Source organism: Arachis hypogaea, chromosome 1, assembly GCF_003086295.3.
Source record: "Arachis hypogaea cultivar Tifrunner chromosome 1, arahy.Tifrunner.gnm2.J5K5, whole genome shotgun sequence".
NCBI lineage: Eukaryota > Viridiplantae > Streptophyta > Magnoliopsida > Fabales > Fabaceae > Arachis > Arachis hypogaea.
Genome location: NC_092036.1, coordinates 110,553,390 through 110,625,478, shown reverse-complemented (window position 1 = coordinate 110,625,478; position 72,089 = coordinate 110,553,390). Strand labels below are relative to the sequence as shown.

At 35.0% G+C, this 72,089-nt stretch overlaps 2 protein-coding genes and 1 non-coding gene across 4 annotated transcripts; 2 read left to right on the top strand and 1 right to left on the bottom strand.

Moving 5' to 3' along the window:
- Positions 1–18,107: 18,107 nt before the first annotated feature.
- On the bottom strand, positions 18,108–21,459 carry LOC112709935 (thioredoxin-like 1-1, chloroplastic). The gene is made up of 4 exons (XM_025761940.3): positions 20,332–21,459; positions 19,992–20,168; positions 19,465–19,629; positions 18,108–18,867 (listed from the first exon to the last, which is right to left on the bottom strand). The coding sequence occupies exons 1-4, from the start codon at positions 20,599–20,601 to the stop codon at positions 18,616–18,618; spliced, it is 864 nt and encodes a 287-aa protein (XP_025617725.1). The 5' UTR covers positions 20,602–21,459; the 3' UTR covers positions 18,108–18,615.
- Positions 21,460–40,224: 18,765 nt separating this feature from the next.
- LOC112716445 (small nucleolar RNA R71) lies at positions 40,225–40,332 on the top strand. The gene has a single exon (XR_003160359.1). It is a non-coding gene; the product is annotated as a small nucleolar RNA R71 (small nucleolar RNA).
- A 12,321-nt stretch (positions 40,333–52,653) lies between these two features.
- Positions 52,654–63,214, top strand: LOC112709914 (uncharacterized). 2 transcript variants are annotated; one of them, XM_025761913.3, is made up of 17 exons: positions 52,654–53,106; positions 53,215–53,346; positions 53,816–53,953; positions 54,064–54,114; positions 54,437–54,526; positions 54,661–54,807; positions 55,404–55,511; positions 55,911–55,991; positions 56,363–57,058; positions 57,449–57,610; positions 58,482–58,647; positions 59,140–59,282; positions 59,955–60,239; positions 60,340–60,474; positions 60,551–60,732; positions 60,948–61,032; positions 62,805–63,214. In XM_025761913.3, exons 1-16 carry the CDS (start codon positions 53,014–53,016, stop codon positions 61,012–61,014), a joined length of 2,676 nt encoding a protein of 891 aa, XP_025617698.1. In that variant the 5' UTR covers positions 52,654–53,013; the 3' UTR covers positions 61,015–61,032; positions 62,805–63,214. The 2 variants fall into 2 exon arrangements, with proteins under 2 accessions (XP_025617698.1, XP_025617706.1); XM_025761921.3 differs by having other exon boundaries at positions 52,769–53,106; positions 58,482–58,629.
- The last annotated feature ends 8,875 nt before the right edge of the window (positions 63,215–72,089 follow it).

The window sequence follows — 72,089 nt, the reverse complement described above, 5'->3', positions numbered from 1 at the left end:
GCTCACCCTCCAAGGTTAGCCAAAAAGGATGCACTCCCTCGGCAGGTCGGACTTTGAAATACTTGTCCTTAAAACCATAAAATGAGTCCTCGAAGGTCCCGAAAATCCGTCTACCCTAGGCAGGCCAGAAGGACATGAAACCCTTCTTATATCTTCCCTCTTTAGAGGGATTTATTAAAACAAATAACCAAAGAAACATGGAGGCCGGCAAGTCCAGGTATTCACGCACCATCTCAAAGCACCGAATCGCGGCCCAACTGTTCGGATGCAACTGTGACGGGACCACGTCGCACTGGTTCAAAAGGGCCATCGGGAAGGGGGAGAAGGGGATGCGAACCCCCAGGACGGTGAACATCGCTTTATAAATCCACATCCAGTTGGCAATTTGTGGGGTGTTGAGGTTAATCTAGCAGATACGTTCATGGTCATCAGGGACGAACACTTCATACTGTCCCTCCTCATCACCACCCCCGCAAAGCTGGTTGCAAAGACGGAACTCTATGAGCTCCTCTAGCGTTATTTGCGAAGGCATATCCTTCACATCCAAGGTGGCCCAGACATATCTGTCGATAGGGGGTCTCGGGAGGGGAAGTTGTGCTATACCTACAGTGGGGCACCACAACATCAGGCTACAAGGTCGGAAAGTTGGGAAAACTAGAACTAATGCTACAAACGTAGGAAACTAACGCTAAGTGTCACAACAAAGCCTACTTGCAGTCAAATGAAGCCTAAACTACCGGAAACCTAAATGGTAACCTCCTCTAAAACCTAACTAATGGCAGTATGAAGCAACACATACGAATCACCTAAGCGCTACTTAACACGCAAGAAGCAGAAATCATAGCAGGTATATCAGTCATCTAATCTGAAGAAGCAGAAAATGTTCAGTAAAGGAAACATGCTTACCAGAGACGTTACTTGTGAGGGAATAATGGAAAAATCTGGAAGAAGGTAATCGTAGCAGGACAGGATGCAATGCAAGATCAGCGAAACCCAGAAAGCTCAATGGAAGAAGGAAAATGCAATGCGAAAATGGTTTGAAAGCAAGAGAAAGAAATGATAGGAAAACCAAAAATGAAGAGTAACTGCCATGGAGAAGTGCGAAAGTCAAGGGTAAAATTGACTTTTTCCCATGCCTTCAAATCATTCATAAATGCACTTAATTACGGGCACAAAGAATGAGGCAACAAATGGCACTCCCTTGAAGCGATGAAGCCCACACGCGCATAGAAGACACGCCCCAATCACGAGCGACTGACAAAACGATGACACACGCAAGGGAGAACAGAACGCGCCAACAACGGCACTCACGGCCATACCTGGTGCGTTGGGGGCACTGTTGTGGCACGGCACAGCTTGCGCACCATCCGACCCGGCCCTGTGTACGGGACAACCCGACCCGAGCGGCCAACCTAGCGGGCGCTCCACGTCCGGACCACGACCCAAACACCGATTCCCCTGTAGCCAGCCACATGACAGCTGGGAGAGGAAACTTCCAGGAAAGGGACCTATCCTGTGGGACCTGCCCTACTGACAGAGTATATATGGGGAGGGCCCTACCCTTCTTCCACGGTACGTCACTACCTCCATATTCTTACAACCATCTATACAAACTCTGACTTGAGCGTCGAAGTGTCATTGCAGGTGGCTCCCCCCTTTTTCGCACCATAACAGCTCGGGACGTCACGAAGTCTCAACCCTCACTCATCAGAGACCCAGTTCCAAGCCGATTTCCACCATCACACCCTCAAAATATCACCGACCCGTCCGGAACCCAAAATACCGAACACTATCTATATCTCTTTTAATTCTAATTAATTTCAATGGATTCAAATCCATTTAATATAACGATTGTTAAATATGAGTTTCTCTTGAAACTTTGTTAAATTCGTTAAGTTTTAGTATTATATATGTAATATGTAATTACGAAAGATATTGAATATTATGAGATATCATTCTTTTTGTTTAATTTATTTTTATTTTACCATTAGTGTAATATTAAACAAAATAAATAAAGTTTAATTATTAGGTTGGTCTTTATAATTTTTTTAAATTTATAATTAAAATCTTATTTTTTTAATTGAGATTTTGCATTATTTTTAATTTTTAATAATTTAATTATTTTATTGGTCTTATAGTTCACCAAATTTTTAATTAGTTCCTTATATTTTTTTCTTTTTAATTGGATTCCGACATTGCTTTTAATTTTGCGTAAGTCTTTTTCATGCTAAAAATATTAAAATTAACAGAATATTTTTCCTAAAAAATATGTAGTCAAAAATTAAATTAAGTTTTTAATTGTGGATACATTCAGTTTGCGGATAAATATTCAGTTAACTCTAACATTTACTAAGAAGGACCTAATTATAAAATTAAAAGTAGTATAGGGATATAATTAAAAAGAAAAAAAGTATATGGATCTAATTATAAATTTGATGAAATTATAGGAACTAAGAGAGTAATTAAATTGCCAACAAGCTATAGCTTAAATGGCATAATCTTCCCATACTCATGTAAAAGGTTGCAGGTTCGAGTTTCTCTATTTTCAGTAAAAAAAAAAGAATAATGAAACCTTTTATAATTAGCTTATTTTTCTGTCAAAAATATTAATATTAACAGAATATTCTTCCTAAAAAATATGTGATTAAAGATCTAATTAGATTTTTAATGGTGAATATTTTTAATTTACATAAAATTTCATTAACTCTAACACTTTTTATATTAACAAAGACTTAATTATAAAATTTAAAATATTATAAGGACTCAATTAAAAAAATAAAAATTAATTAAAATTTTGATAAAATTAAAAAATTTAATAGAATAATTAAACTAATAAATAATAAAAATATTTTTATTATAATTAAAGCATTAAATAATGATTAATAACTTTTTATAAGTAATTAGTTTTTACTTCTTTAATTAGTGTGCATGTAGTTAAGAACAAAAGGGAGAAGTTTTTAAGTATTAACCATACTAAAATTATTAAAAATTTATGCTCACAATTAAGCCATCAAAGTAAACGAAATATATTTTTTGAATTTGTTATGTGAAATACATAATACACATTTGTATTAATTTTAACTTTTTGTTTTAGATGTTAGAGTAGTAATATTTTCTTTTTGAAATATAGACGGGTGGAATGTTATTCTTAAATATGAAATTATTTAAGTAGAGAAATATAAATTGAACCGTTCAATTTGTTAGAGATATCGAAATGGAATAATCCGATTTATAAAGGTACAAAAATTGAATTGTTTAATTTATGAAAGATATCGAATCGTTTAATTTGTATTAAAAAAATAAAAAAATTTAAAGTACAGAAATTAGATCTTTTAATTTATATATCTTCTATAATTTTAAAAAATATAAAAAATTACAATATTAGAATTATCATTATTTCTACTTCCATATCTAAAAAAAACCTTTAATTTTGTATAATCATCTATAATTAAAAAACTTGTTCTTGAACTTTCCATGGTCATGAATCCTACCAGATAAGTGTTTTCACAATGTACTACAGCGGCTTTCGTTTTCCATTAAAAAACAAACAACAAAGAACAAAAACAGAGAGAGAGAAAGTAAATTGAAAGGTTTCAAGTGTGAATATTCCTTTCCTCTAGTAGATATTATTGATTTTTTCACTGAAATAAAAAAATTATTATTTTTTTAAATACAATTTTTAAATTTTAATTTTTTAAATATGATTTTTTTTTGTATTTGGACAAGTTCACTGCACTCCAACAAACTCTATAAAAATTAGCAAGTTCGTCTTAATCTCCGGGGCAAACTCTATACATTTTATAGAGTTCGTTTTATCCTGGCGAACTTCACTTTAAATATATTAGACTGAGTTTGGAAAATTAATAATAATAACCATTATTATATACAGGAATAAGTTGTATTTTATTTTTGGAAAATAGTTATTTTTTTAATTTATAATTAAAAAATTCTTGTTAAATATAGCTTATTTCGGTATACCTGTATTTTTGGATACGATGATAATGCTTGCCATTGTTAAATATGGCTTGTTTTTTTTTTAATTTATAATTAAAAAAATCTTTGAAAAAGTCATGCTTGTACTCCTATATTGTAACACCCTACCACACAAAGCTTTACACCTAAGATGTAAAATAGAGGTGGTGAGACGCTACGACCTCTAAAAATAAAATACATATATATAATAATAGAATGAATATAATAAACTAGGAGTCTTGAAAAATGGGTAAAACGAAATTCGTAAAATAAAAAGCGCATCGCTTGGAAAAGAATTACTTGCGTGCTAAGAAATCTAAAAGTTCAAGATATAAATAAGCAAGAGAGAGAAAAGAGGGCCAAGAATATAGCATAACTAGCTCCTGACTCAACCTGCGAAGCCAAGGCTGGCCGAAGAATGTATATACATACATATACAAACCTCCCAAAAACTAAAATACAGAAAAAGGACCCTATCTCTCCTGTAACTTCTATGAGGAACAAATAACAAGTTTCTTAGAGAGCAAGCTAAGTACATAAGTATATACATACAAACAGTAAACCTAAAATGACCCAGAACTACTCCGTTTCAAGATTCTAGACGCCTAGCGAGGAGTCTCTTGACCTGCATCTGAAAACAACAACACAATATGGGGTGAGAACCGGAAGTTCTGAACATGGTAAAGGTGCCACGTGTATAATAAATAAGGTCCTGGAAATGTCATAGACAATCCTAGAACTCCGTTATCACAATTACAGAACTTAATCTCTAAGTAAAAATCATAAATAGGGGTAGGTGTTCTAAGTACACTAAAATCTTTTGTCTTAAACCTAACACCGAACACTCAACCCATTTACCATTCCTCCGTACCTCCATCTCCGATGATTTGCATAGACAAAATAAACAGATAAGGCAAGCACACGTAGAAAACAAGTAGTTCAAGTAACAACTACAACAATTAGCAGAATATAATCAATTAGGCATTTCCAATTAAGGCATAGCAAACAAAGCACACATATGCATATGATGAATGTCTATCCTACTGGCCGTGAGCTCATGTGTCGGTTACTTTGCCAGAACCCGACACATCTGGTAGCTAACCCAGATATTAGTCTCTAGGTTGCGCATCTCCAAGAGGATCATAAACAAAGGAGAGTGCCTTTCCACATCGAAGGAGCGTGCCTTTCCACCTTCTCTTGGAGGATATACGAAGGAGAGTGTCTTTCCACATCGAAGGAGTATGCCTTTCCACCTTGCAACCAGAGAAGAACGTGAGGGATACGATACGAAAGAGAGTGCCTTTCCACCTTCCCCACATCCACATCACGACAAGAGAGGAAACTGCCACCCTCAACTTGCCATCCGAACACATGTTCAAATTAATTACGCAAGCAGGATTATATCCAGACCTTGCCATTCCAACCATCTCGGCCACACACAGTCATCTTAAATCTCATCATTTATCACATCATGTTCTTACATTCATTCTTTATAACCATAGCGACATATATTCATTCAACTTCACACCACTTCCGTCACAATTCATCTTGTTCACCCCTTTTCTTCATTCCCAAGTTATCTCATTTTCCTAACTTCAACTAGCTACTGGGTTTAGTACCATACTTTAAGTCTTAAAAGGAAGAAAGTGGAGGTTTAGAAGTTGAAATTTGGTTTAAAATAGACAAAACCGGTTTTTGCAGCAAGCAGCAGCCACGCATACGCGTGAGTCATGCATACGCGTGAAAATGCACACACGCGTACGCATGCTTCTCGCGCATGCATCTCAAAATGCCACACCATGCGTACGCGTGGGCCACGCATATGCGTGGATGAGCATTTTTCCAAAAATTCCAGAAAGCTACTTCAGGCCTGTTCTATATACCCTGTAACATAGATTTATTTACCAAACTTCCAACGTCCATAACTTTCTCTACAAAACTTCATTTTTCACAAAATTGATATCAATTAAAAGCTCATAAAATCATCTTTCATTTGCAATAAATTACAACTTAATCCAAAATTTGAGGAGCAAGTTATGAACTTTTAAAGTTTACCAAAAATCACTTTTTACCAAAACACTTCCAAACTTCATTTTCACCACATTCATAACTCCTTACCTATCAAATCTGCATATTGCTAACATATCCAATCCCAATTCATCAACAACCACTTCAAGCTACCTTTAACCAATCCAATGAGCCATAACCACAAATTTACATTAACATATATATATATATATATATATATATATATATATATATATATATATATATATATATATATATATATATATATATATATATGAACAACCCTTCACATATATTATTCCATTACCACATTTATCATCTCTACTTATATTAATCCATCAACTCATATAGCAACACTTTATTAACAAACACCAACCATAATCCATTAATATATACCAACATTAACACAACACATCATAAATAAATCCAAGAGCACATATACCACAACATCAACAACTCAAACTCATAAATTCTAATTTAAACTTAATCATGTATTTATCCAACATCATCACAAGCCAACCATTTAATACAATTAACTTTTTCAACTTAACCTATGACTTTCTAACCTATGTTTTCACAATACCTTAAATGCTAAACGCACGAAACCTAAAGCATACCTTGGCCGATCACCGCGCTTGGACCAAGGCAGCCACAAGAACACAATCACAGCCCCTCACAAGTTTGAGAAACCAACCCAAGTCTTGACTTCAATCACCAACAAGCTTCCAAATGCTCCCAGTTTAATTCCAGTGCATATATATGAACTTAATTCACACCTAATACACATATATACTCCAAATTCAGATTTTACCTAATGAAATTAAAATTGAGTTAAGCTTTAGGGCATTCTTACCTCACCCATATGCGTAGCAACTCAAACCCAACAACTTCCACAAGCTAGATCGAACCTAGAACACCGAATTGGAAAGAATCTCACCATAGGGTTTCAAATCCAAGAATAGAAAGGAATAGAGATTCTGGAATGAGGGAGCTTACCGGTGAAATTGATCTGATAGAAATGTAGAGCTCGACGCGCTGGACGCGTGGCCGCTAACGGTGCGGCGATCGGAGATTGGACGAAAGAGTTATAATGGATCAAAGGTTGAAGAGGGTTTGAGAGCTCTTCTTCCCTCCCCCAATCTGTTTGGCATTGCTGCATGAAATGGGGAAGAAGGAGCTGCTTGCTTCTTTTAATTATGTGTCCGGTTGGACCCACGGGCCCTGTTTGGGCTCTGGTTCAACCGGTTCGGCCCATCTGGTCCAACTTTGGGTCAAATTTTTTGAAATTTATATCAAAATTCTCGTTTTGACGAGCTCTATCCTATTTTGATATTAGTTTTGCATTCTTAATTTTTCCTATTTAAAATTCACTTTATTAACTAATTATTTACCGATTTTAGCGGGGTTTACATCCTACGCACCTAATTAGGAATTTTGTCCTCAAAATTCAGATTCAGTTATCTGAAAGGAGGTGTGGGTAGTCCTTCGGCATATTTAGAGTTTCTTGAAACTGATTTCGTCACTCAAAACATCCATCTCCTTTCATTTAAGCTGGTTTAGGTTGTAAGACATGAATTTATTTTGGAAGCGTGTTTTAGAAGTTATAAAATATGGAGTACGTCAAATAGGTTCGAAAGCTATGTCAGAAAACTATTTGGTACGCCACTGGCTATCAACACTTTTGAAAAATTGAAATGGGCTAAGTTCGTGGGTTTTAACTTTCTTGTTTTTGATTGCTCATCCGATTCTAGTCGTTGAAGTAATTTTCAGAGATAGGTGTCCTTTTCCTTCCAACTTGAGGAGTCTTCTTCTTAGATCTGCCTAACTCTTTTGTCGGCTTTCATCATGAGAATCCTAACTCAAATTTACGTAACTTTTTCTCTGTTGTCTTGGCTATCAAATTCAGGAACTAAGATGTTCAACGTTCTAGTTTTCGATTAATTCAAAGATGTTTAGTGTACTTGTGAAGTCTCACTTTCTCCCTGATGTATTGTCTCGTTGATATCCCCATTAAGTAGTTTGCTCGGATAGCAAAATGGACTTGGTCCACGATTCCCTAACATTATCACCTTTTGTCCTAGACCTGGGCAACCTACTATGAAATCGATGGCTACTCTTTTTCTTTCTCATGCATCGAACATGTAATCACATAGATTGTCACTTCGTTCTTCACTTCTGATCGCTCAATATATCTTCTTGGATTCGCGATACGTTTTAGAAATCTCAAGGTAAATTCAAAAATCCTCTCTTGTAAGTTTCGGGCAATAGTTTCTTATTTCACCTTCCGATTTTGACACATAACCCTCTCTTGGTACCTTCTTGATTCATCCAACTTCAGTACTCGTAGTAGCTCCTTATTACCATTATTGCACTCCCAAGTCCTTGTCTCTACGATCTCTATTTCGACATTAGGCATATAAATCTCTTCTTAGTTCCCTTTCGTTTACCAGACTTTGATATTTTTGGTGGCTCCTTATTATCTCGTTACGCATTCTGTACTTCATCGATACCACGTTCTAACCTAGCAATTGATTTAGACCGGCACTTCCAACCGCACTCTCACTCTTCTAACTTAGAACTTTAACTCATCTAACATTTCCTCCTTGGGAATTATCGTCCAAGAATCTCTTAGGAACTTCTTGCTCAGGGCGTCTACCATAACCTCACGATGTTGCATCAGCACACATCTCAAGTCCTCCAATAATACATAGTAGTCATTCCTTAAATAGTTCATTAGGCTTAAGCGATAAGAATATTGGCAGAAAGATCAATCTCCTTTCCATGGCTCGAAGGCTTCCATCGTATCCAGGTATTTCATACACACGGTGCACCTCCTAGCAAAGAAACACTTAGATTCTTTTTTTTAGTACTCTCTTCAATTCAGTCCTGAGTCTTGCTAATTATAATAATGTCTTAACTTGTAGTGCAATCAACATTGATCTGGCTTTCACCAGTAAGTCTATGGTAAACTCTCATTCTCTCTAAGGTGGAAGTTCTGGTACATCTTCAAAAATGGTCTCAAAACTCTCCTGTATAGAAATTTGGTCTCACCTCTACTTGTCTCTTAATATATTAAAAACTAAAGGTTGAATCCGCTCTATTCCTCTTTCTCTGACATTGTTGGTACTCCACACTGAGAACGCTTATCTCTAAGAGTTTTGATTACTCGTCCAACGCCAACTAGAGTCTTCACTAAGCTCTGCAAGCTTTGACGACAATACCCTATTCGAAACAATTTAGTTTGGTTCTCAATTCTAACCTGGGTCTTTCTTCCCTATCTTAGGCTCTGAGTAATCATGGTATCCTAGAATATTACATTTCTCCTTAAATTCAATCATTGCAATTACCTTAACTTGGTGATTGTGATTGATCTGCATCATGAGTTTCCACCACGTGGTTAGGACAGTCCTTAACTAGATGCTTGGGTGATCCGCATCGGTAACACAGACCTTGCTTGTTTTTATGCTGCCTATTGGATCAGTAGTTCTCAGTCCTCTTGAATTCTTGACTCCTTGGTGCCAAGTTCTGATGGTGATCTCTTCGGTGGGACTCCCGATTATCATTCTTTGACACGGCTGCGTTCCTCAAACATTCTTCAGCTATTTTGCTCTTGTTCATGAGTTCAGAAAATACCCGGATTTCCATAGGTGCAACGAAGCTCAGGATATTTCTCCGAAGGCCTCCCTCATACTTGATACATTTCCACTCAGCAAAATCCTCAGGAGCTCCTTGACAAATCCGTGAAAAGCGACACAGTTCCTCAAACTTGCTTGTGTACTCAGTAATGGTCATTTGGCCTTGTTTCAGTTGAAGCAATTCGAGTTCCTTGGCATTTCTAACTGAGTTGGAAAAGTATTTCTTATAAAATTTATCTCGGAACAACTCCCATGAAATCACAACTCCATCAGGCTACAAAATATGTCTCATTCCCCGCCACCAATGCTGAGCTTCACCGTGTAGCTGGTAGGTTCCAAACTCAACCCACTGTTCATCAGGGACCTGTTAAACCTGTAACGCTCGCTCAATAGCCTGTATCCAGTTATCCGCATCGGTAGGGTTTGAGGTTCATCTGAAGGTCAGAGGATGAACCTTCAGGAAGGAGGAAAGCATCATAGGACCATCTTCGCCGTCGTTGCCATTATTTTCATTGTTTATTTGGTTTCCTAAAGTTTCGGCTGTCGCTTGCATCGTCGCGGCCATATTCCCTAGGGCGGCCATGAAGTCTACATGGTTAGGAGGATTGTTCCTTGTTGCTTCAGGTATAGCATTGCCTATTCTATCTCTACCTCGCCCGCGTCTACGTTTGCGAGTCGACATCTGGTCCTTATACACACCAAACAAGTGATGAGCATAATATTACACAAGATGAGCATATGTTACTCGTAATATTGTACAAGTTAATGAGCATAATATTACACAAGATGTCGAGCATATGTTAAATATGGTAGGTTTTAACATAAAGTTGACCTACCAACCATATTCTATATCTCTTATCTCTGATTATGTGTTGCAAGTAGAACTCTCTAGAAGAGTCGAAGCCCCAAAATCACTCACTAAATTTTTAGGAGGAAGTAGTGAGTCGATTGTCGAGCATGTGGCTCGCTTCACAGTCGAAATCGGAGTTCTAGTTAGCAATGAGCAACTTAAAATGAGATACTTTCCTTTTTCTTTGACTGCAAATGCTTTTAGTATGTTTTTTAAATTTACAGCCCAAGCCGATTCATTCATGGGAACAGTTGGAGAAGAGTTTTCATGATCAATTTTCAAAAGAGAACTAAAAGTAAAACTTTTTTATTTGTTCTAAAAAAATCCAGGGCAAAGACGATGGAAGATTATCTTATCCGATTAAAAAATATGAGAATTAAGTGCTATAATTTAATTCCAGATCCTGAAATTGTCAAAATATTGATTAATGGGCTTGACTTCAAAATTAGAAAGAAGCTAGTTAACCAACAATTTATTGACCATATTTAATTGGCAGACAATGTCCGACAGATCAAAAGGTTACAAAAAGAAAAAGAGCAAAAAGATGAAAACATTTTTAAAGAAGAAATAGTACCTTTTGTTGGTTGTGTGATGTAATCTGAGTTGAAGGTTGAAAATGATGTGCTTGCAGACAAAACAAAAGACAAGCCACATTTTATGTGTCAATCTCTTAACCTTGTCAAAAAAACGGTATTCCCAAAGAAGAGAGTTATTAAAAGTAAGTTAAAATTTTCTAACAAGACACTAGATACGAAGGTTGGCAAAAACTCTTGCGAGTTGACCTCGAACTTTGCTAAATTTGAGGGGTTTGTTGTCTATATGATGGTGAAATAAGAAATTCAGTTTGACACCAGCATGCTCAAAGTAAGACCTATATACCCTAAGACTGGTGAAGATTTGTTAGACTTTCTGACCCGATAAAGAAAGTCAAAAATGAATATAATTATGTGCTTTATATGCATTGCAAAAGAAAAAATAAGAAGTAGTTGACAAACACTCAAGATAAAAGACGCACTTGTGAAATTTGATGTAAAAGATGAAGATTAATTCTACTACTTTAGATTGAGTTCAAAGGTGGTTTCAAAGTTTTTTAAGCTTCTTCATCAAAATTGAAGCCAACCAAAATTTCAAGGGGAGTTTTGTTGTACGAAAAATTTGGTACAAATGGTCGACGTCAGAAAGAATTCAACAATTAAAGTCGAAGATCATATATACATGAAACACACCATGGTTGAAAAAAATAAGAATGAGTTAGACCCTGTGGTCAAGTTACCTTATGCTTGGTGCCTAAGTTTGCTTGGGTGCAAGACTATTTGAGATCCAAATTTGCTTGAGATCCAAAACTACTTGAAATTCAAGACTATTTAAAATACAAGTTTATTTGAAGTTCAAGGTTATACCAATTAGTTTAGAATTTTTTTTTCCTCTATAAATAAGATTAGTTTCAATAAGTTAATGAAATTTTCATTTATTCACACACTTACTCATTCTAAAATTTTCTAGTCATACTAAGGTACGAAAAATTCATGTAAGTATTGCAAAACTCCATTTTTTTAGTCATTTCAATTCTATTTTTTTTATTTAAATTCTATTATTTTCATTCAAGAACTTGTTAATTTTTGTACATTTTAATATAAATCTTGTAATTTTCAATTCTTTATGATTTGCACTTATTTTTTCTTGCTTTCTATATTTTGTAATTATTATTTTTTATATTTTTATTGGATACGATCTCTAAATTCTAAGAGCAATCCACAAAAGAAGTCGTATTTATTCCTCAAATTAATATAATTGATACAAATTTGATTGACACCCCTATCAAGATATAAAGCAAATTTCAGGTAAAACAATATCAATCACATGTTTTTATATGATAGTTTATTGATGATTGATTTTTAATATTCATGTTATATGATTGATTTTCCTAATCTATGTATTGTATTAAAAATAGTTATGTAGATTAAGCTTCTTTAAAAAAAAAAGAGTAAACTATCATTTCTATTTACCAAAGTTGAAAATAGTGACATATCTACCCATAAAAAAAAAGAAATTACCATTTGTACTCATAAAACATGAGTTCCATATAACAAAATTATCCAAACACTAAAAAATCACATAAAAATTCCAATTTACTCTTATCATCATCCGTATCATCCACCCCTCCTTCTCTCCTTCCCTCGCTTGAGCCAAACTTTGAGTTCACAGGCACCACCACCTCATTTCCTTCATCGCTACCATCACCACCACCACTACTATACCTCCATTATCATCTTCTTCACATAAAGCAACAACAACAACAACAATAGAAAAAGCAAATTATCTCAAACCACCGCACCACCACCGGCGTCACCAAGCTATCGCCCCCTCACCCGATTTCCTCTCTCCTTTCTCTCTCTCGCCCTTTCTCACCCATGTTCCCTTCTCTGCTCCTCTACGTAACCACTGCCGCAGCACTCAACATTCGCTGGTGCCATCAAGTCCCACCCAACCTCCACTTTCTTTCCTCCTCCACCCTTTTCTTCTCTCTTTTTTCTTCTTCCCCTCACCTCACCTCCGCGAGCCCAGGACCATCGTTGCCTTCTGTTTTCGCCGTCTTTCGCAACCCTAGAGCCGCTGCCGCTACCTGATTTCTATCCCTGTCCCAATCCGTTTCCGCTAGCCCTCCATCTCTCGCTGACAGAGAGCTCCAGCCTCTGTCCAGTCTGCGGTTCCACTGCTCTTCCCCAGTCTGCAAATCCAAAGACCACTGAACCTACATCACACAACCATTCGAAGAAGTAGAAGAGAGAGAGAGAGAAGCAAAACACAGAAGGGAAGAGAGAGAGAGAGAGAGAGAGAGAGAGAGAGAGAGAGAGAGAGAGAGAGAGGAGTTGGCAAAGTTGACAGATTCTGGCGGTGGCAACGAGCTCAGAAAATAGGAGAGGGAGAGGATGGGGTTAGCGGTGGTGGTGGTGGAGGAAAAAAGATGATGCAGATGATGTTAAGGATAATTTGGAATTTTATGTGATTTTTTAGTGTTTGGATAATTTTGTTATATAAAACTCATGTTTTATGGGTGCAAATTGTAATTTTCTTTTTTTATGGGTAGATGTGTCAATATTTTTAACTTTCGTAGATACAAATGGTAATTTACTAAAAAAACAAAGGAAGATGTTTCCAAGACGAGAAAAAATATTTGTTGTGTTGGGAGATTTATAAAAAAAAAAATTGAAAAGAAATGATTCACATGTTTCGTTTGAAAGTTTTAATAAAATATAAGATGATTCCAGCTTTACTAGAAATATCACAATCAAATATCACGTTTGGTAGATAGAACTTTATGCAACGGTAATGCGAATTATAAGAACAGTTTTTAGTGACTGAATTATAAGAACAGTTGAAATTAAATGAGAAGTGCATTCCTATTTCATTTTAGATAAGTATCAAAATAAGCATGAAATTTTAAATAATTATGTTGATCCACTAAAAAATAACTATTAAATTAGCTACTAATAAAAATTATATATTAAAAAAATAAAATACATATTAAAAATAAATTAAATATTAAATATATTTATATATAAATATATGATAATTTATTTAAAAATTAATTTTTTTATATATATAATATTTTTGTAAAAATCATTTTAATATGACTATATTACAATAACTACAGTGGTTGTAATGTTTCGAAAAATATTGCTAAAATAAAAAATACTTTTTATTATTAAATAACTCTTTTTTAAAAGTATTTCTTAAAAAAATACTACTAAAATGTAAAATGTATGACTTTAATTTTTAACACTTACATAATTAAAGAAGTTGTCATAATCATACTAAAATTCACTTTTTGTAATTTTGCATTTCTTATCATAGTTGTTAGAACCGAATCGTTTATTGAATCAATTAAGTTATTGATTCATTGGTTTATTGATTCAATTGGTGCGTCATTGGTTGAACCGATTAATTCGATCCTATGTAAATAAAAAATATAATATAGTAAAAAACTTAAAATTAAAATTTGAAATACATATCTTCACTATCATTTTAAAAATAATAAAGTCATTCTAAAATAATTGAAATACGAACAATAAGTATTTTATTATTTTTTTCTCGATCATAAGTATTTTTATTTTGTTTTTATATTAAAATAATTATTATTTCTAAATTTGAATAATTTATTAATTAGTTTATACCTGTTATACTATTATATACTACAAATATTTATTAAAAAAATAATATTAATAGATACCATATAATTATAAAAAAATAAGTGATTTATAATTATTGTTAACTAAAAATATAATTAATTTAAAAATAAATATTAAAATTAAAATAAATTAAATAAAAATAAATTATTTGATAAAATATATCTATATGTATAATTTACATATAGATAACATAGAAGTATGACAACTTGGTGGCTAAAGCACTGGAGCTCAAGAATCTTACAGTACAGACGCATTGATGCGTTAGAGTACGGTGGACTTATAGAACGCTGGAGCGCCGTAGGTTTGCTCTCATCTGCTACCGGTCAATTCACTCTAAATTTGACCGGTTCGTACCGGTTCTTTGTCTTAATGGTCTTAACCTTAGACCGGACTAATAGAAGATTTAGTTCACCAGTCCAATTTTAACAACTATGTTTCTTGCGTTAACTTTTTTATCATTATCGTGTAGCCTGGCATATTTTTAAGAATTTAATTTTTATTACTTAAAAATTTATTTAAATACATGAATATAAGAACATCTTCAATCGAGTGGTTTTAGAATATCACTTTTGATACTTTTAAAAAGTAAATTAATTTAGAATTGACATTTGCGTTGGAGTTGATTTATGAAATGAAACTGGTATCATCTTCCGTATCACATTGATGGAGAACCAATAAAATTTTATCACTTGTATAATTATATTGATGAAATAATTAAAAATAATATAAAATTTAAAATGAATTAAGACTAAATATTAGAAAAACAAATTTTACTTTTAATTTTAAATCACTATTTATGATATATGATCTCACAAATATTCTTATAAAACTCAAAATAAAATTAAAATTAGAACTAACATTAAAAATGTTCTATTACATATCTATACAAAGTGAAATACTATGGACAAACAAAAAATAAATCCTCTCAATTTCTTTCTATTAATTGTTTGGTAAAGTGTGATTTATCATTTAATATCTTTTCTCACATATTTTCTTTTCATTCCACTTAAAGAATATAAAATAAAAAAAGCACACTTTACCAAATAATTGAAAAAAAAATCAAGACAATCCATTCATGCACAAAGATATTGTGCAAAAATGACTAGTTTCATAATGTAACCTGCAACCTTAAGGTATAAAAAAAAATCTAAAATTTTATAGGCTCCTAATAATCTATTAACTTTGTGATCTTAAAAAGTAAACGAGCGTGGAAATAATATAAAAAGTTAAAAAGTAAAAAAAAAAAAAAAACACTCCTCTCCTATTTGAATATAGTTAAAAAAAACTTAAATTCAAAATGTCTTAATTAATATCATATTTATCATATTTAAATATAATAAAAATAAATTAATATAACTTATGAAATATGGACATTTTGCTGAATTGTTGTGTCCGCATATTAAACACATTTTGGATATAATATTTATCAATATTCGTGTCTGCTATGTCTAACCGTATCTTAATAAAAAATTATTCTTCTCCGGACACGCCTGAACACATCTAAATTCTAAACACTATTATGTGTCAGCGTACCCAATCTTATTCTTAACATGTATGCTTGAAATAAATTTATAAATAATATATATTATTATTTATTAAAAAACTTAAATATTTTATATAATTAAAATAAGATTCTATGTCACCCTATCTTTTTGTGTTGTGTACGGAGAGATTGACATGCTATATTAGTCATCATATTGATCTAGACTTGTGGGAGCTGGTTGCTGTTTCTAGAAGGTGACCAAGAATATCCCACTTAATGTTTGCAGATGATTTACTTTTATTCTGTAAATCTGCAAAGAGACAAGTACAAAATGTGATAGTGATTTTGGAGAATTTTTGCAAAGCATCCGAGATGAAGATTAATGTGGATAAGTCTAAAACAGGATGATGGAAGAGGATTGAATCTTGTTAGTTAGAAGGTGCTAGTTACTCCAAAAAAATATATGAAAGTTTCGGATTAGTGATCCTTATTGTGCGAATATTGCTCTTCTTGAGAAGTTAGTTTGGACTTTTTTCCATTAGTCAAACAAGTTGAGTCTAATTGTTGGATGTTAAATACCGATCTCAAAATGACTGTTTTGGTTGTCCTAAAAACAAGGACTCTCACATTTAAAAGAGTCTTTGCAAGACTTAAAAAAGTGTTGAAGGATGTGGTTATTTGGTGTATTGGGAATTTGAACTAGAATTTTTTTGTTTCTAGCTAGAGGAGAGAAGGGAAGTTATCTAATAAGATGAATTATGTTTACATTTCTGATGCGAATTTTCAGATACAAGATATCTGGTCAGTTGGTAGGTGGTATTTGGAGACTCTTTATTCCCATCTATCTCATAATCTAAAAGGCAACATTCTTTCTTACAATCTAGATGTGCAAACGAGTCCAGAAGTGGGTTTGTATTGATTTGGGGTTGCATCCAAAGTCCATGACTCATGCAATGGTTACTTGTGGTTGTATAAGCAACTTTTTAGTTGGGAAGAGCGAGAGAATTGACTTTGACGCCAGCTTGTTTCGGAAAAACACAAATTTTTGGCTTAGCTGTGTCTTAACCTTTCTACTGCAAGTTTTCGCTTTAGAAGAGGGATGCCGTCATCGGATATGTGCTTAAAATGTCTTTCTAGTCATTTTACATTGTATTTGAGATTGTCCAAAAGCTCAGCTTGTATAGCACAGATTGGGTTTCTTGTCATCCTTTGGATTTAAAGAACTGGTTCTTGTAGCATAGCAAAGAGCATCCGTTTAGGTTTTTTTGAGACTTTGGTAGATATAGCGAGTAAGAAATAATGACATCTTTAATTCTCATGAGACTTGACATTTGAAAAAAGTGATTTGTCTGGCGTTAGCTACAGAAAAAGAGCTTATGAGTGTTTTTTAATTACAATGTATGTTACTCCCTTATATTCTAAGTGGTTCTTGAATTCCTCCATCTATAGATACTTTTAAGGTTAATTATGATGCTAATTATCTTTATTCTGGTAATAGTGTTGATTTTGTTTATGTTATCTGAGATTGTAAATTGTAATGAATGTTGACAAAAAAAGTGTTTAAAAATGATTGAGAGTAAGTAATTTTTAATTGTGTTCAAAAATATCCCTCTGTTTAAACAATTCTTAGCTTTTGTTTTCTTTCTTATATTTTGTTTAATTTTTTAAATAAAAAAATATTAAAAAATTAATTTATATTTTAATATTAATAAAATATCAAAATATTACAATTTATCTAAAAATAATTCATATTTTCTATATATGTGTATTCCGTATCTTATAAAATTAATTTTAGAATTCGTGTATCTATATACCGTATATATACCGTATCGTACAAGGGCATCGTAAAATATAAGAGATCTTATTAACACCCTACTAATAAACACCAAACACGAATGCAGTGATATCTGTTTTCTAATTTTAAAGAGGGGAAGGGGGGAATCTCGATATAATAGTAGGCTTATATAAATAAGCCAGCAAAGTAAACTCTCATTCAATAACATAATGACTCTTATCTTACATAAATATGATTCAGAGCTTTCTTAAAACACACCAAATAAAGAAAATGGAAACTAATAATAATCCTATAATCTCCACCTCCTAACCCAAAAGCATGGAGGAGATATGCATAAAAAAAATCCCCTAACTTCCCTCTAATACCATCCAACAAGGCTTGGATTCAGAAAAAGCAGAAACCCAAGACCCATGGAGGAATACACACACTATTGTGTGACTTCATCTTCAATGATTATCCCCATTCTCAACCTCACATACTATAATGAGTAGTACACACTGTACAAGGGATGAAGAAGTTACATGGAGGAACACACACTACTGTGTGCCTTCATCTTCAATGATTATCCTCATTCTCAATATCACAGGCTATATATATTACACACTGTACAAGGGATGATGAAGTTACATGCGGTTCTTTTGCTTAAACTGGCCCCACATCTATCATCTCCCAGAAGTGGCCAAGGTTCTGTCTTTGGAGACATCAGAATCTGCTGTGAATGAGGGTAAAGGGAGGGGCTTTAAACTGGGTGCAGCAGGTTGAACTGGTTTCGGTTTTGGTTTTGGGGTGTATGTGAAGGTGAGTTCTTTGTTGGCAGCAAGTGCTAGAAGTTCTTTCTCTTCTAACCCTTTTGTTGGTTCCAAGCTACATCTTTCTGGGGTGTGTTTAGCTAATGCATCTCTGAACTTCTTGATCTGTAGTTTGATAAAAATAAACTTGAGTGAGTTTTGAAATTTGAATACTGTTTAATTATTATGCTGCCTACCATTTAAGCCAACAAAGAAAATGAACAAATCCATCAGGAAATACATGAATTAAACATCTATAATTCATCTCACGTATAAAAATACATCTAATATTATGTATTTATTTCAGAGGTAATTAATGAATGTAAAATAAGACAACTTTGGATTGATTTGGACTAGTTTTTATTGTCTCCCAAACATTTCTAAATATTCAATACTTGGTCTCACGTTAACATTATTCCTCAAATCAAACAGTCATAGCTCATAATCTTATCCAATACCATATTAGGCAATAAAGGGGGCAAGGTAATCAAACTCTACTTATGACTGCAAAAACACAACTTTACAGTTTTAAGAGTTTAATTGTGAACTGTAAACTCATCGTTAACGAGTTAACATTGAAAAGGGGAACAATACAATAATGACCATGGCTTATGCTAAAGATTTCAAACATGCACAATATGAAATAACCAAACAAGGAAAGTAAACAAGTATTTGATCACATATGGAACAAGATTGAGATTGACAAGAGAATGCTGCACTAACCGTAGCATTGGTACAGCTAAACTGGCATAAACGGCCTTCAGCTCCTCTATAGAAGCGGAAGAAGGGAAGAACATGGACATTGAGGCTATAACACATGGATCTATGATCCTCATAGTTCACCTGAAGGAACTGAATATCAGGATTCATCTCAGCCAATTGACATATCTGCAAAACCACAACCAAAAAGTAACACTAAAAATCAGAAACATTCCAAATTAGCCAAATATAAGAGTCATGAACAAAGATAGGGCTTAATACATACGGGATTTAGTCTGAACTGTTGATGGCAAAGTCAACAGTTTCAGATCTAGTCTCTCATGCAAGAGAATATACATAACTATTCATATAAGGAACGTGAATTCAACCATTAGGGACCAAAAAATGAACAAAAAACCCCCTAAATTGATAATTATTTCTTTAAAAATCTGAAACAAAGCACCCAAAATTTGAAAGTTATTTTCCCTAACCCTAATCTCTATAAATATAAACCAAAAGAGAAGGGGGTTGTTCGTGAAGAATTTATATACCTTAGGATGAAGGGCTTTGCAGCCACCACAACCCGGAGAGAAGAAATCAACAATAACAAGCTTGTCCCCTGCGTTCAATAGTGAATTCACAAGGTCCTCTGCGGAAGTCACTTCCCTCATGTTCGGTTGAATCCCTTTCTCCCACCATTTCTGAACCTTACCAATTCTACCAGTCATCTGACAAAAAAAAAATTAAAAATTAACAAAGAGAATTGGAAGAAATAGGATACTATTTCATGAAAAATTAACTAAATCCCTAATGTCCAGAGAAAAGAAGGGGCCTTTTCTCAAATTCAAGCAAAAAGTATATTTTAAAAACAAAAAATTAATTTTAACCAACCTGAGACACGATAGAAGGTCGAAGCTGCGAATTAACCCTGTTAGGCGATGATGCTCTATTCACACGAAATAAGAGCTTTTTGCCATGAAAATCAGATGAAAGAGTTGAAGATCTGAGCACCTGTGATTTTATCATCAAAGAAGGGAATCTCTTCAAACCATAACCAAAGCTATAACTCTTAGGAACGACAGAAACCCTAGGATTATGATGATGTTGTGTATCTCCATGCCATGAAGAAACCAAGCTCGTCTTGGTCAAAAGCTCGGCCATTTTTTCTTTATCTCCGTTTGAAATTTCTTCAGAACTTCACAAATTCTCCGTTCAGATTCAATATTTTATCTTCGGATTCGGATTTTCTCGAGAAAATTTAGATGGAAAAGGAAGAAAAAGAAAAAGACCGGCGACAGAGAAGGGATTGAAAAGAAGAAAGCTTTATTGAAAAGCAACGTCAAACAAACGTGAGAAGTGGGAACTGGGAAGTAGTTTGAAATGGTAAACGGAAGTATTAGAAAAGCAATATATAACATATTACGTTATTAATAAACAAATAACAAAAATAATTTTTTTTACAAAAACAATTATGGCGATTATTCTGGTATTTTTAAAGGATTTACCTAACAATTATATATTATTTTATTACGTAATAAATTTTAACGCATAAAATATTTTTTTATATTTTTATTTTAATATATAAAATTAATTTGAATTCAACTCTAAATTAATTTATTGTATTATTTTTATATTAAGAGATTATAAAATTTGAAAATACTTGGGTAACTTCAGAAAAATTTAATGTAGATTGTAAAAATTTATTTTTATGAAAATTTTAATTATGTGCAAATAAAAAACCGATACCGATAAACCGAAGCCTCTAAAATCTAGTAATGGCTAAAGGGTAAGATTATAAAACAGATAACGTTGAATTATTGCGTGGATTGGATTGAACTTCGAGGTTTTTGATGGGGTCGTCGGTAGGATCGGATGGTGTGGATTGATCAGTTTGGACACGTGTTGATTTCTTGTGGCCCCGTGGTGGGACGCAATTCTATACTACAAGAGTAAGTAATTTACGTTTATTTAAGGTTTGGTGGGGACCATTTTATGTGGTGAAAGGTCGCAGGCTGCAACACGTTTCATAATCCTTGTGATGGGTTTTGAAATCATTGAATTAGTGCTTTTGGATAAGGCCACCCGCCAGCTTCTTTTGTTTGCCACCTCATTGTGACTCGGAAGTCAGAAAGCACAATTAATTTTTTTTTTTAAGATTTATATAATATGTATCCTCAAGCCATGATTTAAACTTAATAATAATAGTCACCAAAAAAACTTAATAATAATAATAATTTTAAATAATTTATTTTAATAATATATAGTAAATATATTAAATTTTATATTTTTTATAAATAATTTTTAAGTTATGTTTTTTATTATATGTCCTAAAATAAAATTACTATTTGTATATTAAAATTAGTCAACAATATATTTGTGTATAAATACATATATGATTTAATTTATTTTTAATGTGTATTTATATTTTAGAGTTATACTACGTGTACACTAAAATCGGCCATCAAAGTCAGCCGCTAATATAAAATACATGATAAAATATAAATACACATTGAAAATAAATTCAAGTACACATATATTTATACACAAATACATTAGTGGTTGATTTTAGTGATTGATTTTGGTGTACAAATAATATTTTTGTATATTTTAATATATATGTTATAGTAATAAATTGACTTTAGTAGTTGATTTTAGTGTACATTTAACATAATCTATCTTAAAGAGATACGTTAGTTAAATCTTATATTTTTAAATTTTTTTAAATAGAAATAAAAAATACAAACTCAATAAATACTTTTATAATTAAATTTATACTAAGTGTTTAAAATATTATTGTAGTCTTTTTAAATAATTTATTAAATAACATAAAAAAATTATAAAATCAAAATATAGAAGATTCTCAAAATAAATATAAATTTAAAAAAAATAAATTTTTTATAAAATGCACTTCTCTTTTTCGTATCATTTTATTTTTTTATATTTTTTGTGTTATTTTTTATTTTTCTTCAATTTTTTTTATTCTTGTTTTTCCCTCTTAACAAAAGAATAAAAAGAGAAGAAACAAAGAAAATATTAAAAAAATAGAAAATACAAAAAGATTTTAAAAGCATAATTAAAAAACACAAGTGTAATTTTAGTTGAATGTATAAATTGATTACTCGAAAATTATTATAATTGTTTATTTCGATGAATGACAAACATATTTGAGGAAATGGATTTTTTTATTTTTTATTTTTAATAATGGAAGGCGTAAAATGTGATCTTTTACTATTAATTTTATAAGTGGGATTAAAAATAAATATGAAAAAGAGAATAATAAAGGGCTAGAGATCACACTTTACACTCTCAATTTTTTTTAACAATTGAAAAAATATATTCCCTATATTTGATGCGTAACAATATTCATATCTATATTTATATAATATATAAAGATTGAAGGGACATTTAAATTCAGTTTGAGTAAATAATTTAAATATTTTTTAAAAAAAATTAAAATATAAGAACTTTTATTAATAATAACTTATTTTATTTTGTGTTTGAAATTTTAGTTATAGAAGTATCTGTTTTACAATTATATTGTTTAGATAAATAACTCAAAAAATATATTTTTTATACAAAAAATGGATATTAAAATAACGATTATAACAAATACCTTCTAATATTAAATATTAATTTTATATAAGCTAATCACTAATATTACAATCGATTAGACAACACTAAAGAAATTATTGTGTAATTAGTATTTTTTTGATATTTTATTGTGTATAATATAGTAGATGAAAATAATAACAAATGTAAAATATGTGTCATGAATATTTTGTTGTCATTTTTTATTTTTGCTACTTTATTAGAATTCTCTCTGGATCCTGTCTTCGAAAACAAACGGTACTGGCATGGCCATAGTTATCAAACTCAGACCGAACCGGCCAGTTTGAATTCGAACTTAAAACCCTCAACATATAAAGGAGCATGCAACCACTAAACCAAGTTTAGTCTTTACAATATATGGTGCCTTTTTATAAATATATTACAAACTATTAGATATATCATAATTAATAATTTTATGTATTAACTCTTTTAATCATACAAATTTAAGATATTTTTTTATATTTTTATTCTAATGAATAGTGTTTATATTAATTTAATTTATTTTTTATTTTATATTTACTCTTTCTTAAATTAATTATTTTTTAATTATATATAGTTATTAAAATAAACATTAAATTTTGTTAAATATCTATAAATTAAAAAAGATAAGAATTTTTTTATTAATCATAACATATTTTTGTTATTGATAATTATATGACATCTATTAATATTAATATTTTTTAACATATATTTGAATAATGTAATAGATACTAATTAATTAATGAATTGAAAAATAAGTTAATTTAATATAAAAAATAAAATTTTATATAAGGGTTAACCACCAAAAATACGCCCAAATTTTGTAAACATTGACAATAATACCTCCCACTTTTATTATCAACAAAAATATCCTTGAATAATTTAAAAACATGCATAAAATGCCCGCCTGTCAAATGATGCCTTTTTCGTTGACGGAAGTGTCTAATGTGGCAAACGGAAAAGCTTGTGTAGCAAATGGAGAGCTTACCTGTACCCGTTCCCAAATTTTCCAATTCATTAACTCTGATCCCCAATTGTAAAATAAGAACGTGATGCATCTAAAAGAATGCATGCGTGAAGTCCACACCGAAGTTTGACCTCCTCTATGTTTGGCGTGGGATCAAAGGCTCCAAAAAAAGTTTGTGCGCACCACTCCACGCCAAACTTGACCATTGTCAAGTTTGACGCCAATGAAGGAAAGCCTACTGCCTAGTCCACGCCGAACTTGACTCCCTCCAAATTCGACGCCAACTCAAAGACACCAAAGAAAGCATGTGTGCATCACTCCGCGCCAAACTTGGTTTCTTCCAAGTTTGGCACCAAACCTGGTTTCTTCCAAGTTTGGCACCAAACCTGGTTTCTTCCAAGTTTGGCACCAAACCTAATACATTTGGTAGTCCCCAACCTCGTCCAAGGCTCGCACAAATCATTCATTTAGTTTTGATTTAAATTTTATTTCATTTATAATTAGAAAAAGATATTATTTAGTTTTAGAAAATACATTTTTACATTAAGTAGGATTAAATATAAAAGGGAAAAGAATCAGCCCTTCGGGCTCTTCTCTTCTCTTCTACCTCATTCCGCAATTGACAGTTTTTCATAATCCTAGTTTTCTCTCTAAACAATGAGCAACTAAACCTCCACTATTAAGGTTAGGAGCTCTGTCTATTGTATGGATTGATACTATTATTTTTCTATTTTAATTCATGCACTGATTTATAATTGAAAAATTATTTTCGTTCCTTATATTATGAATTTGGGTGGAACGGAAGTACTAATTGAGTTCTTGTATAACTTGGAAAAGCTCTTTACTTGAACAACAACTTGAAAACAATTTCTCTTAAACTTCTAATGATCTGGACTTAACGGGATACGTGATATATAATCCTCTTATATTTAGGTAATTAGGGTTTTTGTGGCATATGAACTAGAATTGAACTTCACCCTCTAATTGGAATTAAGTGACCAAGGAATTGGCGGTTGATAAATTTTAGAGGAGACTAAAAAGGTATAAGGAATTATGGTTTAGTCACATATAGTTTGCCATGAATTAAATCTTGCATGATTAAAATAGTTGGTAAGAAAAGTCAATCCAGAAAATAAATAACTCTGAAACCTTAATTGTCTCTCCATATATTATTCACAACTTATTTACTGCTTGCCTGCTGATATTCTGAATTTACTGTTTAATGCTTTTGAACTCTCAAACACCATTTTCTGCTTGTCTAACTAAGTAAATTAATCAACCATTGTTGCTTAGTCCATCAATTCTCATGGGATCGACCCTCATTAACTTGAGGTACTACTTGGTACGACCCAGTGCACTTGTCGGTTAGTTTGTGGTTATAAATTTTGCACCAAGTTTTTTGCGCCGTTGCCGGAGATTGACTGTGATTAACAACTATTAGTTGTTTGATCGCTTATATTAGGCATTTTAGCTCTAAATTTATTTAATTTTTCACCTTAAATTTTCGAATTTTTTTGATTTTATTTTTCTTTAATTTCTGAAATTAAGTTTGGTGTTCTCTAGTTAGTTTTATTTTAATTTTTCTTAATTATTTGGCTTGAAAATTTCAAATTTTCTATTCTATTTTAATAGTAATTTTCGAATTTTAGTGTTTATTTTATTTAGTATTTTATTTTTATTTCTTTACACAAGTTACCTCACTGGAAATTTTCTACACTCTAACGTAGAGAATCCTTATTGACTCGGTGCTCTTGATTTGTTTATTTTGGAAGAGACATGTATCTAATCTGGATACTAGATATATGGCTAGCTATAGCAACGGAAGTTAGATTTGTACAAAAGGGTTTTTTTATGTATACTTATACAATAAAATTTATTTTATCTATTATATTTTCTTGTCTTCTGTCCGTTTATGAGTAGGAACAGGAACAAAGAACCTCTTTTAGACTTTGAACATGAACCTAAAAAGACTTTGAGGCGGCGTTTGCAACAAGCAAGACTTTACAAGGCTGCAGAGTCCACCATGGATCATAATTATGCTGCTAATGCCAATGTGGCAAATCCAATTGGGAATGAAGAACCCAGAAGAGTGCTTGGCTCATACACTGCTCCCAATGCAGATCTTTATGGAAAAAGCATTGTGGTGCCTCCTATAGCTGCAAACAATTTTGAATTGAAGTCTCAGCTTGTCACTCTTGTGCAACAAAATTGTCAATATCATGGACTTTCTCATGAAGATGCAAATCAATTTATCACTGATTTTCTGCAGATTTGTGATACTGTGAAAACCAATGGAGTGAATTCTGAGGTGTATAAACTCATGCTCTTCCCATTTGCTATGAGGGATAAAGCAAAGCTATGGTTAGATTCTTAACCCAAGAAGAGTCTGGATACTTGGGACAAGGCGTGGTCACTGGATTTTTGACTAGATTTTTTCCACCACAAAAGCTGACTAACCTGAGGGTGGAAGTTCAGACGTTCAGACAGAGAGAGGGTGAGAACCTTTATGAAGCTTGGGAGAGATTCAAGCTACTGACTAGACAATACCCTCCAGACATGTTGATGAACAGACTTTTGTGTGGTCTAGAATTTTACAAATAAGTTTTTGTTGCTAGTATAGCTTATAAACCAACAAAAATCCTTTCGTACAAAAGATTGGTTGTCACAAGTAACAAACCCTTAATAAAATTGATAACCGAAGTATTCAAACCTTGGGTCGTCTCTCAAGGAATTGTAGGAAAGTGTATTTATTATTGGTTATGAGATTTTCTGAGAAATTTTGGAATGAGGAGTGGAAAAATAAATAATTATAATTTAGAGCAATGAAAATTAACAAGAGGTTTATATAATTAAAATAAAAAGCTTTGACTAGGAGAAGATTAATCGGAAGTTCTATCCTTGTTAAATTTTCCAAGATTAACAGCAATAGGTTGTTGTTTCTACTTAGTTAGCCCTCAATGAATGAAGGAAAGTCAAGTAAGTTGGGAGCCAATTTCTATTCACAAGTCCTAATCCTCTCCCTTGGGAAGAATTAGCGTTAGTAACTAGAGGGCTAGCCAACAACTTCCAATTACCAATTAATTCTTGAGTATTCCAACTCAAGGGTCTCCTCTTAATCAACTCCCAAGTCAAGTTGGGAGTCTACTCGGTTAATATGAATGCCATTTTCATAAACTCATAAAAGAAGTAAAAAGGGAACATGGTAATTGAAATTAAATGGAAGAAATTAAACAAATAATAAAATTAAATGGAAAAATACTTCTTGCATTAATAAATCCTAAAAATAATCCAATTGTAATTCTGAACAGAGATTAAGGATATAAAAGAGTAAGGGAAAAGGAAACGAACTAGAATGATAAAGACTTCGAGTAACTCTGTCAATATCCAACTCAAAAGCATAAAACTTGGAATCCTAAATCCTAGAGAGAGGAGAGAGCTTCTCTCTCACTAGAAACTACATCTAAAACCTAAGTTGTGTGAATGAAAAGTGTCTGAATGATTCCTCCACTCTACAGCCTCTAATCTGTATTTTCTGGACTGAGAATTGGGTCAAAAACAGCCCAGAAATCGCTGGGGGCGAATTCTGATACGCTGAATTTTTGTAGATGTATGCGTGCGCGTGATGCACGCGTGCGCGCCATTTATCTGCAGAGCAACCATGGCAAATTATATATCATTTCGAAGCCTTGGACGTTATCTTTCCAACGCAACTAGAACAGCCTCATTTGAATCTTTGTAGCTCAAGTTATGATTGATTAAGTGCGAAGAGGTCAGGGCTGACAGCTTTGCAGTTCCTTCAGCTTCTTGTATTCATTCCACTTTTGCATGCTTCTTTTCCATCCTCTAAGCCATTCCTATCCTGTGATTTCTGAAAACACTTAACACACATATCATGGCATCGAATGGTAATAAGAGAGGATTGAAATTAGCAAATTCAAGGTCAAAGAAGCATGTTTTCAATCATAGCACAAAATCAGGAAGGAAAGTGTAGAACATGCGATTTCTGTGAATAACCCATTCCCAGACTCTCTTGACACTTATCCTATATTGCCAAATGCTCCTGAATACAAGCAAAAAATGCCATATCCTCAGAGGCTTCATAAGGCTTCTAAAGACAAGCAATTTTCTAAATTTTTAGAAGTTTTTAAGAAGTTGCAGATCAACATTCTTTTTGCAGAGGCTCTTGAGCAAATGCCTCTCTATCCTAAACTTATGAAAGAATTGTTGACTAACAAGAGGAATTGGAAGGAACAAGAAACAGTGGTGTTAACCAAGGAATGCAGTGCTATTATTCAACATAACCTTCCTAAGAAAATGCAGGATCCAGGTAGCTTTGTAATTCCTTGCACCATTAGAGATGTCACCATTCAGAAAGCTTTATGTGATCTTGGAGCTAGCATCAATTTCATGCCACTTTCAGTGATAAAAAAAGTTTCAAATTGGGAGGTAAAACCACTCGTATTTGTCCTCAACTTGCTGATCTTTCTATTAAATTTTTTGTAGGTGTTGTTGAGGATTTACTTGTGAAAGTAAGACCATTTATTTTCCTGATGATTTTGTTATATTAAACATGGAAGAGGATGTAAAATCCTCTATTATTCTTCGTAGACCCTTTTTAGCTACAGGTAGAGCTTTGATTGATGTACAAAAGGGTGAATTAACCCTGAGGGTCAATAAAGAACAGGTGGTCCTTAATGTTTTTGAAGCTCTCAAGCACCCTAATGATTTTGAAGGGTGTATGAGGATTGATGTTGTTGAACCACTTGTTCAAGAGGTACTAGAAGCTGAGGTACTTGATGATGTTCTGGAACCTATTTCTGAGTATGAACTAGTTGAAATTGATGATTCACCACCCCAGAAAGTAGTGATGAACATGCCTAAGAGGGAGGAGGAAGCCCCCAAGTTTGAGCTCAAACCTTTGCCTCCTTCTCTGAAATATGTGTTCCTGTGTGAAAATGATTCATATCTAGTGATTATTAGCTCTTCCCTGAAGTCTAAAGAGGAAGAAGCGCTTATTTCAGTGCTCAAGAGCCATAAAACAGCTCTTGGGTGGACCATTGGTGATTTAAAGGGTATTAGTCCAACCAAGTGTATACACAAGATCTTTCTTGAAGATGATGCTAAACCAGTTATGCAACCACAGAGGAGACTCAATCCAACTATGAAAGAGGTAGTCCAAAAAGTGGTAATAAAACTATGGGAAGTCGGTATTATTTACCCTATTTCTGATAGCCCCTGAGTAAGTCCTGTGCAGGTAATTCCTAAGAAAGGAGGGATGATAGTGATCAAGAATGAATAGAATGAGCTTATTCCTACAAGAACAGTCACAGGATGGAGAATGTGCATAGACTATAGGAAGCTCAACACTACTACAAGGAAGGATCACTTTCCCCTGCCTTTCATTGATCAGATGCTTGAGAGGTTAGCTGGTCATGCTTTTTATTATTTTCTAGATGGATATTCTGGATATAATCAAATTGTAGTGGACCCTCAAGATCAAGAGAAGATAACATTCACATGCCCTTTTGGAGTATTTGCTTACAGGAGAATGCCATTTGGACTCTGTAATACTCCAACAACTTTTCAGATGTGTAAGCTTTCCATTTTTTCCAATATGGTTGAAAAGTTCATTGAGATATTTGTGGATGATTTCTCTGTTTTTGGTAATTCTTTTGCATCCTGCCTTAAGCATCTATCTCTGGTCTTGAAACGGTGTCAAGAATCAAGCCTTGTTTTAAATTGGGAAAAATGTCATTTTATGGTTACAGAAGGTATTGTTCTTGGACACTAGATTTCAAGTAAGGGGATTGAGGTTGATAGAGTAAAGGTGGAGGTAATTGAAAAATTACCACCACTAGCTAATATTAAGGCAGTCAGGAGTTTCTTGGGTCATGCAGGATTTTATAGAAGATTTATAAAGGACTTTTTAAAAATTGCTAAACCATTGAGCAACTTATTATTTGTTGATGTTCCTTTTGTGTTTGATGCTGAATGCCTGCATGCTTTTGAAACTCTGAAAGCAAACCTTACCTCTGCTCCCATTATAGCTCCCCCTGATTGGGATTTACCATTTGAATTGATGTGTGATGCTAGTGATTTTGCTATAGGAGCTGTTTTAAGACAGAGGCATGGCAAGCTTATACATGTTATTTACTATACTAGCCGTGTGTTAAATGATGCCCAAAGGAATTAGACAACTACAAAAAAAGAATTATTAGCTATTGTGTATGCTGCTAATAAGTTTAGGTCCTATTTAATTGGTTCTAAGGTTATTGTTTATACTGATCATGCTGCTTTGAAGTACCTTTTATCCAAACAAGACTCTAAACCAAGATTAATCAGATGGGTGTTACTCCTTCAAGAGTTTGATATTGAGATAAAAGACAGGAAAGGGTCAGAAAATCAAGTAGCTGACCATCTTTCCAGAATTGAGCCTGAGGCAGGAGTACAACCACCCACAGTTGTGACTGAGATATTTTCAGATGAGCAATTGTTCTTCATTCAACAGGCTCCATGATTTGCAGACATTGCAGATTACAAGGCCATGTATTTTATTCCAAAGGAGTACAGTAGACGACAAGTAAAGAAGCTACTGGCTGATGCAAAGTACTACATTAGGGAGGAATCGTACCTTTTTATAAGATGTTCAGATGGTATAATCCGGAGATGTGTTCTAGATGAGGAAATAAAGTAGATTCTTTGGTATTGTCATGGTTCTGATTATGGAGGCCACTTTGGCATTGTCATGGTTCTTCAGAGCGGTTTTTACTGGCCGACTCTCTTCAAGGATTCAAGAGAATTTGTGAAGCACTGTGATAGGTGTGAAAGAGCTAAAATTCTCCCTGCCAACCATGAGATGCCACATCAGGAGATTCTTGAGGTTGAGTTGTTTGATGTGTGGGGTATTGATTTCATGGGACCTTTTCCGCCCTCATATTCCAACAACTATATTCTAGTGGTTGTTGATTATGTGTCCAAGTGGGTGGAAGCTGTGGCTCTACCCACCAATGATGCCAAAGTGGTGAAGAGCTTTCTTCAGAGATATATTTTCAGCTGGTTTGGTGTCCCAAGGACACTCATTAGTGATGGTGAAAGTCACTTTTGTAACAAATAGCTGGACTCACTTCTGTAAAGATATGGAGTCCGTCATAAAGTGGCAACCCTCTATCACCCTCAGACAAGTGGACAGGTTGAGGTTTTCGACAGGAAACTCAAGAAGATTCTAGAGAAGACCGTCAGTGTCTCAAGAAAGGACTGGTCTAAGAAGCTTGATGATGCTCTCTGGGCATACCGGACAGCTTACAAGACTCCTATTGGCATGTCCCCTTATCAGTTGGTCTATGGCAAAGCTTGTCCCTTACTAGTGGAGCTGGAGCATAAAGCCTATTGGGCAATCAAATATCTGAACCTTGATGCTCAGGCTGCAGGAATCAAGAGAATGCTTCAGTTGAATGAGCTTGATGAATTCAGATATTCAGCCTATGAGAATGACAAGCTCCATAAGGAGAGAACAAAGATATGGCATTACAAGAAGATTTCCATCAGAGTCTTTGAGCCAGGTCAGAGAGTGCTTCTGTATAATTCAAGGCTCAATCTTCGGAAGCTGAAATCCCGGTGGTCAGGATCGTTTGTAGTTACCAGAGCTTCACAATATAGTCATGTAGAGATTTAGGAAGAGCATTCTGACAGGAAGTTTACAGTGAATGGCCAGAGGTTGAAGCACTATATTGCAGGCGAGATTGATCGCCAGAGGTCCGTTCATCTACTGAATTAGCAGAACTGACTGTCAAGCTAGTGATGTTAAAGAAGCGCTTGTCGGGAGGCAACCAGATAATTTCGTATCCTTAGTTAATTTTTCGTTGCATTAGTTTTATTATTTATTTGATTTTCATTGAGTCTTTACTGTTTTTCCTTTGTTTTACATGTATTTTGATCATGTAGAAATTTTAGAATAGGAATTCGGACACTTAGAATAATTTTTGACCGCCTTGGAAGTGCATGCTGCGGACTATGTGGCGCCAAACTTGGCATCTCCAAGTTCGGCGTGGAATATGCGTGCAAAAGTGGAAATTGGTTCTGGAAGGCCCACGCCGAACTTGGAAAATCTCAAGTTCAGCATGGATAACGACATAAAAAATGTGCAAATTTGAGACGTGTTGACGCCAAACTTGAAGTTCAAGTTTGGTGTAGGAGCTTTGCGTACAAGGGGAAATTCTCTCTGCCAGGGTGACGCTGAACTTGGCTCCCCTAGCGTTTGGCGTGGGAAAATGGTGCAAAAAAAAAAGGGCTGGCGCCGAACTTGGTGTAGAACTTGGGTTACACCAAGTTCAGCGTTGAAGGGAAAATTCTCTAGCGTAAGAAATGGCGCTGAACGTCCCTGGCCCCAAGTTCGGTGCCAGCTGGTTCTTTATTCCCATATTCACGCCAAATCGTGCCAAATCTCCCCCAAATCCCAAGATCTCCTCTCAAATCCCCATGTAATTGCCCCCTGCTCCCTAGACTGATTCCCATCCACCCTTCCCCATATATTCCCAAGCCCCTTCCTTGTTACAAAACCCAAGCTTCCCCTGTGACCTCTTCACCACCTGCAACCTTCCTTCCTTGCCTTCCCCATAACTCAGCCTTTCCCAGTACACCTGAACCCATGACCCCCCCTTGACCGTGCCTTAAAAGACTCCCCTATTTCCTAGCCGTGACCCCCTCACCAACCCCAACATCCCTCATCAACTCCCTATAAATAGCACCCCATTCCCCTTCAAAACACACATCACATAGCCACTCAATCCTTCTCTCTCTATACTCCTCTAACACCATTGATCCTTCCAACCTCCTCCTCTTAAGCCAAACACACATACACTCCTAATACACAGCATCTTCGCCCCTCTCACCCACAACACCCAACCCTCCATCCATACATCCTCCTCTCCCAGACCACACGCCCCCACTCCTTTCTCAACCCTTTCTTTTTTTCTGTTTCATTCGTATATAAAAAAATAGAAAAAAATCTTTTTAGCATTGGTTTTTATTTTCTTCTATTTGAATTTCCGCTCTTCTTTCTTCTTCCCCTTTGTATTTCTTTATTTTGCTTGAGGACGAGTAACATTTTTAAGTTTGGTGTTGCCAATTTGCTAGTGTTGCCAATTTGCTGTTTTATTTGGTTTATTTCTATGGCACCAAAGACTACCCAACCTTCCAAGAAGAGAAAAGGAAAGGAACCGGCCACTGGTTCTCATGATTTAAGAAGATTCCGCTCTAAAATAAATGAAGAGCATTTTTTGGATATCACTAGCAAGAGGCCGAATCTACCGGAAGTACGGTTTAATCTCCAACCAGATGAATATCTGGAAATTCCGCATGAGATTTAGAGAAGAGGATGGCAACTTCTGTGCAATTCGCAGACACAGGTGGGACAATTAATGGTTCAAGAATTCTATGGGAACCTATGGATTACCTACAAGGATGTGTTTGGAGTCAATGAAAGGGACCACAGAACCTTTGTAAGGGGAAGAGTCATTGATTTCAGCCCAGAGACTATCAGATAGACCCTCCAGATACCACAGACTATACCCTCACTTCAGTCCTACAGTGAGAGGGTGGACAAAGATCAGTGATGGGAGCAAGTAGTCGCTGACATATGCATTCCAAATGCCTGGTGGAAATTGGGAGCAGAAGGGAAGCCAAGCCATATTAGAGTAGGCGACCTGATGCCTTTGGCTAGAGGATGGCACCATTTTATTTGTCGGTCTATCATGCCCACAAGCAATCGGTCCGAGTGTACTATAGACCGAGCCATCATGATTCACTGCATTCTTTTGGAAGAGCCATTTGAGGTGGCAGACGTCATAGCTCAGCAAATTTACCATGTCGTCACCAACGCCAAGGAGAATGCCAGGTTGGGCTTCCCACATCTCATCTTTCGCCTCTGTGAGGTTGCTAGGTGGTAGCGCGAAATTGTGATCACTACTTTGCACAACTCAAATAATCCCCGGTGATGAAACAAAAAACTTGGTGTTCAATACCATGGCATAAACACAACTTCGCACAACTAACCAGCAAGTGTACTGGGTCGTCCAAGTAATAAACCTTACGCGAGTAAGGGTCGATCCCACAGAGATTGTTGGTATGAAGCAAGCTATGGTCACCTTGTAAATCTCAGTCAGGCAAACTCAAATGGGTATGGTGATAAACGCATAAAACATAAAGATAAAGATAGAGATACTTATGTAATTCATTGGTAGGAACTTCAGATAAGCGTATGAAGATGCCTTCCCTTCCGTCTCTCTGCTTTCCTACTGTCTTCATCCAATCCTTCTTACTCCTTTCCATGGCAAGCTTAAGCAAGGGTTTCACCGTTGTCAGTGGCTACCTCCCATCCTCTCAGTGGAAATGTTCAACGCACCCTGTCACGGCACGGCTATCCATCTGTCGGTTCTCAATCAGGCCGGAATAGAATCCAGTGATTCTTTTGCGTCTGTCACTAACGCCCCGCCTTCAGGAGTTTGAAGCACGTCACAGTCATTCAATCATTGAATCCTACTCAGAATACCACAGACAGGGTTAGACCTTCTGGATTCTCTTGAATGCCGCCATCAGTTATAGCCTATACCACGAAGACTCTGATCTCACGGAATGGCTGGCTCGTTTGTCAGGCGAGCACTCGGTTGTCAGGCGATCAACCATGCATCGTGTATCAGGAATCCAAGAGATATTCACCCAATCGAAGGTAGAACGGAGGTGGTTGTCAGTCACACGTTCATAGGTGAGAATGATGATGAGTGTCACGGATCATCACATTCATCAAGTTGAAGAACAAGTGATATCTTAGAACAAGAACAAGCGGAATTGAATAGAAGAACAATAGTAATTGCATTAATACTCGAGGTACAGCAGAGCTCCACACCTTAATCTATGGTGTGTAGAAACTCCACCGTTGAAAATACATAAGTACAGGGTCTAGGCATGGCCGTGAGGCCAGCCTCCCAATGATCTAAGAACTAGATGTCCAAAGATGAAAATACAATAGTAAAAGGTCCTACTTATAGAAAACTAGTAGCCTAGGGTGTACAGAGATGAGTAAAAGACATAAAAATCCACTTTCGGGCCCACTTGGTGTGTGCTTGGGCTGAGCATTGAAGCATTTTCGTGTAGAGACTCTTCTTGGAGTTAAACGCCAGCTTTTATGCCAGTTTGGGCGTTTAACTCCCATTTTGGTGCCAGTTCCGGCGTTTAACGCTGGGATTTCTGAGGGTGACTTTGAACGCCGGTTTGGGCCATCAAATCTTGGGCAAAGTATAGACTATCATATATTGCTGGAAAGCCCAGGATGTCTACTTTCCAACGCCGTTGAGAGCGCGCCAATTGGGCTTCTGTAGCTCCAGAAAATCCACTTCGAGTGCAGGGAGGTCAGAATCCAACAGCATCTGCAGTCCTTTTCAGTCTCTGAATCAGATTTTTGCTCAGGTCCCTCAATTTCAGCCAGAAAATACCTGAAATCACAGAAAAACACACAAACTCATAGTAAAGTCCAGAAAAGTGAATTTTAACTAAAAACTAATAAAAATATACTAAAAACTAACTAGATCATACTAAAAACATACTAAAAACAATGCCAAAAAGCGTACAAATTATCCGCTCATCACAACACCAAACTTAAATTGTTGCTTGTCCTCAAGCAACTGAAAATCAATTAAGATAAAAAGAAGAGAATATGCAATGAATTCCAAAAACATCTATGAAGATCAGTATTAATTAGATGAGCGGGGCTTTTAGCTTTTTGCCTCTGAACAGTTTTGGCATCTCACTCTATCCTTTGAAATTCAGAATGGTTGGCTTCTTTAGGAACTCAGAATCCAGATAGTGTTATTGATTCTCCTAGTTAAGTATGATGATTCTTGAACACAGCTACTTATTGAGTCTTGGCCGTGGCCCAAAGCACTCTGTCTTCCAGTATTACCACCGGATACATACATGCCACAGACACATAATTGGGTGAACCTTTTCAGATTGTGACTCGGCTTTGCTAGAGTCCCCAATTAGAGGTGTCCAGGGTTCTTAAGCACACTCTTTTTGCCTTGGATCACAACTTTATTTCTTTCTTTTTCTCTTTTTTTTTTCGTTTTCTTTTCTTCCCTCTTTTTTTTCGTTTTTCTCTCTTTTCTCTTTTTTTTTTCACTGCTTTTTCTTGCTTCAAGAATCATTTTTATGATTTTTCAGATCCTCAGTAACATGTCTCCTTTTTCATCATTCTTTCAAGAGCCAACATTCATGAACCACAAATTCAAAAGACATATGCACTGTTTAAGCATACATTCAGAAGACAAAAGTAATGCCACCACATCAAAATAATTAAACTGTTATAAAATTCAAAATTCATGCAATTCTTCTCTTTTTCAATTAAGACCATATTTTATTTAAGAAAGGTGATGGATTCATAGGACATTCATAACTTTGAGGCATAGACACTAAGACACTAATGATCACAAGACACAAACATGGACAAACATAAGCACTAAAATTCGAAAAACAGGAAAATAAAGAGCAAGGAATTTAAGGAACGGGTCCACCTTAGTGATGGCGGCTTGTTCTTCTTCTTGAAGATCCTATGGAGTGTTTGAGCTCCTCAATGTCCCTTCCTTGTCTTTGTTGCTCCTCTCTCATGATTCTTTGATCTTCTCTAATTTCATGGAGGATGATGGAGTGTTCTTGATGCTCCACCCTTAGTTGTCCCATGTTGGAACTCAATTCTCCTAGGGAGGTGTTTAGTTGCTCCCAATAGTTTTGTGGAGGAAAGTGCATCCCTTGAGGAATCTCAGGGATCTCATGATGAGTGGGGTCTCTTGTGTGCTCCATCCTCTTCTTGGTGATGGGCTTGTCCTCATCAATAGGGATGTCTCCCTCTATGTCAACTCCAACTGAATAACAGAGGTGACAAATGAGATGAGGGAAGGCTAACCTTGCCAAGGTAGAGGACTTGTCCGCCACCTTATAGAGTTCTTGAGCTATAACCTCATGAACTTCTATTTCTTCTCCAATCATGATGCTATGAATCATGATAGCCCGGTCTATGGTAACTTCGGACCGGTTGCTAGTGGGAATGATTGAGCGTTGAATAAACTCCAACCATCCTCTAGCCACGGGTTTGAGGTCATGCCTTCTCAATTGAACCAGCTTCCCTCTTGAATCTCTCTTCCATTGGGCGCCCTCTTCACATATGACTGTGAGGACTTGGTCCAACCTTTGATCAAAGTTGACCCTTCTAGTGTAAGGGTGTTTATCTCCTTGCATCATGGGCAAATTGAATGCCAACCTTACACTTTCCGGACTAAAATCCAAGTATTTCCCCCGAACCATAGTAAGATAATTCTTTGGATCCGAGTTCACACTTTGATCATGGTTCTTGGTGATCCATGCATTGGCATAGAACTCTTGAACCATCAAGATTCCGACTTGTTGAATGGGGTTGGTAAGAACTTCCCAACCTCTTCTTCGGATCTCATGTCGGATCTCCGGATATTCACCCTTTTTGAGTGAAAAAGGGACCTCGGGGATCACCTTCTTCAAGGCCACAACTTCATAGAAGTGGTCTTGATGCACCCTTGAGATGAATCTTTCCATCTCCCATGACTCGGAGGTGGAAGCTTTTGCCTTCCCTTTCCTCTTTCTAGAGGTTTCTCCGGCCTTGGATGCCATAAATGGTTATGGAAAAACAAAAAGCAATGCTTTTACCACACCAAACTTAAAATGTTTGCTCATCCTCGAGCAAAAGAAGAAAGAAGAGAGTAGAAGAAGAAGAAAAGAAGGAGATGGGAATGGCTTTTGTTTTCGGCCAATAAGGGGAAGAAGTAGTGTTTAGGTTGTGTGAAAATGAAGGAGTGAAGATGGGTCTATATAGGAGTGGGGAGAGGGGTAAGGTTCGGTCAAGTGAGGGTGGGTTTGGGTGGGAAAGGTGTTTGAATTTGAATGGTGAGGTAGGTGGGGTTTTATGAAGGATGGATGTGAGTGGTGAAGAGAAAGATGGGATTTGATAGGTGAAGGGTTTTTGGGGAAGAGGTGTTGAGGTGATTGGTGAATGGGTGAAGAAGAAGAGAGAGAGTGGTGGGGTAGGTGGGGATCCTGTGGGGTCCACAGATCCTGAGGTGTCAAGGAAAAGTCATCCCTGCACCAAATGGCAAGCAAAATCTCGTTTTGTGCCAATTCTGGCGTTAAACGCCGGGCTGGTGCCCATTTCTGGTGTTTAACGCCAGCTTCTTGCCCTTTTCTGGCGTTTAACGCCAGTCTGGTGCCCCTTTCTGGCGTTAAACGCCCAAAATGGTGCCAGACTGGGCGTTAAACGCCCATCTGCTAGCCTGACTGGCGTTTAAACGCCAGCAGGTTCTTCCTCCAGGGTGTGCTGTTTTTCTTTCTATTTTTCATTCTGTTTTTGCTTTTTTCATTGATTTTGTGACTTCTCATGATCATCAACCTACAAAAAACATAAAATAACAAAAGAAAATAGTTAATTATAAAACATTGGGTTGCCTCCCAACAAGCGCTTCTTTAATGTCATTAGCTTGACAGAGGACTCTCATGGAGCCTCAGAAATGCTCAGAGCTATGTTGGAACCTCCCAACACCAAACTTAGAGTTTGAATGTGGGGGTTCAACACCAAACTTAGAGTTTGACAGTGGGGGCTCTGTTTGGCTCTGTTTTGAGAGAAGCTCTTCATGCTTCCTCTCCATGATGACAGAGGGATATCCTTGAGCCTTAAACACAAGGGATTCTTCATTCACTTGAATGATCAACTCTCCTCTATCAACATCAATCACAGCCCTTGCTGTGGCTAGGAAGGGTCTGCCAAGGATGATGGATTCATCCATGCACTTCCCAGTCTCTAGGACTATAAAATCAGTAGGGATGTAATGGTCTTCAATTTTTACCAGAACATCCTCTACAAGTCCATGGGCTTATTTTCTTGAGTTGTCTGCCATCTCTAGTGAGATTTTTGCAGCTTGCACCTCAAAGATCCTTAGCTTCTCCATTACAGAGAGAGGCATGAGGTTTACACTTGACCCTAAGTCACACAAGGCCTTCTTGAAGGTTATGGTGCCTATGGTACAAGGTATTGAAAACTTCCCAGGATCCTGTCTCTTTTGAGGCAGTTTCTGCCTAGACAAGTCATCCAGTTCTTTGGTGAGCAAAGGGGGTTCATCCTCCCAAGTCTCATTTCCAAATAACTTGTCATTTAGCTTCATGATTGCTCCAAGGTATTTAGCAACTTGCTCTTCAGTGACATACTCATCCTCTTCAGAGGAAGAATACTCATCAGAGCTCATGAAGGGCAGAAGTAAGTCCAATGGAATCTCTATGGTCTCATTTTGAGCCTCAGATTCCCATGGTTCCTCATTTGGAAACTCATTGGAGGCCAGTGGACGTCCATTGAGGTCTTCCTCAGTGGCGTTCACTGCCTCTCCTCCCTCCCAAAATTCGGCCATATTGATGGCCTTGCATTCTCCTTTTGGATTTTCTTCTGTATTGCTTGGGAGAGTACTTGGAGGGAGTTTAGTAATTTTCTTGCTCAGCTGACCCACTTGTGCCTCCAAGTTTCTAATGGAGGACCTAGTTTCAGTCATGAAACTTTGAGTGGTTTTGATTAGATCAGAGACCATGGTTGCTAAGTCAGAGTTATTCTGCTTAGAACTCTCTGTCTGTTGCTGAGAAGATGATGGAAAAGGCTTGCTATTGCTAAACCTGTTTCTTCCACCATTATTATTGTTGAAACCTTGTTGAGGTCTCTGTTGATCCTTCCATGAGAGATTTGGATGATTTCTCCATGAAGGATTGTAGGTGTTTCCATAGGGTTCTCCCATGTAATTCACCTCTTCCATTGAAGAATTCTCAGGATCATAAGCTTCTTCCTCAGATGAAGCTTCCTTAGCACTGCTTGGTGCATTTTGCATCTCAGACAGACTTTGAGAAATCATATTGACTTGTTGAGTCAATATTTTGTTCTGAGCCAATATGGCATTCAGAGTGTCAATCTCAAGAACTCCTTTCTTCTGACTAGTCCCATTGTTCACAGGATTTCTTTCAGAAGTGTACATGAATTGGTTATTTGCAACCATTTCAATCAGCTCTTGAGCTTTTGTAGGCGTCTTCTTCAGATGAAGAGAGCCTCCAGCAGAGCTATCCAAAGACATCTTGGATAGTTCAGAGAGACCATCATAGAAAATACCTATGATGCTCCATTCAGAAAGCATATCAGAAGGACACTTTCTGATTAATTGTTTGTATCTTTCCCAAGCTTCATAGAGGGATTCTCCTTCCTTCTGTCTGAAGGTTTGGACTTCCACTCTAAGCTTACTCAATTTTTGAGGTGGAAAGAACTTTGCCAATAAGGCATTGACTAGCTTTTCCCAAGAGTCCAGGCTTTCTTTAGGTTGAGAGTCCAACCATGTTCTAGCTCTGTCTCTTACAGCAAAAGGGAATAGCATAAGTCTGTAGACCTCAGGGTCAACCCCATTAGTCTTGACAGTGTCACAGATTTGCAAGAACTCAGCTAAAAACTGATGAGGATCTTCCAATGGAAGTCCATGGAACTTGCAATTCTGTTGCATTAGAGAAACTAATTGAGGCTTAAGCTCAAAGTTGTTTGCTCCAATGGCAGGGATAGAGATGCTTCTCCCATAGAAATCGGGAGTAGGTGCAGTAAAGTCACCCAGCACCTTCCTTGCATTGTTGGCATTATTGTTGTTTTCGGCTGCCATGAGTTCTTCCTCCTTGAAGAATTCGGTTAGGTCCTCTACAGAGAGTTGTGCCTTAGCTTCTCTTAGCTTTCGCTTCAAGGTCCTTTCAGGTTCAGGGTCAGCCTCAACAAGAATGCTTTTGTCTTTGCTCCTGCTCATAAGAAAGAGAAGAGAACAAGAAAATATGGAATCCTCTATGTCACAGTATAGAGATTCCTTTAGATGTCAGAGGAAAAGAAAAGTAGAAGACAGAAGTAGAAAATTCGAACTTATCAAAGAAGATGGAGTTCGAATTTTGCATTAAGGAATAGTGTTAGTCCATAAATAGAAGGATGTGAGAAGAAGGGAAGTAATTTTCGAAAATTAAGTAAAAGATTTTGAAAACATTTTGAAAAACCTAATTGATTTTCGAAAATGAAAGTGGGAAAGAAGTAAAGTGATTTTTGAAAAAGAGTTTGAAATTAGAAATAAAAAAGATTTGATTGAAAACTATTTTGAAAAAGATGTGGTTAAGAAGATATGATTGATTTTAAAAAGATGTAATTAGGAAGATATGATTTGAAAAACATTTTAAAAGATTTGATTTTGAAAATTAATGACTTGGCTATCAAGAAAAGATATGATTCAAACATTAAACCTCTCTCAACAGAAAAGGCAACATACTTAAAATGTTGAATCAAATCATTAATTGATAGCAAGTATCTTTGAAAAAGGAAAGAAATTGATTTTGAAAAAGATTTGATTGAAAAGATATGATTTGAAAAAGATTTGATTTTGAAAAACTTTGAAAATCTGAAAAAAATTGCATTGAAAAACAGAATCTTCCCTCTTGTGCCATCCTGGCGTTAAACGCCCAGAATGGTGCACATTCTGGCGTTTAACGCCCAAAACACTACCTTTTTGGGCGTTAAACGCCCAACCAGGTACCCTGGCTGGCGTTTAAACGCCAGTCTGTCCTTCTTCACTGGGTGTTTTGAACGCCCAGCTTTTTCTGTATAATTCCTCTGCAGTATGTTCTGAATCTTCAATTCTCTGTATTATTGACTTGAGAAGACACAAATTAAAAATATTTTTGGATTTTTAATAATAAGGAAAAATCAAAATACAACTAAAATCAAATAACAATGCATGCAAGACACCAAACTTAGCAGTTTGCATACTACTGACACTAGTGAGAATGCATATGAGACACATAAACACTCAAGTCAAGAGAATTAAAAGATCAGAGTAAGAAAATCATCAAGAACAATTTGAAGATCCTTAAGACACATGAATGAATGCATGCAATTGACACCAAACTTAAAATGAAACACTAGACTCAAACTAAAATTATTTTTGGATTTTATGATTTTGTAAAATTTTTTTTTTGTGCTTTTTTTCGAAAATAAAGTGGAAAAAGGTATCAAAATTCTTAATGAGAATTCCAGGAATCAGTGCAATGCTAGTCTAAGACTCCGGTCCAGGAATTAGACATGGCTTCACAGCCAGCCAAGCTTTCAAAGAAAGCTTCGGTCCAAAATACTAGACATGGCCAATGGCCAGCCAAGCCTTAGCAGATCACTGCTCCAATAGCAAGATTGATAGAAATCAACAAGCTCTTGTGATGATAAGTTGAAACCTCGGTCCAATGAAATTAGACATGGCTTCACAGCCAGCCAGACTTCAACAAATCATCATGAAACACTAGAATTCATCTTCAAGAATTCTGAAGAAAAAAAAATACCTAATCTAAGCAACAAGATGAACCGTCAGTTGTCCATACTCGAACAATCCCCGGCAACGGCGCCAAAAACTTGGTAGCGCGAAATTGTGATCACTACTTTTCACAACTCAAATAATCCCCGGTGATGAAACCAAAAACTTGGTGTTCAATACCATGGCATAAACACAACTTCGCACAACTAACCAGCAAGTGTACTGGGTCGTCCAAGTAATAAACCTTACGCGAGTAAGGGTCGATCCCACAGAGATTGTTGGTATGAAGCAAGCTATGGTCACCTTGTAAATCTCAGTCAGGCAAACTCAAATGGGTATGGTGATAAACGCATAAAACATAAAGATAAAGATAGAGATACTTATGTAATTCATTGGTAGGAACTTCAGATAAGCGTATGAAGATGCCTTCCCTTCCATCTCTCTGCTTTCCTACTGTCTTCATCCAATCCTTCTTACTCCTTTCCATGGCAAGCTTAAGCAAGGGTTTCACCGTTGTCAGTGGCTACCTCCCATCCTCTCAGTGGAAATGTTCAACGCACCCTGTCACGGCACGGCTATCCATCTGTCGGTTCTCAATCAGGCCGGAATAGAATCCAGTGATTCTTTTGCGTTTGTCACTAACGCCCCGCCCTCAGGAGTTTGAAGCACGTCACAGTCATTCAATCATTGAATCCTACTCAGAATACCACAGACAAGGTTAGACCTTCCGGATTCTCTTGAATGCCGCCATCAGTTCTAGCCTATACCACGAAGACTCTGATCTCACGGAATGGCTGGCTCGTTTGTCAGGCGAGCACTCGGTTGTCAGGCGATCAACCATGCATCGTGTATCAGGAATCCAAGAGATATTCACCCAATCGAAGGTAGAACGGAGGTGGTTGTCAGTCACACGTTCATAGGTGAGAATGATGATGAGTGTCACGGATCATCACATTCATCAAGTTGAAGAACAAGTGATATCTTAGAACAAGAACAAGCGGAATTGAATAGAAGAACAATAGTAATTGCATTAATACTCGAGGTACAGCAGAGCTCCACACCTTAATCTATGGTGTGTAGAAACTCCACCGTTGAAAATACATAAGTACAGGGTCTAGGCATGGCCGTGAGGCCAGCCTCCCAATGATCTAAGAACTAGATGTCCAAAGATGAAAATACAATAGTAAAAGGTCCTACTTATAGAAAACTAGTAGCTTAGGGTGTACAGAGATGAGTAAAAGACATAAAAATCCACTTCCGGGCCCACTTGGTGTGTGCTTGGGCTGAGCATTGAAGCATTTTCGTGTAGAGACCCTTCTTGGAGTTAAACGCCAGCTTTTATGCCAGTTTGGGCGTTTAACTCCCATTTTGGTGCCAGTTCCGGCGTTTAACGCTGGGATTTCTGAGGGTGACTTTGAATGCCGGTTTGGGCCATCAAATCTTGGGCAAAGTATGGACTATCATATATTGCTGGAAAGCCCAGGATGTCTACTTTCCAACGCCGTTGAGAGCGCGCCAATTGGGCTTCTGTAGCTCCAGAAAATCCACTTCGAGTGCAGGGAGGTCAGAATCCAACAGCATCTGCAGTCCTTTTCAGTCTCTGAATCAGATTTTTGCTCAGGTCCCTCAATTTCAGCCAGAAAATACCTGAAATCACAGAAAAACACACAAACTCATAGTAAAGTCTAGAAAAGTGAATTTTAACTAAAAACTAATAAAAATATACTAAAAACTAACTAGATCATACTAAAAACATATTAAAAACAATGCCAAAAAGCGTACAAATTATCCGCTCATCACTAGGGTGCAGATAGAAAATGATTTTCCTATTCCAGTCGAGAAGCCCATCACAAAGAATACTATAAACCTGGTAAGGGAACGTCAGAGGCTCCCAAGAAAACAGGCTGAAGAAGGAGCTGAAGAGGAGCAGCGACTGCCTCAGGGACACTACTTCCCTCTTCAAGAATATTGGCAGCAGCTTACATCCTCCATGGAGCAGATGAGGGTCACTAATGACAGCCACTGGCAGTAGTACACTGCATCTGTAGAGGAGATGAGAGCGATACAGGACATCCGTTGGATGCATCTCTGTACTACTCTTGATGAGATGAGAGCTGCTCAGGATTTTCAGCGGTAGAAGATCTCTCAGCTGAGACAGGACTACACCCGCTTGAGAGGACCTTACGGAGCTCACCCTGAGGAGAGAGATCCCCATCAGAGAGATCGAGGTGGCTCAGTTCCTTTTTATTTTCCTTCTTATTTTGCTATTTTTATGATTAGGTTCCTGCTTTCTGCTATTTTTGTTATTGCATGATCAGTTGTTATTTCAATTCCTAGGTTCTAGTTTAATTTACTGTTTATTTTGTTATTTGATTTTTATTCTGAAAGAGTGTCTCATGTATTGCTCACTGAGCTTGAAATCAAAAGAAAAGAAAGAAGAAAAAGATGTAATGCATGAGAAAATGAGTTTATATTTAAGATTAGTCTTGTTTACTTAAATGTGGTGGTATTATTTGTGATTCTGAATGAATGACATAAGCAGTGCATATTTGAATTTGAATTAAGGGATGTTGATGTATGAAGAACAGGAATTTAGAGAAATATTATGAATTCTCTTAGGTAAATAAAATTTAATCATTGAGGCAAAAGAAACAACAAAAGAAAAATAAGAACAAGGTCCAAGGCTCTGAGCATCAATGACTAGGGAGGCCTGACATGATTAAAAGCTCAAAGAGTTGTTTCTCTAATTATATGCTTGTGGTATTCTTGTGTCAAGTAATCCTTGAGACAGAACATTTAGAGTTGAGACCAAATGCATTTAGCAGAATATGCCAAAGGCTTTGAGCACCACTGTCTGGGAGTATCTGAAAGAAAAGTCAGAACTTAAAGAGAGTTCTCCAATTAAGTGCTTGTGGTGTTCTTGTGTCAATTAACCCTTGAGACAGAACATTTAAAGTCACGACTAGACTCAAGGTGCAAAGCACCAGTTACTTGAGAATTAAAGGATATCTGCTGTGTTCAAGGATTAAACTGAAGTGTAAAGATCAGATAATTCATAATATGATCCGGATTCAAATTCTGAATAACAATGACATTCCTCTGATTCAAAGGAGAGTGAGATGCCAAAACTGTTCAAAATTACAAGAGGTAAACCCCACTTTAAGAAGAGACATGAACATAACTGAACTCTCAACTCTCATGCAAATTCACATCTTAATCATGTACTGATTTTGGTTGCTTGAGGACAAGCAACAATTCAAGTTTGGTGTTGTGATGCGTGAGCATCTTCTCTGTCTTTTCCTAGTGAATTTGCATTATTTTTTGTTAGGTTTAATTAAGATTTAATATATTTTAGACGCTATGAATGCTACTTTGAGTTGTGTACAATTCTATTTATTTCAGATAGTATTTTGGACGAATTTAATAGAGTTTTCATGAAGAAATGGAGCCACAGCAGAATAAAAGCTTGAAGCCAAACTTGGACCCTCCAAGTTTGGCGCCAAGAAGCACCGTAATGCCCATTATCCTCTGCCTCATCTTCCCAAGTTTGGCGTCACAATAAGAAAGCATAAGGAATGCATGCGTGAAGTCCACGCCGAACTTGACCTCTTCTATGTTTGGCGTGGGATCAAAGGCTCCAAAGAAAGTTTGTGCGCACCACTCCATGCCAAACTTGACAATCCATTGTCAAGTTTGGTGCCAATAAAGGAAAGCCTACTGCCTAGTCCACGCCAAACTTGACTCCCTCCAAGTTCGGCGCCAACTCAAAGACACCAAGGAAAGCATGTGTGCATCACTCCACGCCAAACTTTGTTTCTTCCAAGTTTGGCGCCAAACCTAATACATTTGGTGGTCCCCAATCTCGTCTAAGGCTCGCATAAATCACTCATTTAGTTTTGATTTAAATTTTATTTCATTTATAATTAGGAAAAGATATTATTTAGTTTTAGGAAATATATTTTTACATTAAGTAGGATTAAATATAAAAGGGATAAGAATCAACCCTTCGGGCTCTTCTCTTCTCTTCTACCTCATTCCGTAATTGACAATTTTTTAAAATCCTAGTTTTCTCTCTGAACCATAAGCAACTAAACCTCCACTATTAAGGTTAGGAGCTATGTCTATTGTATGGATTGATACTATTATTTTTCTATCTGAATTCATGTACTAATTTTTAATTCAAGAATTGTTTTCGTTCTTTATATTATGAATTTGGGTGGAACGAAAGTATGACCCTTGTTCTAATTGAGTTCTTGTATAACTTGGAAAAGCTCTTTACTTGAACAACAGCTTGAAAACAATTTCTCTTAAACTTCTAATTATCTGGACTTAACGGGATACGTGACATATAATCCTCTTATATTTGGGTAATTAGGGTTCTTGTAGCATATGAACTAGAATTGAACTTCACCCTCTAATTGGAATTAAGCGACCAAGGAATTGGCGGTTGATGAATTTTAGAGGAGACTAAAAAGGTCTAAGGAATTAGGGTTTAGTCACATATAGTTTGCCATGAATTAAATCTTACATGATTAAAATAGTTAGTAAGAAGAGTCAATCCGGAAAATAGATAACTCTTAAGCCTTAACTGTCTCTCCATATATTATTCACAACTTATTTACTACTTGCCTTCTGATATTCTGAATTTACTGTTTAATGCTTTTGAACTCTCAAACACCATTTCTTACTTGTCTAACTAAGTAAATTAATCAACCATTGTTGCTTAGTCCATCAATCCTCGTGGGATCGACCCTCATTCACTTGAGGTACTACTTAGTACGACTCGGTGCACTTGTCGGTTAGTTTGTGGTTATAAATTCCGCACCATGGTGCTACCTGTTCTTACAAAATAGTTGAAGGAAAAATTGAAGAGGATTAAAATTCTTCTAATCATGATGTGCATTGGGGTTACAATTAGTGTCTTCATCAATTTCTTTGCTCTGTTTAAGAACTGAGTTGTACTAATGTTAAATAGTGGATGAAGAGTAAATGTCAATGATTATAGTGTATTTTGATAACTGTGGATGTGCTAAATTTGGTTGAAGCATGGAATGATTACTCTTGTATTGTGTTTTGATAAGAACCTGATGTATATTAAGAGTGTACCAAATTTTTTACTATTACTTTGTTGAGAACCTGATGTGTGTTGTGTTTTTCAAAGTGCAGTAAAACCAAATAGAACACTTATAGTACAAACTTCGTAATTAATATTTAAATGTAGTGTATCTAATCACATTGACCATAAACATGTTACACAACATTTATCAGCAATCTCCAAAAAGTAAATGAACATTTCTTGTATTTCAAGCATAACATATGATCAAGTGACAATATCTAGCTGACATAAGCCAATTAGGTAATATACCACAAGAAGTACTAATCAAAGTCAAACACAACCTAGTCCAATAACTTTGAAAACAACTTAAACAATTCATCCAAAAAGTTCATTAACAAAAAAAAAAGGATTGCTAAATCAGTTCTACAATGTCAAAAGACCCTAATACAACACATTCAACATGGCTTTTTCTTTGGGTTCTCTGAAGGCTTTGAAGGTGCAGGTGTGGGCATGAATTCCATTAACCTCTTTTGGTGCCTTTACTTGCTGCATTCATTGTTTGTTGAGAAACTATTGAGAAAGCACTAGAGCTAGAATTTGACACATGCACTTGGCCTAGATGATTCAGGATTAAATGATTCAGCAATGTTGTTGGCAACATTATACACTTTAGGCCAATAAGAAAATCCTGATTTTGACCATGATTATTGTTCATAAGTTGACAAGTACTCCCAAACTCTTGCATTGATCCGCTTGACATAGGTCATTGCATTTTTGAATTCCAAATCGGTCATTGTTCGAGTACACTGCCACAAAGCTCCTATTTGTCCTTCCATCTCTTGTTCAAGTTCTGCCACATGTGTATCACACAAAATTTATGTGGTACTTTTGCATGACTTCTTGGAGTGTTTGAACCAGCCCCTAAGCCAAATATCAAAACCAACATTCAATAATATAACAGAGGTGCACAAATACAAATAACTAAGTAATCAAGATTTATAAATTACCTTTTACTTGTCACTCATGAAATTCTACCTAAATTCTTTAAAATCCCCGATATCTTCATGAAGTAGCTACAAGAATCATTTCCAATTTTCTTTTGTTTCAGCATCAACCACAACATATGTTATAGAAAATAGATGATTATTCCCGTCTTGTCCTACAGCCGTGAGTAGTTGTCCCCCAAAATACCCCTTAATAAAGTTTCCATCAAGGAAAATAAAAGTCCTACAACCACACTTAAACCCTCTCTTACATGCCTCTAAGCATATATATAAACTTCTAAAGTTAGTTGACGAACAGATTCTTGCGTGGTCTAGAATTTTACAAATAAGCTCTCGTTGAAAGTATAGCTTCTAAACCAACAAAAATCTTTTCGTACAAAAAACTTGTTTGTCATTAAAGCAAACCCAGTAAAATTTATAATCGAAGTATTTAAATCTCGGGTCGTCTCTCAAGGAATTGCAGGGAGGTATGATTTATTATTGGTTATGGAAAAGTATCTTTTGGGTTTTTTTGAAAGGTTTGAACAAGGAATTTAGATGGCAAGAAAATAAATTAATAACTATAAAAACTCTTGGCAAGGTATGAGAACTGGAAATCCCATCCTAGTTATCCTTATCAGTTAGTTGTGATGAGAATTGTTTATTGCTCTCACTTAGTTAACCCTTACTAAATAAAGGAAAGTCAAGTGGACTAATCAGTTTGATTCCTCAAATCCTAGTCAACTCCTATGGAAAGACTAGCGTTAGAGGAATCCAAATCAATCAGCAAATTCCAATTTTCAATCAGCACCGAGTTTAATAACTCAAGTGTCACCAATTACTCAACCAAAGCCAAAGGAGAAAAAATCCAAATTATTTATATCATAAATAAAAGAAAGCAATCATAAATCTGAAATACCTCAAATTATATTAAATATAAAATCAAATCTAACATGAGAATTCATAAATCAAAGTAATAGAATAAATAAAAATAGAAGAGAAACCAAAGTAAAGGAACATTGAACCTGGAATGATGAAGAAGTAAACCTAACCTAAGAGAAATCCTAAGTCCTAAAAACTAAGAGAGATGAGAGAGTCTCTCTCTAAAAAAACTACATCTAAAACTAAAATTGTGAATAGTGAATGTTGTATTGAGTCTTTGCATGTTCCCTTGCTTTAGTCTGTGTTTCTAGACAAAAAATTGGGTCAAAACACGGCCCGAAATCGCCCCCAGTGTTTTCTATTAATTCTACAAATCGCGCATGTCACACGTACGCGTCAGTCACGCATTCACGTTGCTGGTCGTTTTGGCGTGTGACGTGTTCGCGTCAAGCACGCGCTCGCGTCATATTGCAGAACTCCAATCCACGCGTACGCATCAGGCACGTGCACGCGTCACTGCAATTTTCTCCATGTCACGTGCACGCGTGAGCCAGGCGTGCGCGTCGCTGCTCACTAGTTATCTCCTTAGTTTCTTGTGTACCTTCCATTTTTTGCAAGCTTCATCTCCATCCTCTAAGCCATTCCTGCCTTATAAAGGCTGAAACACTTAACACACGGATCACGGCATCGAATGGTATAAAGGAGAATTAAAATACACAAATTAAAGACTTCTAGGAAGCAAGTTTTCAACCATAGATCAAGACTAGGAAGGAGTTGTAAAGCCATGCAAATCATATGAATAAGTGGGTAAAGACTTGATAAAAACCACTCAATTAAACACAAGATAAACCATAAAATAGTGGTTTATCATTAGGCAAACACTCTGGCTGTGGATGTGTGCTCATAGTACATGTAGAACCAGGATTCGCCTTAAGCAACTCCCATAAATAATTGCGTAGCTTCCCATACTGTTCCTTCTCCGTACCCTCAATAATGTCCTTCGCCATCTCCATTACCCTATACATCATTCGCTTACCTACAGTTATGTCATATTCTATCTTAAACGACTCGTCTGCCTCCCTTTGTAGCAAATTAGGAGAAATTCTAACCTTGTTAACTAACTCTCCAACAACCCATTTACATGTTACTGATCTAGATTTGTTACTCCTAGGACAGGTGTGCTCATCAACTAGAGTCTTGATTTAAAAATTTGGTGGAAAATTTCTCCTTGAACAGTATACCTCCCACGGACAGTCTTGATTATAACAATAACTCTGCATCTTAAAGGCTCCACCTTCGAAAAGAACACTTCCCTTCCCATTTGGATATTAAACTTCTTCACAACATCCTTGAACTCTTGCATCGTTACAAACTCCATGCCCAGCTCGAGTCTAACTTGGCCGAAGCGTGCATCAGGATTGTGTTGTGGAAATACCAGAATCCCGTCTTCATCATCTGATTCAGCCGAACTGTGAAGATCCTCAAACTTGTACTAGAACTCATTTTTCCTACTCCCACCAACTCCATCAGCATTAGACTCATGCACATGCACAATCACTGTTGGGGCCTTATTGTTCCTGGGAGGAATGATTCTCTGACCTGATGGTTGGGGACTTGAGTGTCTCTTCCTTCTTTTTGATTGCGCTAAATTACCTTCCCCCTCCTCCTTATGATCCTCGTCTAGAATAACTTAAAAGAAAATATCTTGTGTTAACAACATGGCAGTTTAGTATCTATATGATACCTAAATCGCATAATTTTTCTAAATGAAATTATCTTCCACTGCAGGTTCAACATGTGGATTCACATCTTCACTTGACACTTTTCTGCACAGATTCTACTTCTGCTCTAGCTTCTTTAGTTGGTGTTTTCCCTCCTAATTTGGTGGTGCCCAATAGTGGTGGCCTTGCATGTTTCTTTTTTATCCTCTTTCTATCATATCTACCGACATTCTTAGAGGTTGACTCACCAACTACTATAGCTTGGCCTTCCCTATTTTGCTCTTCATTGGTTTTATGTCTAGAAGTTTGATTTCCCTCAACTTTGGGTGCCTCAGTTGGTAGTATATTAGTAGTCTTTACACTATTGTTGTTTTCATCATGCACCTCAGAAACAACATTACCCTTCTCTTGACCCACTTCTTTATTACCATTGTACTGATCCTCCATCACCTCATCTTCTCCCTGCCTTTCATTATCATCACACACATCCTTATCATCTACCTCTACAACTTCTACCTCTACTTCATCTACGTACTCAGAATTTTCTAGAACAGGATGCTCAAAATATAAGTGAACCCTATTACCATTTTTCATAGCAACATTACATATACTAACAACATTAGCATCCCTCTTAAGTGGCCTTAAACCATTTGATAAGTCAAAACCGGGCTCCAACCAATGAACGTCCTTAAACCCTATGTAACCTAAATCGAGAAACTACCCTTTTACCATAACTAAATTACAAGTATCCACACATACTCTGTCAATTTACTAACGGTACTCCCAGAATATTGCATTCCACCCTTTTGATTGCTCTCTAACCTACCTATGTGGTGCATCACGAATGTTATGAGTGCTGACATTTGAAACTCCAAGTAGAAAAAAGAGACATTTTAATACTAACAGAGCTCCAATCAACTACTAAAATTATTCTTCTAAAACAGAAAAAATGACCCAAACTAAACCCTAAACCAATGCAATACAGCAAACAATGTATACACCAAAAAACAAAATTTTAATGCCCGAAAATTCACATTGTCATATACTTAGTTACCATTTTTTTCATCAAAGACCATATAACCACAACAACATGAACGGCACAAAGTTCCTAACGGCAAAGATAATACGCGTACTTTGTCAGATGAACAACCACCAAGATGCGACAATGCCCCTCCAAGCCACCGCCGCGATGACGGTGGACGGACGATGGTCTTCGACAATGACTTGAAAAGGAGAAGATGGAGAGACAACAATGACTGCAACATTAACCCTTTTACTCTCTTTTACCGTGACTTCTTAATACATTAATTGGAATTAGGTTATTAATTAGGGATTAAAGTTATTGGATTGGGAAATTTGAAAACGGGTCCAGGTAAGCTCTCCATTTTTCACACAAGCTTTTTTGTTTACCACATCAGACACTTCTATCAATGGAGAAGACATCACTTGACGGCCAGGCATTTCATGTACGTTTTTAAATTATTTAAAGATATTTTTGTCGATAATAAAAGTGGAAACATTATTGTTAGCGTTTACAAAATTTGAGAGTATTTTTGGTGATTAATCTTTTATATAATTATTATTTATGATTGAATCAATCGATTTAACCTGTAATTCACCGATTACAGTAGTGACTTACGACCAAATAATTTGGCCAGGTTGATTGTCGAGTCGGTTCTGATAACTATACTACTACTGGCAATAATTTAGGCCCCGATTCCAATTTAATTATACCCGACCCGACTATCTGTTTATGACTCTACGTGCATCCAGTGACGAAAGAAGATAACCAAACTTGGAAGAGAAAGAAAAAACCACCGTGGTAGAATCTCCGCGTCACCACTCACCACTGAACTTTGAGTCTGAACTAGCAAGTGAGCGCATAAACAAACCCTAGAAAGCTTCAATTGGGAGAAATTTGGGGAAATAGAGCGAATATTGGAATTGAGAGTCGCAATCAATGGGTGCGAGTCGGAAGCTTCAGGGAGAGATCGATCGCGTCCTCAAGAAAGTCCAGGAAGGTGTTGAAGTCTTTGATAGTATCTGGAACAAGGTCCTACCTCTTCTTTTTTGGGTCAAATCTAAAATCTTAATTTTCTTTTTAAATTTTGCTGATCGAAAATTCACGCGAGAAATGGCGGCGTTGGTTGGGTTGTGTTAGGTTTACGACACAGATAATGCCAACCAGAAGGAGAAGTTTGAAGCAGACCTCAAGAAGGAGATTAAGAAGCTTCAGAGGTACAGGGATCAAATTAAGACTTGGATTCAGTCCAGCGAAATCAAGGACAAGAAGGTGCTTGATATACTGCATGTTCAAATTCCCTTTGTACTAAATGGACTATAAAAAAAATAAAAAAATGGTGCTTGTTATACTAAATTTCGCACTGATATGCCGAATTTATGCTCTTTTATTTGGAATGTTAGTTCCTTCAGTGTTTTGGGTTTTTAATCAATCAGGGTTTTATACATATGCTGAATAGCTGAATTCTGATGGTTGGTGAAATGAGTTAATCTTGGAAATTTTAGATGAATGTGATGTGATGTGATTTCAAGGAATTCACATGCAGTGGATGTATGTCGGTATGAGTATGATTGTGTCATTTTGAACCCATTGAGTAAATGATAATAATGCGTATATTGGCCTCTGCTTTGTTGCATACCCTTTTCATGCGGGGATGGGGGGGCTATTGTGTTTTGGTGGTTGTGCTGCCTCGGTTCATTGTGATAATATGGTTTCTCTTTTTTGGCACATTTTGATATAGGTTAGTGCCTCTTATGAGCAAGCTCTAGTGGATGCGCGCAAGTTAATTGAACGTGAAATGGAAAGGTTTAAGATATGTGAAAAGGAGACAAAGACCAAAGCATTCTCTAAGGAAGGCTTAGGTCAACAGCCTAAGACTGTAAGTCTGACCATGCCAAAAAAAAAAGGCTCCTTTGCTATTTTTCTAGTTTTGTATTACTTGTTATGCCTTCTTTGTGCTGAGCGTTGTGTTTTGCTATTTTCTCACAGGATCCAAAAGAGAAGGCTAAATCAGAGACAAGGGATTGGTTGAACAATGTGGTATGAAGTCAATTCCTTTGAATAATTTTCCAGTTTGCTTATTGTGCTTGCATCCAAAGTATGGCTAAAACTTGTTTGTGTTTATAGCTTTTCTGCCATCGTGTTCTTACTGTTGGATAGCTAATTCTCAGCCTTGTTTGCTTTGTATCCATTATCCAATATCCATGCTTATTGCAACATGATAAAATTTCTTGTGTAGGTTGACTGTTTATTGGAAATTTATGTTGCATTTCTCTTTGATGATATGTTGTTTAAATTTCATAAAATATTAATTTGAATGATGTGCCTGGCTCTCATAATTTTTTTTTAAATATTCGAGTAGGTTGGGGAGTTAGAATCTCAGATTGATAACTTTGAAGCTGAGCTTGAAGGGCTTTCTGTCAAGAAAGGAAAGAACAGGCCACCTAGATTGGTATGAAACATTCATACATTTCTTTGCTCTGCAAAGATCAACTGTTTTCAAAATCTCAAAAGCATTTCTGTTAAAATGATGGTTGACCTTTTGAACGGTCACTTACATCATGTCATGTTTTTCTTCTTTCTCAGACACATCTAGAGACATCAATTACTCGGCACAAGGCTCATATAAAGAAATGTGAATTTATCTTGAGGCTATTAGACAATGATGAGTTAAGTCCGGAGCAGGTTAATGATGTCAAGGATTTCTTGGATGATTATGTAGAGCGTAATCAGGTTTGTCTAATTATCATACCTAAAAAGGTTGGGCACTGATTTGGTTGTTAATTTAGTCTTTTTTTGGAGTGAGTGCTTAATGCATTATGCTTTGATAGAGGTGCTTGGAGGGGATTGAATTAACGTTGCTCTGTTTTTTGAAGATGACTCAAAATGAGATGCTGTCATTTAACCTTCCGATCTTTATGTATTCATTTTTATAAACATTTTTACATCTTTCTTCACTATCATTTTATGAAAGGGCACAATGACGTTGTTTGATCCATGTAACTGACTCCACCTAGAAAGATAAGGCTTTCTTGTTGTCGTCATTGCTACTGCTGCTGCTGTTTGTGTCAATTTTCTTAGACTGTTGACATGGTTCATGATAGGAGTATGGCACTGAAGAATTATTGAGGCTATTTAGCTGGCCTCATCCAGTACACAAGGCTTAGTAGTTATTTGTTGTCTTTGTTGCTGTATGAATGAAAACCTAACCTTCTGTTTCCCTTCAAACTTAACCACCTGAACATATCATACCATAATGCTTGACAATTTGCAATAGTGAACCACTTATTGTAACTTTTCTGTTTCTTCTATTTTTCATTTTTCTGCAGGAGGACTTTGATGAATTCAGCGATGTTGATGAACTATACAGCTCATTGCCTTTAGATAAGGTGGAGACTCTTGAAGATCTTGTTACAATCCCCCCTGGCCTATCTAAGGTATTTGTTTGCTCATGATTGTTTTGATGCAAGTATACAAGGGATCATTCAGTAATACATATTGAAGCAAATGTAGATTCAATTTACCACATTGGGTCATTGATTAATTTTTCACGTTGGCAAATTTTGCTGGATTCCTTGCTGGGCTATGCAGTTTATGATGGTAATGTATTATAGAAGTCTAACATTTAATTGATGGGTGATGCGGATTTTAATTCCGGAAGTGGTTAACTCTTTACAAGATACCCTCCATGAACCTCTTAATTGTGGGAGTCTAATGCACTGAGTTACCCTGTTTTTATTGGTTATTTTGACCCTAGGTTCCTATAACATTCCCTTTTGGTTAACTTGTAAGTACAATTCCTTTTGGAACTCCTGATTTGTTTTGTTTTCTGGTAGGCTACTCCTAGTCTCAGCTTGAAGAATACTTTGGCTGTCTCAGCATCACAATCAGCATCTGCATCTGCCTCACAAACATCTGTATGTATTTCATGTTTATGTTTATATGGAAGGATGCAGGAGTCAATGTTGTTGATATGAAAACATAAGAATGGATGGTTTCAGAAAACTTTTGAGGGATTAAATGTTAGGATGTTATTTTTTTCATGCCATAAAAAAAGGGCTATCTATTCCTTTTGTTTGGCCTTTAAGCAATTTTTATGATGTGATCTTAAAGCATCTGTCTAATTAAGAGTAATAGTAGTTAAGATTTTCAGATAATTATTGGTATTTCACCTGGTGAGTGTAGAAACAAGCGTGCATCTGCCATTTTAAATTGATGAACAATATTGTTGATTCCATTTCCAGGAAACTTTGACTTCTAATCATCAGGGTGTTTCCTCTTCTTCCAGGAGCAAGCTGATGACACAGCATCCCAGGATAGCAATTCTGACATTGGTGCAAGAACTCCACCTGCGAAAGTTAGTGGAATTATTTCTGCTACTTCCACACCAGCTGGCAACCATGCTACTCCTCTTTCTGTGAATGTTTCTACGCATAATTTGTCCAGTGCACCAGCTGCTGGATTGGTCCTTTCTGGTTCGAATTCAGTTCGGAGTCCCATGGAGAATGCTAATGCTGCGAATTCACCTTCTGCGAATCAATCTTCCTCTTTGAAGGAAGAAGAGATTAATAGTTTCCCTGGCCGGAGACCATCCCCATCGCTTTCTGATGCAGCACTAAGGAGCATTGGCCGAAACAACCTTTCAAATCAAGCAGCAGCTAGCATCCCTCTTGGTGCTGGGAACATGGTTTCTAACAATGGAACCCTTGGTTCAGTCCCTTCAGCCTCTGAAATAACTAAGAGGAACATGTTGGCAGCTGATGATAGACTTGGTGGAAGTAGTGGGATGGTGCAGCCTCTTGTATCCCCATTAAGTAATAGCAGATTGATTTTGCCTCAGGTTGGGAAGGCTAATGAAGCTGCCTCAGCTGACTCTAATGCCATTAATGAGGCTGCAGCTGTATCTAGTAGAGTTTTCTCCCCATCTGTGGTTCCTGGCATGCAATGGAGACCTGGAAGTCCATTCCAGAACCAAAGTGATGCGGTAAATTGTCTTAAATTTTAGTATGATATATGGTGGTCATATGTTTTTTTTGGGCAAGCTTTTGTGTTTTTTCAAAGTAGGAGAGATTCATTTATGCCAGAAGTATGTGCAATTAGAATGTGTTATAATATTGATTGCTGAGTACCAATAGACATGTAGTTGAGTCAGATTCAAAGTTAAAATCTGAATCTGTACATCTGAACGAATATTTTAAGGTTATCGCATGCTAAGTACACTGCTAGGCCTAGAAACTTTTACTCAGTATAGGTACATTCTTTTTCTTGCTGCTGTTGACTGGTTGAATGGAAGGGTTGTTCTATGTAGCGTGTTATTGTATATGTTGAATATTTACCTCTTACAGTGCTGGTTCAATTTGATATTCATGTGCAGATTCGTCAAAGAACTGAAATAGCTCCAGATCAAAGGGAAAAGTTTTTGCAGAAGTATCAGCAAGTGCAGCAGCAGGGGCACAGCACCCTGCTTACTATGCCTTCTCTTGGAGGAAATCCTAAGCAGTTTTCTGCCCAGCAGCAAAATCCACTTTTGCAACAGGTATTTCTCCTGTTTTGGGCTTTTCTTTGCTTGTTCCAAAGATGTCGTGTCTAGTTTTTCTATTCCAACAATGGCATCTTTATAATTCTAATTTTAAAAATAACTACCTACATCTACGGAATCTACGGTTGAGTTGTCTTCGTTTGACCTCAAGGTCATGGGTTCAAACCGTGGAACCAATCACCGATGCAATTAAGTTAGGCTGTTTACATTACATCCTTTGGGTATGACCTTTCTCCAGACCTTGCATTAACACGGGATTGTTGTGCACTGGGCTGCCTCATATATATATATAAATGGTCTCTTCTAATAATTTTTTTATGTTCTCTGTAGTCTTTTCTCCAGACCTTGCATTAACACGGGATTGTTGTGCATTGGGCTGCCTCGTGTATATATATATATATATATATATATATATATATATATATATATATATATATATATATATATATATATATATATATGGTCTCTTCTAATAATTTTTTTATGTTCTCTGTAGTCTTTTCTACTGGATTAATTGTAGCCCTACATTGTTGGATGCGGGGTTGGTTTTGATTTTTGTTTTATTTTGTTTTCCCTCCTCCCTCCTGTTTGAGAAATGATGGGAAAAATTGCATAAAAGTAGGAAGATTGGTAGCTTTACTTTGTTTAAATGTACAACTAGATAGTTTGTCTCATGCCTAATTTCATTTATTTAAAAATGCTTTAAAGAATTCTGTACATGTATATCCTGTTTTAGCTCCATTCCGTATACAATCGTATATATTTATAGTTTTACATTTTAGTTAAATGATAATCCACAGTTCCTTCTATGACCTGACTTTATATATGATAAAAATATATTCTGCATGACATGCTACAATATTTGCAGTTTAACTCCCAAGGTTCCTCTGTTTCTTCTCAATCTGCTATTGGCCTTGGAGTCCAGTCACCAGGTCTTAGTGGTATTTCAACTACTACACTACAGCAGCCACCGAACTCGGTCCATTCCCCATCTGGTCAACAGTCATTGATGTCAGGTGTTTCCAAAGATGCAGGTGTTTGTGTTACTTTTATATAATATATAATACTATACTATATTATGCTTTGATGTATAAGTTTTATTCCCTTTTTAGTCAGACTACTTTCCTCCATTTTTGTTCTCTTGTTTCAATACTAAGAAAACTTGTGGACAAAACCCTTAATAACTTATATTTAAATGACATGGTTTACAATAAGCCTGGAAGTCATTTGATTCAAGTAGTTGATCTCTGAAAAAAGACTTTGTTCTTGAAATGCAGCCAATACCATGACGTGTTCTAGTTCCTACCTGATCATTGCGATCAAGTGGAAATTACGTCTTCGTATTAGGCTGTGAATGAATTTGCAAATTACGATGCTGTTAACTGAATTAATATCAACTTCAACATGTGGACATATTTGTTTCAAGAGATCAAAACCTATTTAACATATCCAAAACAAAATACCAAGATTGGTTTATGATGAAAGTTGAGGAACATATCCTAATTCCTAGATTTTTTATTATGCAGATGTTGGCAATTCTAAAATTGAAGATCCACAACATCAGAATTTTCCTGATGATTCAGCTGTTGAATCTACTGGTAGTACTGGGGTTGGCAAGAGTCTCATAAGTGATGATGATTTGAAATCAACATTTGCTGCAGATTCTCCAGTATGCTGGCTAACATCTTAATCTTTTATATTCTTAAGATATATCATCCTTTTGCATTACATATGAAAGCACATAAAGTTTTGTACTTCTCTGTGCTTTTAAGACAAAATGTAGTCCAATAGTTGCTAAGTAAGGTAATCATGAAAGTGGGTTAATGTGCATAATGGGATGTCTGGTTGTGGAGACAGATTAGAGTAGAGATTTGGTGCAATTTGATTAGAGAGGATATTGTAAGGGAGGGGAGCTGAAAAAGTTAAGCTGAATTTTGGCTTCGGCTTGGGAGAGTTGAGCTGCTATAGAGCTGAATATACCCTTACTGTTTCCCCTTGGAACTAGATTCAGGAGAATAATGCACAAGGAATGGGCTAAACTAAAACCCATTAACTTACAATCATGATTAATGTTTACCTAAGGCGGCAGTGAATTTTAAATTTATATATATTTGAAGGATATGGAGTTTTTTCTGGATAGCCTCTGATTTGAAAACCAGTTGTATGGCCTAGTTAAGCTGGGCGAGAGCTATATGCTTACTTGTACTCTTCTGACTTGCAGATAGAAAAAGAGTCATTTGGATTGATTTCTGTGCACATGATGTGAAAGGATATTTTGTGTGTGTGTGTGTGTAGTGAACTTAAGGATGACCTAAGCCAGCTATTTTTGTTTATGCTACAGGCAGGGGTATCCATCTCCCTTGCAGAAGCTGGTCAAACATCCAGAGATATTGATTTGTCTCCTGGCCAACCTTTACAACCCAATCAACCTACTGGTAACCTTGGTGTCATTGGGAGAAGAAATGGCACGGATCTTGGAGCCATTGGTGATAGTTTCACTGCATCAAGTTCAAGTATTAATCCAAGTGGAGTGCGTGATCAATTATACAATTTACAAATGCTTGAGGCAGCACACTACAAACTTCCTCTACCCAGAGACTCAGAACGTCCTAGAGCTTATACTCCTGTATGCATTGCCAATCATATTCATCTTCCTGTTCACTGCATAATCTATCATATGGCCATATAATGAGCTCTTGTTTTCCTATTTTCTTGTGGTTCTGCAGAGGCACCCAACGATAACACCTTCTAGTTATCCTCAGACACAGGCTCCTATTGTTAATAATCCTGCTTTTTGGGAGAGAGTAGGTCTTGAACCATTTGGCACTGATACATTGTTCTATGCATTTTATTATCAACAGGTACTTTAACATTCCGAGTTATTAATGTTATTCTATGAGTCAATCATGTGGGGCTTATATCTGTTATTTTATGCAGAACACTTACCAGCAGTATTTGGCTGCAAAGGAACTAAAGAAACAGTCCTGGAGATACCACAAAAAGTATAACACATGGTTTCAGCGTCATGAAGAGCCCAAAGTTGCTACAGATGAATATGAGCAAGGAACATATGTGTACTTTGATTTCCATATTGCAAATGATGACCTTCAACATGGGTGGTATGTAGACTTAATTATTATACTATTTGCAATCACTTTGGGCATATATACGTACACTGTTTTGAAATTTAAAACATGATCATTGGATGGTAAAATAAAATGAGTATAGAATTTGTAGCAGCTTTTATTAGGTTTATATCACATTTGCAATGATTGCACTTTTTAGCTGCCTTTGTGGTTACCCTTACTTGAATGACGTTGATTGTGTTTTTCAGGTGTCAAAGAATCAAAACTGAGTTCACTTTTGAATATAATTATCTTGAAGACGAGCTTCTTGTATAGAGGATTCAGACCCAAGTGGTAATAATGTCTTGGTTATTATTTTTTTTCCTTAGGTTTTAGCAAATATAATTATGTTTGATTTATAAGCTTGTTATGTTTTCCAAGTATTAGTTTTCTTTCTCATATCCTCGTTCCTTATTCTGCCATATGTGTATGGCTGTTTATCCATGTAATCATTCTCATTTCGGCCCACTAAACTTATGTTCATGTTCTCCTTCTGCCGCCCAACACTTAGTTCTGGACAACATAGCTGGTCTAATGATAGTATGATGAATTTACGCTTAAGTTTTGAAGATATTTTTTGTGGCATATAAAACCCAAAGCACTCCACCATTTTTGACCAATCCGCTTGAATCATATGATTTATGCCCTCTTCTATTTCTCTATTGTTTTGAATAATGCATCCAAGACACTTAAACCACTTTACTTGTGGTATGATGTCCCCAATTTTCACTTTACTAGTGTTTCTCCTCCTTATGCTGAATTTATACTTCCATATACTCTGACTTAGCATGACTTGTGAGCAAATCATATACTTTCGGAGCCTATCTCCAAAAATCTAGGTTGTCATTTAAAACTTCTTGCGATTCTCCAATAAGGACGATGTCATTTGCAAAAAGCATTTAACATGGTATGGGTTCTTGGTTATGCTCAGTGAGTACCTTCAAAACCAGTGTGAAAAGGTATGAGCTTAGAGATGACTATTGATGTAATCCTACACCAATGGGAAATTCCTATGTTACACCATCTTGGGTTCAAACTCTAGTTGTAACCTCCTCATCCATGTTCTTAATTTCACGAATATGTGTAATCCTTACTCCTTTCTTCTCCAAAACCTTCGATAGGACCTCTCTTGGTACCCTATCATTTTCTAAGTTAATAAACACCATTTGTCGATCCTTTTTGTTATTCTGGGTCACTTCCATCATTCTCCTTAACAAGAATATGTCCTCCATGGTAGTTCTACCCGGCATAAAATCAATATAGTATTCCAAAACTCGAGTCTCTTGTCTCAACCTCCATTTTATCACCTTTTCCCAGAATTTCAAGGTATGGTTCATAAGCTTGATCCCTTTGTGGTTTCCACAATTTTCTATATCTTATTGTTGTAGATAGGGAGATACTCTTCCTCCAGTTGTTTAGCATCTTCTTAGACCTTAAAATCTCATTAAAAAATTTGGAAAAAATATAACAATATATTACTACATTTATTTGGAATTAATATGATTTGATGCTAGATTGAACTATAGTTTAATTCATTTCGCTCTGGTTTATTTTTAAAATCACTGTTAAACAATAGTATAGCCTAAAAAGACAAAGTAGAAAGATTGAGGAATAAGGTTGAAGGGAGGAAAAAAAACCCTTGCTTCGGTTTGGTGGTTGGGGGATCCCATCATTTTTCTGTAGTGAAACAAGGGTGAGAGTGCCACTTTGGAAATATATCTAGAAACTTCATTGTAGTGGACGGCTGGGCGAATGAAGTTTAACATGCTAAGTTGAAGCAATCGGCATTTTCCATTTCTTTCTTTCTTTCTTTCTTTCTTATTTAGTTTTTTGCTCAACTCTGCCTGTGGTCTATACTACACACATAGAATACTGGGAGAGACTTGATGAACTAGTTGTTCTGCCTGGATTTGAAGAAAGGACAATGAATTGCTGAGTTAGATAGCTCATATTTGGCTTCCGAGCTACCTTGTTAAGTTGCACATGTCATGCTTCTTATATTGGTACTCTGCTTTACAAGAGTTGTTTTGTGTATTTCTTACCATATCCGGCCCTTGTCATTGCAGGTTTATTGCCAAATGGGTCTGGAGTCATGGAATCATTGGTAATGCAATTCACAGGCTACCTTGTATAGGCAAGGCAATGACAATATTTTGCTCTTTGCGGCTAGTTGAACTAGCTTGAACTAGCTTGTCTATTTTCATTTAGGAGAGTTCTTTAGAGCATGGAAACTATGTACATTTACCCTTTTAAACCTATTCCTATGTGGAGCTCTGGGGTCCCCATTCAGTGCCTAGGAATGATGTGCATGTGTAGTTTTTTCTTATGATCATAGTTGCTCATTGATTTGATGTCATATGCCTATATTTACTTGATAAATGTTTTTGAAGTATATTTTGAACTGATTTAGTCACGTTAGCTCAGAGACTACTGCACAAAAAATCATGTTATATTATATGCATAATAACTTTTAAAACTCCATGTGATACTAGCGAAATTTTCATACTTTTTTCCCAGATTCATATCCGGTCTTGTGCTTTGAAAACATCATGAATGTAATTGGTTTATTACTTTATTACTGCTACTGCGAAATTGATGTGCTTTTACTTATTGCATCAATGAACCGTTGAAATCACTGGATTGTTTTTCTGGTTAAGAGTGTATAGATAATGTACATAATTTCATGATCGAAGAATGTTCAACCAAGGGATCGATTGCACCAACTACTTTGTAAGACATTTTCCTGAGTATACAAGCAATACAATAAAACAGACTATACTAAACTTTCTAGGTACTAATGATTTCCAGTGTCGTTAATTTCTCGAAATTTACATGTACAATGTGAACAGGCGTCAGCTTTTCAAAATAGATACATAGAGTAATATATCAAATTAGTCTTTAAAAGAATTTTTAATTTTTAGTTGGATAATTTAATCTTCAATAAATTTTAACAATGAAATCAATTTTTATCTTTTGTTTTGTTCATAGCTATCAGATTCGGTCTGACCTATTGAAAATTCAGTCACTCGGTCATCAACCTGGTTAAGCAATTAACTCGGTCAAATTTAGTCAAATATGATAAAATTCGGTCAAACTCGTTCAAAACCAGTTTAAATCGATCCAATCAAACCTGCTAAAAAATATTATTTTCTATACATAATTTTTTTATTAAATGTTTTACATTAATAAAATTAAATTATATTCACAAATTTAAAGAAAAAATATTTTATTAACTACAATATATTTTTTATTTTTTATGATTTTTATTTTTATTTTTTTCTATAAATATTTAAAGAGTAAAATATATATAAATTTATAAATATTTGAAGAGTATAATAAATATAAACTAATTAATGAGTTATTAAAATTTAGAAATAATAATTAATTGAATACAAAATAAAATTAAAGAAAAAAGATATTTATCATAGAAATTAAAAAATATATAATTATTTAATTATGATTGGATCAACTAGTTTAACCTGTGTGATCTATCGGTTGAATCAGTAATCTAGTAATTTAGTAGGTTAATTGGTTCAATTACCGATTGGTTCTAATAACTATGATTTTGTTAGATATCTTAATCTCCATATCAATTTTTAATAAAAATATTAGATAAATTAATTTTTGTCATTATTTAATAAAGACATCCGTTTTTTAAAATTTCACATCAATCCTTTCATATAGATGAATAATCTAATGTGATGATTAATTTTTTAAATAAATTTATTAAAAAATATTCATCAGCTATTAAGAATGGACAGAAAAGTATTGTATAGAATTTGAATTGCTCACCGTATAATTTGAATCAGAGTGATTCAAACTTCCTTATGCGCAATTCGAATAATGTAATATCTCACTATATAATTTAAATAATTTTATTAAGAAATTATCATGAATATTTTTTAATAAGTTTATTTAAAAATATTTATGAGTTATTAAAAATGGACAAAAGAGTATTGTATGGAATTCGAATTGATAACTCAATAATATTTAAAAAAAGTCTTGTAATTAAATATTTTATTAGCTTTTTTTTAATGTATGAAATAAAATATATATTGTTTATTTTTAAATTAATAATTTTTTTAATAAATTATTAATTTTTTAACAGCATCATTCGAATTATACCATGAATAATTCGAATCAGTCAAATTCGAATTACTTGGGAACGCGTGCGTGGGTGTAATTCGAATCACCCTTATTCGAATGACTGTGTAATTCGAATTCGGTTGATTCGAATTAGTGGATGTGTGTAATTCGAATCGGTCATAGAGATAAAGTTCGAATTAGGTTGATTCGAACTATATAAAAATGTTTCTTAGTTGATTCATGAACTAGTTTTTGATTTGGCTAATTTGTGTAAATATTTTCTACCCTTAGCTTATATAAGTGATTTGCCCTTTTATATATATTAAAATAGAAAATATTGCTTTTTATGAATATATATAATATTTTATATATTAAATTGTGAATATATTTAATAAAATTAAATGAAATAAATATATATTATAGATAATATATATAATAATAATTAAAATTAGGAAAAAAAATCCAAAGTCTACTTTTTTTTAGATGACGGTAAGAGAAAGAGAAATTTCTAATATTTTAAAAATCTTTGAAATTCATTTATTTTTTGCAGGAGTAGCTTGTTTTGGTTTTGAGCACAATTTTGCAAAAAAATAACCTGCTTATTTCTCAAGAAGATGAAGATATATATATATATGTGGACAAACATACAGGACGAGTGGAGGTCTCGGTCTCTCCAATCGTTTTAAAAAAAAATTAATAGTAATAAATTATTAAGTATAATTTAATTTTTTTAAAAATTTATTTAATATATAGTTTAGTATAAATAAAAGTCTAATCTAACTTAAATATTAATAATTTTTAATAATATTTAAAAAATAAGTAATATTTAAAAAATTTAAAAATGATATTATTACAAATATTTTTTAATTTTAGATTTCTCTAAATAAATATAGTAGTTATTTTAAATATTTTAATTTTTTAGATCTCACTAAATAAATATAGTAGTTATTAAAAAAAACTATATTAAAATATAAAGATTTAACAAACGATTTCATCAATCGGTTTTTCAATTATTGAGTTCTACCATAAAAAATTAAACAATAATAGAAATGATAATTTTAAAAAATTTAAAATATTTAAATTTTAAAATAACTATTATATTATTTAGTGAGATTTAAAATATTAAATTTTTAAATATATAATCAAGAATAATTAAATAAACTCATTTATATAAAAAATTTCATTATAAAAAATTACAATTTGAAAATATAAAATTTTAAAATACAAATGACAAAATAACTTTATAATAATTTAATTATTTTTATTATTTATGTAAAGAGAATATTGTTTATTAAAGTTTAAAAAATAATTTTAAAATTAGTACTATAAAAAATATTTTAAATTTAATATTATGAAGAAACCAAATTTATATAAGGACTAATTTGATTAATTTTTAAAATTTTAGAGATAAAAATGATTTACGTTTGGATTTTTAGGGACTATTTTGATTATAAATAACTTTTTTACATGTCAATTGACACGTGACATATTAGGTGTCACTGACTTGATACATCAACCAATCATCTTGGGACACGTGGCAATAACATACCACGTCATCATGCCATGTGACACTTAACGTGACACGTTATTATCTAACTTACGAAAGGACCAATTTGACTTACGTTTCATCTTAATGACTAATATGACTAAAGAAATTATTTGAAAACTAATTTAAAGAATGGATAATTTTTCAAAGAAGAATTTGACTATTAACAAAAAAAACAAGCGAAAGATGAATTTTCACTTTCCACTTTTCTATTAAAAATGCAAAATTCGTATTATATGTTATTTTTTAAAATTTATATAACTATAATTTATTTGCGGTACTAGCTATATATCCGACTACTGAATTATTATTAATGTAAAATATATGTTAAAATTTAAATATTTATTAAACATAAATTAAAGAACTTATGTGTTTATATACAAATATATAATGATTAATTTGGTAGTTAATTTTTAGTGTGTATATAATATTTCCTTATGCTAGCTAGGTGTATAACTAAAATCAGTTATCGGTGTAAAACGAAATAAAAAATATTATGTGCACACCAAAATTAACTATTATATATTTGTATATTAATACAATTGTAATTTAATTTATTTTTAATATTTATTTTTTATTTTAATGTGTATTTTATACTAATAACTAATTTTAGTGGCTAATTTTGATATACACCTAATATGATTAAAGTAAAATATATATTGGAATATAAAATATATATTAAAAAATAAATATATAATATATGTATTTATACTAAATATATATGACACGACACAGAACACGTGGACATACAAATTTTAAATTCTTATAAGATATGGAGACATGATATACATATATATATATATATATATATATAATTTTTTAAATAAATTATAATGATATTTTGATATTTTATTAATATTAAAATATAAATTAATTTTTAAAATTTTTTAATTATATAAAATATTTAAAATAATTTTTTATTTTAATAAATAATAATTTATATTATTTCTAAACTCATTTCAAAAATATATGTTAAGAATAAAGTTGGACACGTTAATACGTGATGGTATTTAGATATATTCAAATGTGTCCGAAAAAATTATTTTACTTTTTATTAAGATACGGTTGGACGCATAAAATACATGCATCAACACAATATCGTATCGAAAATATGTGTGCTACACAGACACGCTTCATAGATAATAACTAATTTGGTGAACGTGAATGTAAATAATAAAAAATAGGCCAAAATCTAATTAAGATAGTTTTACTAGTAATTAATTTAGGATAAATAAATATAATAAAAATATAATTGACAATAAATCATTTTAGTGATTAATTCTTTTTTTTTTCCTTAAGTCTTAATTGAAATTTTCTTTACTCTCTTCTCTTTGTTGACCTTTAACTAAAAATTTTCTTATTCTCTACTCTCTCTTCTCTCTTCTTTGTGCTTTTATTGAACACCATGCTAAATTATCATAATAATTCACCAAAATCAATTTGAAATCAGATTCAAACTAACTTAAAACACTTGAATCCAAATTACTATGGTGATTCACCAAACGAAGGAGCACAAGACGACTACAGTGGCGATACACAAGCGACATCGACGAAGCTGCAGATATGAGTAGAGGTAGCGGCGCCAAGGACAGCGCCTCCACAGAGGGGAAGCGGAGCAAATGAGATGAAACGGCTTCTGTTTACCTTGATGGTGCAACAACGGGAAAAGGCGGAGATCTCTGATCTCGTGAGTTCTATCGCAGACTTTTAATCGCGGCTAGGCCACCATCACTCATGGTGGTGTCGTTTCCCTGAGATCGTGATGTAGCGGCGACCGACCTTGAGTTCTCCAGCTATAGTGACATTGATGGCGGTACATGCGGTTGTGGTTTGTTCCACGGTGCATGGCGAGTGAGAAAGAAGCAATGAAAAAGGGCGAGGTGGTGACTAAAATGGAAGAAGTACTGGCAACGTCGGTAACCACAACCCCTACTCCAACGGTGGCGTGTTTGAGCAACGAAGAAGTGGCTTGTTGTGATAAGGGAGTGTTTTGGAAAGAGGTTGAGGGCGAAGCCACGTTAGGGTTATGTTTTGAAATTTTGGTCTAACCATATTCATTTTGGGTAATGTGCATGTTTTACAAGATTTTGGTAATAAAAACTTACTTTAAGTGGATTCATGGAATTTAGTTTAAACAATGGGATTTAGGTGGTAATTTTATTTCAACTTTGCTAAATAACCAAGTAAGATACCAGCATTTTTAAATTTTAAAAAATGTGTGTTGTCGCGTTCTACTCCCTAAAAAAACATCCTAAAACTTAGAAAGGAAAGTAAAAAATATCAGTAACTCACATAAAAAATCATCCATTTATTCACAAAGAAACATCAATTTATTCGAAAAGAAACATTAAAAAAATAATTAAATAAAAAATAAAAAAAACAGGAACGCACTGCAAAAGGGCATTGCAGTAGTTGGTGGCGCTGCATTCGCGAGAGAGAAGGAGCTGTGGTGGTCGAAGACGGTGTGAATCGTGAGGGATAGGGAAATGAGTGGTCCTAGGCGCGACGAATCACAAAGGAGAGCGCTATGATGGTCTTGAGCACGACAAATCGTGAGGGGAGAGCGTGTTGCAGCAATGAGCGGCACTATGAAGAACAAAGGAGGGCACTGCGATGGTCCTGGGTGCGGCAAATCGCAAGGGAGGACACTGCGGTGGTTGTCAATGCTATGAATAACGATGGAAGACGTTGTGGTGGGAGAGGAAGACAACAAAATGAGCAGCGTGAGTAGGAGTGGGAGAGAAAGAAGGGGTATGCGGTTGTTTTTTTCAATTTTCGGGTTAGATTTAAGGGTTTTTTTGTGTTATTGGGTCTTTTTGTTACAGCCCACATTGTAGTTGCCTGATATCTTAGATTTTTTTCCTTTTTATTTTGGACAGTAAACTGAAAATAAGATAGAACATATTATTTTAGAATGACTTAATACAACGTTGAGGACAAGGTTGTCATTAAGAAAAATACAATGTAATCAATAAAAATAGGTCAAGGTCCAATTAGAATAGTTTTACAAATAATTGAGAGTTAAGCCCCACTTTAGTTCTTGAGATTCGTGAGTTGCACTGATTTAGTCACTGATATCTCAATTACTCTAATTTAGTCCCCCATATTCCAAAAAGTGCACCACATTGGTTCTTCATTCATTTTCCGTCAATGGAGCAGTAATACAGTGAGTGACATGGCTTACTCCTCTCCTTCGCCACCACCGCCACCTCCTCTTCTTCTCTGCAAATTTTTGCCACTCTTTTCACTCCCACTTCATCTTTTGCACCCATTCCTCTCAAACTCAAACATTCACAGCACCATCACCATTCATAACCATAACAACAGCACGAGCAACAATAACGCATTCAAACCATAGCAACTTTTTCTCTTTCTTCTTCCGTCACCTTTCCTTCCTCATCTCCCACCCATGGTCCGAGAGGTCTTGCTTCCTCTGCCACCTTATCTCTACTATGTACTTCCACTGCTTGCCCGATAATCTCAAAAATTTTGCGCTGCCCTGAGTTGATACTCCAATTCAATGCTGAGGTTGCCAGCTACTTTGTCTTCACCATTGATAGGTCTTGTGGTTCTTGTTTTCTTCCATTCCCAATTCAATTATTTTCTTTCGATCGTGTTGAATTGAATTAAACAATTATATGCTTAACAACTTATTCAGCAGTTTCAAAAATAGATGCACATGCATGAAGACAATTCAAATCAGGATCTTAAAAGGGAAAAAATAAGTTTTCTGGTTTAGCTTATAAAGGGGAAAAATGATTGAATTGGTGTAATTATATTAGCCGTTAGCAAGAAGTAAGCCACGTCACTCACGGTGTTACTGTTCCGATGATGAAAAATGGGCATCGGACTAACGTGGTGCATATTTTTTAATTTGGAAAACTAAATTAGAGTAACTAAAATTTTGGAGACTAAATCGGTGCAACTTGCGAATCTTAAGGACCAAAGTGAGGTTTAACTCAATAATTGATTTACTATAAATAGATATAGTAAGAATGTAATGGGCAACAAATAATTTTAGTTATTGATGCTATTTTTTATTATTTTAATGGAGATTTTTTCTACTCTCTTTTTTTTATTGATCCTCAGTCAAAAAATTTTTTTATTATTATCTCTGTATCTCTTAAATTCTTTTTACAGTAAATTTTTTTATTTTTAAATTAATTTAGTGAGAGCTCAAATCCCATTAGCAGACATCAAAAATCAAAATAATTTTGTAACTAAATGCTCGTCACATCTGTTTCGCTTGATTTTCATAAATTTTGATGCAGGTGTCGACTTAAACTTGTATCAAAATCTCAATTCAAGGAACAGATACAATTTTTCTAAAAAAAAAAGCTCGTCCTAAAATTTATTGTAAGTATCGAAATTACTTGTGAAATATATGAAGTACTTGATATAAAGTAGAACAAATAGGGTGAATACTTATAGCAATGAAATACAAATATAAAAGAGGAGTTAAATAATTAAGAAAGAAAACTAAAGATAAAAGGAAATAAAAAGAATTAAAAAAATCAGATAATAAAATAAACTGACCAAAGAAAAAATAAATAAATTTATATTGACTTCACATGCTCAGATGCACGTATATTTTATAATTTTTTGTTTACGTTAGTATGATTGAGAATTTGTAAAATTATAGTGTAATTTTAAAGTATTCAAATTAAAGTTTTTAATTTTTCTAAATTTCTTCTATTTATAGGTAAAGACACTAGATTGTCGAATATTTTCTCTTTCCCACGATTTAGCGTCTCTTTTTCTTAGAATCCCATAATTCAGGATCTTGCTTTGATTATGAAGGATCTTTTTCTTCAAAATTGAAATTCCCACGTCTTCTCCCTTATCTTGGTCATCAAATTTTTACCTCCACATTTTTTATTTACCATGTGTCATCAAATAATTATCCCACGCATTATTAACAAAATTCGACGGAGACGGTCTCAACTCATCATGTACGATGTATTCGACATTTTGCTTGTCGAATTGCACAATTTGTGGAAATTTTGTACCAACATTTATATAGCTGTTGATATTCTTGAAAACTCAAAAGGAAAAAAATACGGTGCAATGGAAGTGTTGAAAAGAAGTTGTCGTGGTACTCATTGTAGACGCATATATAAGGCACGGTGACAACCTTCGTTTTCCCTTTAGGTTTCCTACCTCGACCACTCCAAAGCACGAGAAAGAAAACAAGAATAAATTCTTGGACGGCCTCTCTTTCCATAACGCTGCACAACAAAATTCACAAATCACACCCTCGTTTTATCCAATGCAATGCTCATTATTATAATACAACTTCATAAACCAATGCTCCCTCACACCTTAAATTTCATATTCTTCATCCTATCTTCCTTGCTTCTTTCACCGCTTTTTCCCCTCAACTTATATTATTTCCTTATTACAGATATATACGTGTTCTATTATCCAATCAACTCTCTTACTACATTTTCTTTCTCTTCTATGTTCTCTGCAATTCTAACTTAACTATTTCATTTTTAATATACGTATTTGGAAAATCATGGTGGGTGAGATTGATACTAAACCGATTGAACCGGTCCAGAATGCGATATCCTTGTTTGGAGATAATAAAGCTGATCCCAATAAATCTCAATCTGCAAGGATTCATAAGGTAAGCATTGCACTCTCTCCCACAATAACTAACCTCGTTAATTTATATAAAAAACTATGTTTGAAAAATAATATAAAAAATCAGTTCAAA

Excerpts from the sequence above, each read along its gene's own strand:
- LOC112709935 (XM_025761940.3), bottom strand. The coding sequence starts at position 20,601 with ATGGCCGAGCTTTTGACCAAGACGAGCTTGGTTTCTTCATGGCATGGA. Across the intron at positions 19,630-19,991 it reads GCAAAGCCCTTCATCCTAAG|ATATGTCAATTGGCTGAGAT; the intron begins GTATATAAATTC and ends GTGGTTTTGCAG. Across the intron at positions 18,868-19,464 it reads TTAGCTGTACCAATGCTACG|ATCAAGAAGTTCAGAGATGC; the intron begins GTTAGTGCAGCA and ends ATCAAACTACAG.
- LOC112709914 (XM_025761913.3), top strand. The coding sequence starts at position 53,014 with ATGGGTGCGAGTCGGAAGCTTCAGGGAGAGATCGATCGCGTCCTCAAG. Across the intron at positions 60,475-60,550 it reads ATGCATTTTATTATCAACAG|AACACTTACCAGCAGTATTT; the intron begins GTACTTTAACAT and ends TATTTTATGCAG. Across the intron at positions 60,733-60,947 it reads GATGACCTTCAACATGGGTG|GTGTCAAAGAATCAAAACTG; the intron begins GTATGTAGACTT and ends TGTGTTTTTCAG.